The following is a 72,089-nucleotide window of genomic DNA, read 5'->3' as shown; positions in this document are numbered from 1 at the left end:
TGTATACAGTTATAAAGTAAAAACTTTTATTACATGTATAAGCTATGGCAACGCACATTAAAAAAATATAATACAGCACTTTAAAAGTTCTTCTAGAGTGCATTAAATTTTAAACTGTATCATTTTTTGGGGGAAACACTGAAGTGAGCTAAATTCGGGACAAAGCTCACTTTTTAAAAAACACAAATGATTTAATTTACTTAAGGAATGATTTTAATTTCTACCTATGTTACACAGGCACTTGTTTCTGAGAAAAAAATTTACCCTTTAGTATAATAATTATTATTATACTAAAGGGTAAATTTTTTTCTCAGAGTATAATAATTATTATTATACTATAGGGTAATTTTTTTCTCAAAGTATAATAATTATTGTTATACGTTCATGTTAAATACTGAAATCTGATTGGTTAAGACGCAGTTAATAATATTTTCTATTACCCTCAGCGTTAGCAACGCACTTAGCAACGGGTAACATTAAAAAATGTTACATGCGCGAAAATTATGTGCATACGGTTCGCTGTAGAATTCACGTTATTCCTATATAAAAGCAGTAAAATTTTCTTAAAAATTAAGACATTCAGTATAACAAAATAAATAGTGCCTGTTTGGGAGGATAACAGTTGAAATTGACACCCCTCGAAAACCATTGTCAACCTCCGCTTCGCGTCGATTGACAATGGTTTTCTCGGGGTGTCAATTTCAACTGTTACCCTCCCAAACAGGCACTATTTATATATTATTACACTATAGGGTAAATTTTTTTCTCAGAAACAAGTGCCTGTGCTATGTTATACGAAAGTTATATGTTAAGGCCCATTAATTAGTTAAAATATGTTAATTTGTACAAAATTTAAATATAACGTCAACGTGACGTAGGCTAGTTATGTTATACGATAGCCTATATATGAATTTGTTAAGCCAATCAAATAAGGCGTTACAATCAGAATTAAATTATAGTGTCTGTAGAGAAATTTAATTGACACTCCTTGGTGTTTAAAACAAAGATTCTAGACTCTGTTTTTATATATAGTTAGTAGACATCAGAATGAAACATTCATGCAAATTTATGACTTGTGTCTTACTTTATGTTTTGACTTGAAGGGTGTATATTATGACATACATGTATCTAGTAGATAACCATCCCTTTCCTTTACACGCATATCAAATGTATTTACATATTTAACTTCATTGCATTGTGTTAAACTACGTCTTGTTCAATACAATTGAGTTAACGTAAGATAGATTTTAAAAGGGATAAGCGTTGATGTAAATCTATCACAATATTATATCTTTGGGAAAATCTGACACAACAGGTAATTCTACCAAGGTATGATGCATAAATACTCTTGAGCCATTGGAGTCCAATTTAAAATAGAATACTATAGATGTAGAAGAATACTAGACAAGACTAGAGACGGGAAAACGCTGACAGAAGCTGTATTGAGGTTGAATTGAATTTTAGTGATATATGAAACATAACGATAAGTCTACAATAAAATGTTCAAATCGATTGCATGGTCTTGACGTATTTTTCAACTTTTCTGTCAAAAACATGGTCGAAATTATCGCAATTTGTATTTTTTTCTAATTTTACTTTTAAAAAACATGGCTACGTGACTATTTTTGCAGCCCAAACAGATAAGGCTGTGTTAAACAGAACTTCTAAATAATAAAAAGTGAACCTAAGTTATTTTTAATGTTACTTTTTAATGTTTTGTGTACATAATATTTTACTTTGCATTTCAGGAAAGCCGTGAAGGCCGCCATAGTTTTGCTGCCGCTGCTGGGCATCACGAACATCGTAAACCTGATCGATCCCCCCGCGGAGAGCGTGGTCCAGTTCGGACTCTGGTCCTACTCCACCTACTTCCTGGTTTCCTTCCAGGGATTCTTTATCTCACTGCTGTACTGCTATCTCAACGGAGAGGTCAGAATTATCTCTGTCACGTTATTCATAAAGCTGCATGTCATTGTATCTTCATCTCACTGCTGTACTGCTATCTCAACGGATAGTTCAGAATTCTCTCTGTCACGTATTTATTACATGTAATCAATCATTTTATCTTCATCTCACTGCTGTACTGCTATCTCAACGGAGAGGTCAGAATTATCTCTGTCACGTATTTATTACATGTAACCAATCATTTTATCTTCATCTCACTGCTTTACTGCTATCTCAACGGAGAGGTCAGAATTATCTCTGTCACGTTTATCTTATGCATGAAATCTATCACTTTGTCTTCATCTCACTGCTTTACTGCTATCTCGTCGGAGATATCAGAACCTAGCTATACTGTGGTATCACCAATTTTCGTTGACCAACAATTTTCGTTGATTTTAAAATTGTTGTTAAGTTATGTTACTTTCTGGCTTTGACAGGTACAGGCAGCATTGAAGAAACACTGGACCAACTACCAAGAGAGTAAATCCTGCTCCAGTCTCCAGAACATGAAGAACCGACGGTCGTGCTCCATGGTCACCAGTACGTTTGACCTTGCCTTGAACCAGGTAATTAGTGTATTAATTAATAAGAGGCTTCCTAATTGTCAACAATCGGAACATCATTCGGCCTTTAATTTTTGACAGGGGCAGAATTGACGAAAATTATTTTGGTTTTTAATTGTTTTAATTGCGTAGATTTAGGGATATGCACTGATATGCACGTAAATTTACTGAAAACCTCTAGAAAAATTTATGAAATAAGATAGTTGATTGTCCTTCACTGGACCATGTATCAATGGCGTGTTTTTTTTTCTCTTCAGATGAAGCAAAATATTAAATCACTGAGAAGTTAAATAATCACGAATAAAAGAATAAAAGCTGGATAATATTAGAGTAATCCACAAGAACTTATATCTTTTATCGATAATTTGTACATATACATGTATGTAGATATAGTGTTTATGTGCTGACAAGTGTGCTATGAAAGATTATTTTTTTAGTATTTTAATAATATTCTATTCATTGTTTTTTTCTTTGTCTTCAGAGGATTCATGGCCAGTTTAACAAGAAAAGTCCTTTGATAAAAATGAAATCCTGCAGTAGTTCATACACAGAGTCTATTCTCTGAAGAACCGGAAGTAGAACAAGGGTACTTCCGGGTACATGATCTGTATCCGGGTACTTTTATGGCCTGAAGAGGGGAAGAACAGATATGACAAAGATTTATTTTGATACATTTTAAAAATAGCAGCATGTAAATAAATTTAATTATGTACCTTTTGTGAGTTTCATTCATTGGCTTCTTTTACTTCCAGTATAAGTATATGTTTACTTATTCTTGTGAATATTGTTGCATTGTTGTTCAACTTTTTCCATTTATAAAAATTTTGAATAAAAATCTATATTTCTTGTTTGGTTTACTTTTTAAGGTCTTCCGTTTCCAACGGAAGACCTTATAGTTTTCGTACTGTTTCTTATTAAGGTCTTCCGTTTCCAACGGAAGACCTTATTGTTTTCGTACTGTTTCTTATTAAGGTCTTCCGTTTCCAACGGAAGACCTTATAGTTTTCGTACTGTTTCTTATTAAGGTCTTCCGTTTCCAACGGAAGACCTTATAGTTTTCGTACTGTTTCTTATTATTATTATTATTTTTTTCCACGAATTTTGTGCACGCGATTTCTCGAAAACTATTCGGCCGATTTCGACCATTTTTTCTCAGATGATTGCCAGTGGTCATAATTCTAGAAGTTTTTTTAAATTTTGAAATCGGCACTTCCGGTTCCGATTTACGGCCGATTTTGTAAGTTTTTACGACTAATTTTGTGCAGACATAAACTCAGAGACTATCAGAGATAGGAATATGAAATTTTCAGGATAGGTAGACTATAGGTTGAAGTTGTGCACAATGTAGTTTTTTTGCGCCAGTGGCGCCATTTCTATGAGCTCGCATAGGCTCGAAAATTGGGTACGAATTTCGAATCAAATTTTTCATACGTTTTGATCTGTATCTTTTTATGAGTTGATATTTTGTTAAAACATATATAACAAAAGTGGTAGATAATCAAAAGTTCTTTTCAACAAAATCAATAAATAGGGGCTGGCCCCTTAAATTAGGGGCCAAGACAGTCATAAACTCTATTACGAATAACTTAAAAACGATAAAGATTTTGTAATGCATTATAGAAGCAAAGTTGTTGATCGTACCAATGTCTATTTGAAAAAATCATTGCCACGCCCTTTTATTACGTAATTAGGGATTTTTAGGGGCCAAAGTACTTAAACTTTGACGAAAAATAACTAGAGAAGTATACATATTTTGTTAGACATCATAGAAGAGAAAATGTTTGAATAAATGATTTAAATTAATTCCACTTATCAAAACACGATTTTCTGTCCCCATTAAGGATCTAGAGGGCTGGCCCCTAAAATATTCAATCATTTGTATCTCAAAAATGATCAACAATTTCACATGGGTGTAAGAACAAAAAATATTTGTATTCTTAAGACCTTTTCACACAAATCAAGAAAAAGGGGCTGGCCCCTTTTTTTAGGGGCCAAAGCCTTCGTAAACTCTATTACAAGTAACTTAAAAACGATTAAGATTTTGTAATGCATTATAGAAGCAAAGTTGTTGATCGTACCAATATCTATTTGAAAAAATCATTGCCACGCCCATTTATTACGTAATTAGGGATTTTTAGGGGCCAAAGTACTTAAACTTTGACGAAAAATAACTAGAGAAGTATACATATTTTGTTAGACATCATAGAAGGGAAAATGTTTGAAAAAATGATTTAAATTGATTCTACTTAGCAAAACACGAATTTCTGTCCCCATTAAGGATCTAGAGGGCTGGCCCCTAAAATATTCAATCATTTGTATCTCAAAAGTGATCAACAATTTTAGATGGATGTAAGAACAAAAAATGTTAGTATTCATGAGACCTTTCGTATAAAATCAAGAAAAAGGGGCTGGCCCCTTAAATTAGGGGCCAATAGACTCCTAAACTCTATTACTCATACCTTAAAAATGATCAAGATTTTGTAATGCATTATAGAAGCAAAGTTGTTGATAGCAGCAATATCTGTTTTTAAAACTCATTTCCAAACCCATTGATGACGTAATTAGAGATTTTAGGGGACTAAAACATTAAATCTTTAATGTGCTGCATGTTAAAAAGCAAAACTCTTTGTTAAGCATTTTAAAGGATATTGACAATCGTATACATTATCTAAAAGGAGGTGGTTGAGGGAGAATTCTGAAATTTCATTGATATTTTAATCGAATCGTTTAAAAAATTAAACGGAAGACCTACTCGTTACTCGTAACGAGATCGTATCTAGTTATTATTATTATTTTTTTCCACGAATTTTGTGCACGCGATTTCTCGAAAACTATTCGGCCGATTTCGACCATTTTTTCTCAGATGATTGCCAGTGGTCATAATTCTAGAAGTTTTTTTAAATTTTGAAATCGGCACTTCCGGTTCCGATTTACGGCCGATTTTGTAAGTTTTTACGACTAATTTTGTGCAGACATAAACTCAGAGACTTTCAGAGATAGGAATATGAAATTTTCAGGATAGGTAGACTATAGGTTGAAGTTGTGCACAATGTAGTTTTTTTGCGCCAGTGGCGCCATTTCTATGAGCTCGCGTAGGCTCGAAATTTGGGTACGAATTTCGAATCAAATTTTTCTTACGTTTTGATCTGTATCTTTTTATGAGTTTATATTTTGTTAAAACATATATAACAAAAGTGGTAGATAATTAAAAGTTCTTCTCAACAAAATCAAGAAATAGGGGCTGGCCCCTTAAATTAGGGGCCAAGACAGTCATAAACTCTATTACAAATAACTTAAAAACGATAAAGATTTTGTAATGCATTATAGAAGCAAAGTTGTTGATCGTACTAATATCTATTTGAAAAAATTATTGCCACGCCCTTTTATTACGTAATTAGGGATTTTTAGGGGCCAAAGTACTTAAACTTTGACGAAAAATAACTAGAGAAGTATACATATTTTGTTACACATCATAGAAGAGAAAATATTTGAATAAATGATTTAAATTGATTCCACTTATCAAAACACGATTTTCTGTCCCCATTAAGGATCTAGAGGGCTGGCCCCTAAAATATTCAATCATTTGTATCTCAAAAATGATCAACAATTTCAGATGGGTGTAAGAACAAAAAATATTTGTATTCTTAAGACCTTTCGTATAAAATCAAGAAAAAGGGGCTGGCCCCTTAAATTAGGGGCCAATAGACTCCTAAACTCTATTACTCATACCTTTAAAATGATCAAGATTTTGTAATGCATTATAGAAGCAAAGTTGTTGATAGCAGCAATATCTGTTTGTAAAACTCATTTCCAAACCCATTGATGACGTAATTAGAGATTTTAGGGGACTAAAATATTAAATCTTTAATGTGCTGTATGTTAAAAAGCAAAACTCTTTGTTAAGCATTTTAAAGGATATTGACAATCGTATACATTATCTAAAAGGAGGTGGTTGAGGGAGAATTCTGAAATTTCATTGATATTTTAATCGAATCGTTTAAAAAATTAAACGGAAGACCTACTCGTTACTCGTAACGAGATCGTATCTAGTTATTATTATTATTATTTTCCAAATTTTGTGCACGCGATTTCTCGGAATCTATTCGACCGATTTCAACCATTTTTTCACAGATGTTAGGGCGTGATCTAAACTTAATACATTTTTCTTAATTTTTTCGTAGTCACTTCCGGTACCGAATTGTCGGCCATTTTGTCATTTTTGACGACCCATTTTGTGCAGCTATAAACTCGGAAATCATAAGAGATATGAATATCAAATTTTCAGGATAGGTAGACGATACTTTGGAGTTGTGCAGCATTTAGTTGTTTAATGCCTGTTGCGCCATTTCTTGGAGCTCGCCTGGGCACGAAAATTGGGTACGAATTTTGATTCAAAATTTTCACACGTTTTGATTTATATCTTTTTATCAGTTGATATTTTGTTAAGACATATATTACAAAAGTGGTAGAGAATCAAAATTTCTTTCCAACAAAATCAAGAAAAAGGGGCTGGCCCCTTAAATTAGGGGCCAAGGCACTCGTAAACTCTATTACAAATAACTTAAAAACGATAAAGATTTTGTAATGCATTATAGAAGCAAAGTTGTTGATCCAACCAATATCTATTAGAAAAAATTATTGCCACGCCCATTTATTACGTAATAAGGGATTTTTAGGGGCCAAAGTACTTAAACTTTGACGCAATATAACTAGAGAAGTAGAAATATTTTGTTAGACATCATAGAAGAGAAAATGTTTGAATTAATGATTTAAATTGATTCCAATATCAAAAGACGAATTTCTGTCCCCATTAAGGATCTAGACGGCTGGCCCCTAAAATATTCAAAGATTTGTATCTCAAAAATGATCAACAATTTTAAATAGATGTAAGAACAAAAAATGTTAGTATTCTTAAGACCTTTTCAACGAAATGAAGAAAAAGGGGATGGCCCCTTAAATTAGGGGCCACGGCACTCTTAAACTCTATTACAAATAACTTAAAAACGATAAAGATTTTGTAATGCATTATAGAAGCAAAGTTGTTGATCGTACCAATATCTATTAGAAAAAAAAATATTGCCACGCCCATTTATTACGTAATTAGGAATTTTTAGGGGCCAAAGAAGTTAAACTTTGACGCAATATAACTAGAGAAGTAGAAATATTTTGCAAGACATCATAAAGGGAAAATGTTTGAATTTATGATTTAAATTGATTCCACACATCAAAAGACGAATTTTTGTCCCCATTAAGGATCTAGAGGGCTGGCCCCTAAAATATTCAATCATTTGTATCTCAAAAAAGATCAACAATTTTAGATGGGTTTAAGAACAAAAAATGTTAGTATTCTTAAGACCTTTTCCAAGAAATCAAGAAAAAGGGGCTGGCCTCTTTTTGGGTGTGGGGGGGGGGCAAAAAACTCGTAAAGTCTATTACAAATTACATAAAAACGATTAAGATTTCGTAATGCATTATACAAGCAAAGTTGTTGATTGTAGCAATATCTATCTGGAAAACTCATTGCCGCACCCATTTATTAGGTGATTAGGGATTTGTATACATTATCTGAAAGTGTGTGTGTGTGTGTGGGGGGGGGGTTATTTCTGAAATTGTATCGATCATTTATGGTATGATTTAAAACAGAAATCGCAAGGAAGACCTACTCGTTACTCGTAACGAGATCGTATCTAGTTATTATTAGGGTCTTCCGTTTCCAACGGAAGACCCTCTTGTTATTCTATTGTTTCTTTCTATTATTAGGGTCTTCCGTTTCCAACGGAAGACCCTCTTGTTTTTCTTCGGTTTCTTTTTATTATTATTTTATTTTTTATTTTTTTTCTGACTCCTTCTCGGCTTTATATCTCAAAAAGTTTTCATCCGATTTCAATGAAATTTTCAGAGCTTTTGTAAACTTACCGTGCCTCAAAGATGTTAAAGTTTCAGCATTTACGTCACTTCCGTTCAAATTTGGCGGCCATTTTTTAATTTAAAAAAAGTGATTTTGTCCGGAAGAGATCTCCGTTAACTTTAAAGATATCGATTTGAATTTTTTACTGATGATAGATGTATCAATTCTATAATGTACTGGGGGGTTTAAAATTTTGTTCATCAATTTTGCTCAAAACCGGAAGCAGTTCCAATTTTTGGAAATTTTCATTTTTTTGAACAAAATAAGACAATACTACAGTCTTATAGAACTTGCCATGGTGAATTCAAATCTGAAATCCGTTTGAAAATCAAACAAAGCATTACAGAGATATCGGGGTTTAAAAATTGATTTTTCCGGAAATTTTGATTCCGCGTCCTTGGTTTAAAAAATAGCGTAATGTTCAAACTAAAATTAATTCGTACCAAAAATAATTGTTAAGTCGTGCTTGAGCACATTCGGATTTTTTTTGTCAAGTCGTTCTTGAAATCAGAAAGGTTTTTGTTAATTCATACTTAAAATCATTCGGATTTTGTTAAGTCGTACCAGGAATAATTCGATTTTTTCATCTTTTTGTTTTAGTTACTCTTGTTGTTGATTTAAGAGCTCTGCTTCTTACAGGAACTTCGTGCTTTACTTCCGACATTACCGGAAGACCCACTCGTTGCTTTGCAACGAGCTTTGCTCTAGTTATTATTATTAGGGTCTTCCGTTTTCAACGGAAGACCCTCTTGTTATTCTATTGTTTTTTTTTATTAGGGTCTTCCGTTGGAAACGGAAGACCCTCTTGTTATTCTATTGTTTCTTTTTATTAGGGTCTTCCGTTTTCAACGGAAGACCCTCTTGTTATTCTATTGTTTCTTTTTCATTATTATTAGGGTTTTCCGTTTTTCAACGGAAAACCCTTCTGTTATTCTACTGTTTCTTATTATTATTTTTTTTTTCCCGCAAATTTTGTGCACGAGATTTCTCGAATATTTTTTGTCTGATTGCTATGAAACTTTCAGGGTATGTAGATGATATTAATATCTCTAGACGTTTTTTTCAAATTTTTAAAATTCACTTCCGGTTATGAGTTATTGCCCTTTAATTGAAAATTGGGGGGTCTTTTGTCCAGAGTTGATCTCGGGAACTACAGATGATAGATGCATGAAATTTGGCGAAATTGTCGGTAACATTTTATAGTTTTGCTGGCATGAAAATTTTGGTAATTTCTTTGTTAGTTTTTGAGCTATTTGTCGCCAAAGTTTAAGATTTTTTCGGGGCTGAAATTTTGTTGCTTTTTGTATTATAACCTTTAAACTAAAAATATTTTGTAAATACATATAGAACAAAAGTTGTTTAGAATAACGAGAGCTTTCATTTAAAATTAAGAAAAAAGGGCTGGCCCCTATAATTAGGGGTCAGCAGCTCATACACGTATTTTTCTGATAGCAAAAATCGTTATCATTTTATGAAAAAAAATGAATTCAGTTATTGTAAATATATTAAATAATGTCACTTGGTATCAAATTAAACAAGTTCTGTGCTATATTTTTTTTCAAATTTCATAAAACAAATATGTGAGAATCGTACATGAACGAGTTAATATGTCTACATAGACACACAAGCAAACAAATGCCACATATTAAGGCCCAGGCATTTACTGCATTACGTTGTGTTGCGTCTTAGATAAATTGTTGTGATTCAATTTCATTTTTTTCATCTATATCATTTATGAACTCAATGAACACACATTATTTAAACGTTCTATGTGCAACTATTTGTCGGGGCGCCCCTGTTTGTAACCCCCGCGCGCGCGCCGAATGTAAACAGTAACGAACGGCATTGTAGAAAAGAGAGAGCCGTAATGCAGAAGAGAAGTTGTGTATTCTTTCGGTGTACACATGCATTTTCAATTTGCTGTGAAACATATGAACATGCACAGGGAACAATACTACATATTTGTTTAAGGAGGATATTTTTCTCGTGTGAATCGTTTACGAGGAAATTCTGACAGCCACACTTCTGTCGATGATCAGCCGTTGATAAGCTACGAGTAATAAAGGAGAAAAGATGGACATTAAAGTGTGTGATTTATGTGGATGTTACTGAAGAAGGTGAGGCTTTTACTCCTTTTAAAGTTTCTTGTTAACTGGTTAAAATTTAGTATATAGTATAGATGTACATGTAAGTACGTGCACACAGATGTTTTTGTTATGGTGTGGGTGTTTGTTTACTAACGTGTAATTTTTACATGTTTCATGGATGTTTAGACTCGCTCGAGGTTCATGAGGGACTGGAAAGGGTAACTGAATTTATCTATTTAAAAAAATAACAGATTGTAAATTTTCAACTCAAAATTCAAAGCAGGGTCTAATTAGAAACATATCATATATTCTTGTGCAGAAGACTCCAAATGTAGTCATGAATACCCTGTAGACATAACTTCAAGTGAATAAAATTGTATAATTCAGACTTCAGAGTTAAAACATGACTTTAATATCTTTAGGCCTAAAAAAAAAATAGGTTTGTTTCCGCTTTCCCGACCGACCCTAACTTAAACCCGCCGACCCAAATTTTTTTTTTTGAGCTTTTTCGTAAATTTCCGTTTTTATCCGTTTTTTGTTAAAATTTCGTTTTTATCCGATTTAAAAATGTATAAAACCTATTTAGATGTCATCAGTGTTGTGTAGCTGTTTGTTATTTACAAATGGCAGCACATGTCGTGCCAGTTGAGCTCGAGAAATGTTCCCATCAGCCGGCAGCCGGGGGAAAAGTTCATCAGATCATTTAAAAAATGACAACAAATACTTGGTTGTTTTTTATCTTACCCAGTTTAATAGATAAATGGTTTAATAACCACAACTGAACAGATGGAGAGGAAAAAAAAAAGATTAAAAAAAAAAAAAAAAGCCGACCTACCGACCCTAATTTTTTTCAGCCTGAAAGCGGAAACAAACCTATTTTTTTTTTAGGCCTTATGATGCCGATCATTGTATCATTAAAGAGGTTTAGCAGACCAACGGGTACCCGGTACATGTACTTGTACATGTAGGTTACAAGTTAGAACTATGCCTACCATTCTACCAGTTCACATAATTTTTCTTGTTTAGCAGTTATGATGTGTACTTAAATTGTCCTTGTTAATGTTTTAAATGTAATTTTTTATTCTCTTTTTTTAATCTGACTACTGGCAGTACTGGCGTGCGAGCAGTTCTCGCCGAGGACCATTTCTCGCTGGTGCACTGTTACATCATATTTTCGTATATAATTTTATGTGTTGATAAAATGACGTAACAATGCACTGGTGAGAAATGGTACTCGGCGAGAACTGATCGCACGCCAATATTGATTAATTACAGACAAAAATTGTAGGTTGCGAGTGTTATTTTTTATTGAACAACATTGTTTAAAATAATTCTTTATATATGTGACGATCAGACCGGTTTGAATACCAGTGCCAGATAGCTCAGTTGGTAGAGCACCTGACTAGAGATTCAGGGGGCCCAAGTTCAAATCCCGGTTTGGTCCTTCATTATTTCTCCCATCCTGTTACAATATTGGTGTTGTGACCAACCCCTGGAACTAACAGGTTAACTCGATCCTGCCAGGGATGATCTTCGAGGGTGAAGATCATTTAAGGGGGAGGAATGTGACGGTCAGACTGGTTTGAATACCGGTGCCAGATACATGTAGCTCAGTTGGTAGAGCACTTGACTAGAGATTCAGAGGGCAAGGTTCGAATCCCACTTTGTTCCGTCGTTATTTCTCCCATCTTTTACATATACATGTATATCAGATATATGACAGATGATTAAGGTCATCACATGTTTTGCAAGATGCAATAAGTGTTAAAAACCTTTACTTTACAACAGAATACATTTAAGTGAATATTTATGTTTCTTGTTATTATTTGGTGTGGTTTTCTTGACAGTGTCGCATAAACAATTTACCCGCTCCTAAAACACAAACTTTCTTTTTGTGGATTCAGCTTACCGCTGATTGGCCGCTGTTGCAGCAGACAAATAAGATATGCACGCACAAAACACAATGAACTTATCAGAGAATGAGTTGAGTTTATTTAAACTGTTGGAATTTGGGTATTTTTTTTTAAAATGTATACTTGTGACAAAACATATATATGTGGTACATACAGCTGTAAGCTTTATGAAGAAAATTTTGGTTAGACCATATATACCTATCATGCAAGTAAATGATATTTACAAAAAACTTGCAATTTATGGCGCACGAAATATACGCTAGTTTTATAAAGATTGACATACATGTAATGTACCACATTCTTTGAAAAATAATCTATTAAAAATTCTTCATTAAGTTTACTCATACATGTTTTATGCTTATTACACGTAGTATTGTTTTTAAAACATGTAATTTATAAGAAAATAAACAAAAACCCTCCCTAAATTTATTTGCAAAAAAAAATACACAGTAGAATTGATAAAAAATGGTATACCAGAAGCTAATACCAGTACATGTACTTTGACGCTGTTCGGTGGGTAATATTCATTTGTAATTTACGAATTGAAATATTGACTGTTGCACTACAAGTATGGTAATAAACTCTCTCTCTCTCTCAAACTCTCTCTCTTTCTCAATTTGATAAGTGTTTATACCTATGAAAATTTTTTAATATTATATTATGACTTGATATGCAGATTTTTGATCTTGTACTGCCTAAATGTTATGTCAGTATTGGGATATGTCATACTTATTACACTGCATGGTCAGTGTATTTTTTACAGAAATACTATGCATATGTTAATGTAAACACAGCTATTACTAGTACATGTATGTAAACACAGCTAATTATTTTTTTTATTTATTTCAGCTCAAAACAGACTCTTGATACAAAATGGCTTTTACCGGTACCTGTTGATTCTTGTGGGTCAGCTCCTGAGATTAACCTGTCACCTCTATCCACATGCATATTCCTTGTGTTCTACAGACCATTTACCGGTAATTCAAATTAAATCCGATAATGCATGAACAATAATGGAACTTGAAGAAAGCATCATGCCATGTTGTGGTTTGTGTTTGATAAGAAATTATGAAAACAAAATTAAGGCTGTTTAAAGAAATTCATAATTGCTGTGAAAATTTGTTTTTCAATAAAAGTATACAATTATGTTTCCTTTATTTTTTATTTCATAAAGATATTTAGATGTGTTTACATAATTGAACCCCCCCCCCCCCCCCCCTCTATTTAATTGTCTGCATTAAGATTACATGTAGGATATGTAAATGTACATTTGACTTTGAAATAACATCTGCTATGATAATTACTTTTGAAATGAACAAGAAACAACCTATTTCTACCTTTCTAGAAAAAGTAGAAAAACATGTCAAATTTGAACATTGTTCATTGAAATCAACTCTGTCTCCAGCTACCTGGGTGTGTTTGAATTTAATTCTAATTTAAGGCAGATGTCTAACTTGTAGGTTGTAACTTACTGTTTTAGCATGGTTAGAAGAAGACTAGAAATCAGAATAGATTAGATATTCACTAAATATGATTGTTAGCTTACTTTTTTCATGAAAACAAGAAATCACAAACAGGACAGCTGTCTATTTGTTAATTAAAATGGTACAAATCATACAATAAACAAATAAAGATCAAATTTTAGAATCATTGATGATTGTTTTCAAATATGTGTGAGAAATGACTCAAGGAAATTGCCACACGTTTCATAAAATTAGGTAAAACATTTCAAACCATGACTTTTTATGAAAATCAAAAGATTGGGGGTGGGGGGTATACATGTAAGGGTATTTCTAAGTGATGTGAAGCTTTTATCATGATTATATCATGTAGGCATATATTGTATTGAATAAGGTTTCTTTTTAAAGGTGGTTGAACAAAAGTTGACCTCTAAAAGGTCAGGTAAAGATGTTTTACTATGGAGAACCCTGTAAATCTGTGTTTACTAAAGGAAATTGGAAATGGTGGGTTCACTTAAATGGCCATATTTTTATTAAACCTCAATGGAATTGGCAATATGTGGTATTCTTTTTCTCAGAATTGCAATAGCTTTCTTATTCTAAGACAAACCGTCTTTTCATAAAAATGTTAGTGTACTAAGTTGAAGATACAAGGAACAGTTTCGGATAAAGTACCGTCAATATTTTTGTAAAATTGAGAGTGACTGTACTTGAAGGTTTATCATTGTTGCGTAGATTCATGAAATGAATTTTAATGATTATCAATAGTTAGAGGGATGTCTCTTGTTGGAATTGGTAAGCAATATTAAGGCCCCTAATTTTAAGTACATGAGAAGCAGAAATAAATTGTGAAACTTGCGGCTATGACAGATATGTTGACTTTACAGTGAAATTGAAGGTTACAATCGGGAGGTTATATAACATGAAATGTAGGTGGATGGGATATTATATGCCTATTTAGTATTTACTGGGTATGAGGACAATAGCAAGTTTATTGTCCCCCAAGACAGCAACTATTTAATGAGGCAAAGCCAAGGGAAATAGTTGCTGTGGAATGAGACAATAAACTTGCTATTGTCCGAATAGTCAGTTAATTGGTATTTCATTATACAGAAGAAAACTTTATTTGTCAGCGATGCAGAATTTCTTGATGATAAACAAATTAGAGTTAAATCAAACTTTGTATTTAATGCGGCGATCTTATTAGGTCAGAGGTGTTCCGAGTTTAAGGTGATATGGGACACTTCCATGTTGTGACGTATTGTTTATCGAAATAAACAATAAAATAAAGTGTAATTATATAAGTACATGTAGTTTCTTTTCAAAAATGGTCACCTAACTCCTTAGCACAGTGGGTTAGAGGGTTTACAAGGAACCTGTAAGTCATGAGTTCGAATCCCGCTGGGGTTTTTACAATTTTTACCTTTTCAAATATTTTTAAAAGCTATTTTTTGGTTAAATATTGTAAAATTTGAAAATTCTAAACCGGTGAAAAGTTTTCAATTATATAGTACTTTAATCCACATTAATATCGACAGATGTCCCATACCACCTTAAAAAGGAGGGAAATCAAATTCTGCTGATGAATGGTTTTGATGACTATTCACCATGGGCAGATAGCATGGATACTATTTTAAATTAGATAAAAAGGCATGTTTATGCTGGCGCCTTCTAGTGATCAATTTGTCCATCTGTCCATCCGAGATGGCTTGACAGGAGCATAGCTTCTCTCCCCTTGGCCCAATCTGGCTCATACCTCATCCACAGGGTTCCTTTGGTTGAAGGATGTGCAGTGACCTTGAACCATGTTTTTAGGTATAAGGTTAAGGTCATAGCAGAATTATATATATAAAATCCTTGTCTGGGGCATATCTTTTTTCCCTTTGGTCCAATCTGGCTAATACTCACAGAGTGTCTCTATGGTTAAACGATGTGCAATGACCTTGCATGAAATTTCTAGGTAACGGGTGAAGATCATATCGGATCATGCAAAAATCCTTTTTTGAGAGCATATATAATTTCTACTAACCCCTATTTGGCTCAGACTTCACATAAGCAGAGCTTTTGAGTAAAGGGTGAAAGGGTGTCTAGTGACCTTGAACCTATTTTCAGTGAAAAGAAACTGTGAAGGTCATACCAGAATTATATTTTTAAAAATCCTTGTCCGGGGTATATCTTCTCTCCCTTTGCTCCATTCAGCCTCATACTTCACCCACATGATGCCTTTGTTCAAAATATATGCAATGACCTCGAATGATATTTGTAGATGAAGAGTCAAGGTCATATAAGATCACACAAAAATCCATATTTTAAGAGCATAGATATACTCTCCTTTTAGCCCCTATTTGGCTAATATTTTACCTCTACAGAGTTTAGTGGTTAATGGCGTGCAGTGACCTTTAACCAAGTCTGTCAATGTGAAGGTCATAGCAGATCTTTTTAAAATCAGTTTTAAATAGTAGATTATTTTCCAAATATGCTTAATCTTGGTCAGATTGAACATAAATGCATGTATGTTAGGGGGAATGAAATTGAATTAAAAGTTCTATGCCAGCTGGAAAAGTTTCAAGTTATAGGTCAAGGTCAAAGCAGAATTCTCTGAAATAACATAAGCGGGGCCCTTTGAAATGTTCACCATTTCAATGTTGTCTGGTTCAGAGTAATTTTACATAGAAATATTCACAGAAGTACAGTAAAGTAAACTTTACATCGATAAGTTTCTGACAATTAATGACGCAAGGAGCACACAGTACGAAAGGTCAACCTTTTGAAAAGCAGTGAAGAAGAAGAGTTGCTCAGAATTATGTTTTAAACAAAATTGATTTTTTACATAAATTTTAATTTTGCATTCTGGGTTAAGAAAAAAGATGTTAGTTCAAGGTAAAGTAAACTTGTACCTAAAATGAAGTCAAATTTGTTAAGTCGTACTTAAACACATTGTGTTTTTTTGTTAAGTCGTTCTTGAAATGGTTAAGGGTTTTTGGTTAAGTCGTACTTAAAAACATTCGGATCATGTTAAGTTGTATCAAGAATCATTCGATTTTTTTTTATCTTTTTGTACTTAGGTTTCTTTGTTACTAGATTAAGAACTCTGCTTCTTAGACGTACTTCTAGCGTTGCTTTCGACATTAGCGGAAAACCCACTCGTTGCTTTGCAACGAGCTTTGCTCTAGTTATTTTTCTTTTTCTTTATTTTTCTGACTTTTTCAAAGCTTAATATCTCAAAAAGTTTTCAACAGATTTACATGAAACTTTCAGGGATTATGAAGCATTATTGTGCCTCAAAGTTTTTTAAATTTTCAACTACAACGTCACTTCCGTTTTTACGTAACGTCAATTTTTAAATTTTAAAAAAGTAATTTTGTCCAGGGCGTTTTTCAAAAACGGTTCAAGATAAAGACTTGGAATTTTCTGTGTTGAAGCAATGATCGTTTTTATTTGGACATAAGACTGGAAATTAGTTTCCGTCACTTCCGGTCTAAACCGTAAGTGTTTTAAAATTTTCGAATTTTCGAATTTTTCGTTTTAATTTAAAATGTTTACGAGGTTTGTAGATTTTGTTATGCTGAACACGAATCTGAAATCCGTTTGAAAATCGGACGATGCATTACAGAGATATCGGGGGTTAAAAATTGATTTTTCCGGAAATTTTGATTCCGCGTCCTTGGTTTAAAAAATAGCGTAATGTTCAAAGTAAAATTAACTCGTACCAAAAATAATCGCTAAGTCGTACTTGAACACATTCGGATTTTTTTGTTAAGTCGTTCTTGAAATCAGAAAGGTTTTTGTTAAGTCGTACGTAAAATCATTCGTATTTTGTTAAGTCGTACCAGGAATAATTCGATTGTTTTCATCTTTTTATTAGGGTCTTCCGTTTTCAACGGAAGACCCTCTTGTTATTCTTCGGTTTCTTTTTATTATTATTATTATTATTCTTTTTCTTTTCTTCTGACTCCTTTTTTGCTTCATAACTCAAAAGGTTTTTAACTGATTTTGATGAAATTTTCAGAGATCATTGCACGTTAGCGTCCCTCAAAAATGTTAAAGTTTAAAAGAGAACGTCACCTCCGTTTTGACGTGACGTTATTTTTAAAAAATTTAAAAAGTCATTTTGTCCCGGACTTTTCTCGAAAATGCTTTAAGATAGAGGCTTGAAATTTTCAATGGTTATGATTTGGTCGATTTACCTCTGTAATAAGGCTCGAAATGAAAATCTGTCACTTCCGGTCGAAACCGGAAGTGAAACAATTTTTTTGAAAAAATGAATTTTCGGATCGAATCAAAAATGAATACGTGTTTTGTAGACCTTATTAAGCTGAATCTAACACTGAAAGTCGTTTTAAAATCGGACAATGCATTACAGAGATATCGGGGTTTAAAAATTGATTTTTCCGGAAATTTTGATTCCGCGTCCTTGGTTTAAAAAATAGCGTAATGTTCAAAGTAAAATTAACTCGTACCAAAAATAATTGATAAGTCGTACTGGAACAGATTCGGATCTTTTTTGTTAAGTTGTTCTTGAAATCAGACAGGTTTTTGTTAAGTCGTACTTAAAATCATTCGTATTTTGTTAAGTCGTACCAGGAGTAATTCGATTTTTTTTCATCTTTTTAATTTTGTTACTCTTGTTATTGGTTAAAGAGATCTGCTTCTTACAGGAACTTCCAGCTTTACTTCCGACATTAACGGAAGACCCACTCGTTGCTTTGCAACGAGCTTTGCTCTAGTTATTATTCTTTTTCTTTTCTTCTGACTCCTTTTTTGCTTCATAACTCAAAAGGTTTTTAACCGATTTTGATGAAATTTTCAGAGAGTTTTGCAAGTTGGCGTCCCTCAAGAATGTTAACGTTTTAAGGACAACGTCACCTCCGTTTTGACGTGACGTCATTTTTAAAAATTTTAAAAAGTCATTTTGTCCCGGACTTTTTTCAAAAACGCTTTAAGATAGAGGCTTGAAATTTTCAATGGTTATGATTTGGTCGATTTACCTCTGTAATAAGGCTGGAAATGAAAATCTGTCACTTCCGGTCGAAACTGGAAGTGAAACAAATTTTTCGAAAAATGAATTTTCTGATCGAATCAAAAATGAATATGTGGTTTGTAGAGCTGATTAGGCTGAATCAAACACCGAAAACCGTTTTAAAATCGGACGATGCATTACAGAGATATAGGGGTTTAAAAATTGATTTTTCCGGAAATTTTGATTCCGCGTCCTTGGTTTAAAAAATAGCATAATGTTTATCGTAAAGTTAACTCGTACCAAAAATAATTGTTAAGTCGTACTTAAACACATTCGGATTTTTTTGGTTAAGTCGTTCTTAAAATCAAAAAGGTGTTTGTTAATTCGTACTTAAAATCATTCGTATTTTGTTAAGTCGTACCAGGAATAATTCGATTTTTTTTATCTTTTTATTTTAGTTACTCTTGTTGTTGCTTTAAGAGCTCTGCTTCTTACAGGAACTTCCAGCTTTACTTCCGACATTAACGGAAGACCCACTCGTTGCTTTGCAACGAGCTTTGCTCTAGTTATTATTATTATTCTTTTTCTTTTCTTCTGACTCCTTTTTTGCTTCATAACTCAAAAAGTCTTTAACCGATTTTGATGAAATTTTCAGAGATGTTTGCAAGTTGGCGTCTCTCAAAAATGTTAAAGTTTTAAAAAAAACGTCACCTCCGTTTTGACGTGACGTCATTTTTAAAAATTTCAAAAAGTCATTTTGTCCCGGACTTTTCTCAAAAACGCTTTAAGAAAGAGGCTTGAAAATTTTAATGGTGATTATTTGGTCGATTTACCTCTGTAATAGGGCTGGAAATGAAAATCTGTCACTTCCGGTCGAAACCGGAAGTGAAACAAATTTTTCGAAAAAATGAATTTTCTGATCAAATGAAAAATGAATATGTGTTTTGTAGAGCTGATTAGGCTGAATCAAACACCGAAAACCGTTTTAAAATCGGACGATGCATTACAGAGATATAGGGGTTTAAAAATTGATTTTTCCGGAAATTTTGATTCCGCGTCCTTGGTTTAAAAAATAGCATAATGTTTATCGTAAAGTTAACTCGTACCAAAAATAATTGTTAAGTCGTACTTAAACACATTCGGATTTTTTTGGTTAAGTCGTTCTTAAAATCAAAAAGGTGTTTGTTAATTCGTACTTAAAATCATTCGTATTTTGTTAAGTCGTACCAGGAATAATTCGATTTTTTTTATCTTTTTATTTTAGTTACTCTTGTTGTTGCTTTAAGAGCTCTGCTTCTTACAGGAACTTCCAGCTTTACTTCCGACATTAACGGAAGACCCACTCGTTGCTTTGCAACGAGCTTTGCTCTAGTTTTAGTTACTCTTGTTATTGGTTTAGAAGCTCTGCTTCATACAGGAACTTCCAGCTTTACATCCGACATTAACGGAAGACCCACTCGTTGCTTTGCAACGAGCTTTGCTCTAGTTATTATTATTATTCTTCTTTTTCTTTATTTTTCTGACTTTTTTAAAGCTTAATATCTCAAAAAGTTTTCAACAGATTTCCATGAAACTTTCAGGGATTATGTAACATCATCGTCCCTCAAAGATGTTAAATTTTTAACTACAACGTCACTTCCATTTTAACGTTACGTCAATTTTTAAATTTAAAAAAAGTGATTTTGTCCAGGGCGTTTTTCAAAAACGCTTGAAGATGGAGACTTGGAATTTTCTGTGTTGAAGCATTGATCGTTTTTATTTGGACATAAGGCTGGAATTTAGTTTCCGTCACTTCCGGTCCAAACCGGAAGTGTTTTAAAATTTTCGAATTTTCGAATTTTTCGTTTTAATTTCAAATGTTTATGAGGTTTGTAGAATTGGTCATGCTGAATACAAAACTGAAATCCGTTTGAAAATCGGACGATGCATTACAGAGATATCGGGGTTTAAAAATTGATTTTTCCGGAAATTTTGATTCCGCGTCTTTGGTTTGAAAAATAGTGTAATGTTCAAAGTAAAATTAACTTGTACCAAAAATAATTGTTAAGTCTTACTTAGACACATTCGGATTTTTTTTGTTAAGTTTTTCTTAAAATCAAGAAGGTTTTTGTTAAGTCGTACTTAAAATCATTCGTATTTTGTCAAGTCGTACCAGGAATATTCGATTTTTTTCATCTTTTTATTTTTGTTACTCTTGTTATTGGTTTTAGAGCTCTGCTTCTTACAGGAACTTCCAGCTTTACTTCCGACATTAACGGAAGACCCACTCGTTGCTTTGCAACGAGCTTTGCTCTAGTTATTATTATTCTTCTTGTTTTTCCTTCTGACTTCTTTTTTGCTTTATATCTCGAAAACTATTCAACCGATTTGCAAGAAATTTTCAGGGATTATGTTAAATTCTTGTCCTTTGAAGCTTTTAAGGTTTCAGTCATTAAATCACTTCCGTTTTTTAGTTACGTCATTTTAAAAATTTTCAAAAAGTGATTTTGTCCATGACTTTTCTCGTAAACTGTTGTTTATAAAGTCTTGAAATTTTCTGTGATTGTAAATCTGCGGATTTACTTATGGCATTTGACCAAAAAAATGTATTTTGTCACTTCCGGTCGAAACCGGAAGTGAAACAAATTTTTCGAAAAAATGAATTTTCTGATCGAATCAAAAATGAATATGTGTTTCGTAGAGCTTATTAAGCTGAATCTAGCACTGAAAGCCGTTTTCAAATCGGACGATGCATTACAGAGATATCGGGGTTTAAAAATTGATTTTTCCGGAAATTTTGATTCCGCGTCCTTGGTTTAAAAAATGGCGTTATGTTCGAAGTAAAATTAACTCGTACCAAAAATAATTGCTAAGTCGTACTTAAACACATTCGGATTTTTTTTGTTAAGTCGTTCTTGAAATCGGAAATGTTTTTGTTAAGTCGTACTTAAAATCATTCGGATTTTGTTAAGTCGTACCAGGAATATCCGATTTTTTCATCTTTTTTTAATTTTAGTTTCTCTTGTTATTGGTTTAAGAGATCTGCTTCTTACAGGAACTTCTAGCTTTACTTCCGACATTAAAGGAAGACCCACTCGTTGCTTTGCAACGAGCTTTGCTTTAGTTCTTTTTATTTTTTTTTTCTGACTCCTTTTCGGCTTTATAACTCAAAGAGTTTACAACCGATTTTGATGAAATTTTCAGAGGTTGTGTGCAACTATAATACCCCAAAGTTTGTGAAGTTTCTTTGAAAACGTCACTTTCGTTTTTACGTTACGTCATTTTTAAAATTTTCAAAAAGTCATTTTGTCCGCGGCGTTTCTCAAAAACGCTTTAAGATAGGGGCGTGAAATTTTCAATGGTTATGATTTAATCGATTTACCTCTGTAATAAGGCTTGAAATGAAAATCTGTCACTTCCGGTCGAAACCGGAAGGGAATCAAATTTTTCGAAAAAATGAATTTTCTGATCAAATCAAAAACGAATATGTGTTTTATAGAGATTATTAAGCTGAATCTAACACTGAAATCCGTTTTAAAATCGGACGATGCATTACAGAGATAAACGACTTCAAAAAATGATTTTTCCGGAAATTTTGATTCCGCGTTTTTGGTTAAGAAATTAGTATCAAGTTCTTGGTTAAATTAACTTGTACCTAAAAATTAATTGTTAAGTCGTACTGTAACACATTCGGATTTTTTTTGTTTAGTCGTTCTTGAAATCGGAAAGGTTTTTGTTAAGTCGTACGCAAAATCATTCGGATTTTGTTAAGTCGTACCAGGAATAATTCGATTTTTTCAACTTTTTATTTCAGGTACTCTTGTTATTGGTTTAAGACCTCTGCTTCTTACAGGAATTTCCAGCTTTACTTCCGACATTTACGGAAGACCCACTCGTTGCTTTGCAACGAGCTTTGCTCTAGTTATTTTCCTAATTTTGTGCACGCGATTTCTCGGAATCTATTCGACCGATCTCAACCATTTCTTCACAGATGTTAGGGCGTGATCTAAACTTCATACATTTTTCTTAATTTTTTCGTAGTCACTTCCGGTACCGAATTGTCGGCCATTTTGTAATTTTTGACGACCCATTTTGTGCAGCTATAAACTCGGAAACCATAAGAGATATGCGTATCAAATTTTCAGGATAGGTAGACGTTAGTTTGGAGTTGTGCAGCATGTAGTGGTTTAATGCCTGTTGCGCCATTTCTTGGAGCTCGCCTGGGCACGAAAATTGGGTACGAATTTTCATTCAAAATTTTCACACGTTTTGATTTATATCTTTTTATCAGTTGATATTTCGTTAACACATATATAACAAAAGTGGTAGAGAATCAAAAGTTCTTTCCAACAAAATCAATAAAAAAGGGGCTGGCCCCTTTATTTAGGGGCCAAAACACTTGTAAACTCTATTACAAATAACTTAAAAACAATAAAGATTTTGTAATGCATTATAGAAGCAAAGTTGTTGATCGTAACAATATCTATTATAAAAAATTATTGCCACGCCCATTTATTACGTAATTAGGGATTTTTAGGGGCCAAAGTACTTAAACTTTGACGCAATATAACTAGAGAAGTAGAACTATTTTGTTAGACATCATAGAAGAGGAAATGTTTGAATTAATGATTTAAATTGATTCCCCTTATCAAAACACGAATTTCTGTCCCCATTAAGGATCTAGAGGGCTGACCCCTAAAATATGCAAACATTTGTATCTCAAAAATGATCAACAATTTTAAATAGGTGTAAGAACAAAAAATGTTAGTATTCTTAAGACCTTCTCAAAGAAATCAAGAAAAAGGGGCTGGCCCCTTAAATTAGGGGCCAGAGCAGTTTTAAACTCTATTACAAATAACTTAAAAACGATAAAGATTTTGTAATGCATTATAGAAGCAAAGTTGTTGATCGTACCAATATCTATTACAAAAAATTATTGCCACGCCCATTTATTACGTAATTAGGGATTTTTAGGGGCCAAAGTACTTAAAATTTGACGCAATATAACTAGAGAAGTAGACATATTTTGATAGACATCATAGAAGAGGAAATGTTTGAATTTATGATTTTAATCGATTCCACTTATCAAAACACGAATTTCTGCCCCCATTAAGGAATCTAGAGGGCTTGCCCCTAAAATATTCATACATTTGTATCTCACAAATGATCAACAATATTAGATGGGTTTAAGAACAAAAATTGTTAGTATTCTTAAGACCTTTTCAAAGAAATCAATAAAAAGGGGCTGGCCCCTTTTTATTGGGGGGGGGGGGCGCAAGACTTGTAAAGTCTATTACAAATTACATAAAAACGATTAGGATTTCGTAATGCATTAGAAAAGCAAAGTTGTTAATAGTAGCAATATCTATCTGCAAAACTCATTGCAACACCGATTTATTATGTAATTATGGATTTGTATACATTATCTGAAAGTGTGTGTGTGTGTGGGGGGGGGGGGGGGGTAATTCTAAAATTATATCGATTATTCATGGTATGATTAAAAACAGAAATCGCAAGGAAGACCTACTCGTTACTCGTAACGAGATCGTATCTAGTTAAGGTCTTCCGTTTCCAACGGAAGACCTTATAGTTTTCGTACTGTTTCTTATTATTATTATTTTTTTCCCAAAATTTTGTGCACGCGATATCTCGAAAACTATTCGGCCGATTTCGACCATTTTTTCACAGATGATTGCCAGTGGTCATAATTCTAGAAGTTTTTTGAAATTTTGAAATCGGCACTTCCGGTTCCGATTTACGGCCGATTTTGTCAGTTTTTACGACCCATTTTGTGCAGACATAAACTCAGAGACTATCAGAGATAGGAATATGAAATTTTCAGGATAGGTAGACCATAAATTAAAGTTGTGCACAATGTAGTTTTTTAGCGCCAGTGGCGCCATTTCTATGAGCTCGCCTAGGCTCGAAAATTGGGTACGAATTTCGAATCAAAATTTCCATACGTTTTGATCTGTATCTTTTTATGAGTTGATATTTTGTTAAAACATATATAACTAAAGTGGTAGATAATCAAAAGTCCTTTCCAACAAAATCAAGAAATAGGGGCTGGCCCCTTAAATTAGGGGCCAAGACACTCATAAACTCTATTACAAATAACTTCAAAACGATAAAGATTTTGTAATGCATTACAGAAGCAAAGTTGTTGACCGTAACAATATCTATCAGGCAAGATCGTTGCTACGCCCATTTATTACGTAATTAGAGATTTTTAGGGGCCAAAGTACTAAAACTTTGATACAATTTATCTAGAAAAATAGACATATTTTGTTAAGCATTGTTGAAGAGAAAATGCTTGCATTGATGACTTTAATCGATTCCATTAATCAAAACACCAATGGCTGTCCCCATTAAGGATCTAGAGGGCTGGCCCCTAAAATATTCAATCATTTGTATCTAAAAAATGAACAACAATTCTAGATAAGTGTAAGAACAAAAAATGTTAGTATTCGTGAAACCGTTGAAATGAACTCAAGAAAATAAGACTGGCCCCTTAAATTAGGGGCCAAGAAACTCGTAAAGTCTATTACAAATAACTTAAAAACGATAAAGATTTTGTAATGCATTATAGAAACAAAGTTGTTGGTCGTAACAATATCACTTTGTAAAACGAATTTCTAAACCAATTTATAACGTAATTAGGGATTTTAGGGGACTAAAATCTTAAACCTTAAATGTGCTGTATGTGAAAAAGCAAAACTCTGTTAAGCATTTCAAGGGATATTGACAGTCGTATGCATTATCTGAAAGGGAGTGGTTGAGGGGAAATTTGAAATTTCATTTATATTTAAATCGTATCGTTTAAAATTGAACGGAAGACCTACTCGTTACTCGTAACGAGATCGTATCTAGTTATTATTATTTTTTTCCCCAAATTTTGTGCACGCGATATCTCGAAAACTATTCGGCCGATTTCGACCATTTTTTCACAGATGATTGCCAGAGGTCATAATTCTAGAAGTTTTTTGAAATTTTGAAATCGTCACTTCCGGTTCCGATTTACGGCCGATTTTGTAAATTTTTACGACCAATTTTGTGCAGACATAAACTCAGAGACTATCAGAGATATGAATATAAAATTTTCAGGATAAGTAGACCATAAATTGAAGTTGTGCACAATGCAGTTTTTTTATGCCAGAGGCGCAAAGTTTAGGAGCTCGCCTGGGCTCGAAAATTGGATACGAATTTTGAATCAAAATTTTCATACGCTTTTATCAGTTAATATTTTGTTAACATATATATAACAAAAGTGGTAGATAATAAAAAGTGCTTTCCAACAAATTCAACAAAAAGGGGCTGGCCCCTTTTTTTAGGGGCCAAGACACTTGTAAACTATAATACAAATAACTTAAATACGATAAAGATTTTGTAATGCATTATAGAAGCAAAGTTGTTAATCGTACCAATATCTATTAGAAAAAATCATTGCCACGCCCATTTATTGCGTAATTAGGGATTTTTAGGGGCCAAAGTACTTAAACTTTGACACGATCTATCTAGAGAAGTAGAAATATTTTGTTAGACATCAAAGAGGAGAAAATGTTTGAATTTATAATTGAAACCGATTCCACTTATCAAAACACGAATTTTTGTCCCCATTAAGGATCTAAAGGGCTGGCTTCTAAAAAATTCAATCATTTGTATCTCAAAAATGATCAACAATTTTAGATGGGTGTAAGAACAAAAAATGTTAGTATTCTTAAGACCTTTTCAAAGAAATCAAATAAAAGGGGCTGGCCCCTTTTTTGGGGGGGGGGGGCAAATGACTCGTAAAGTCAATTACAAACTACATAAAAACGATTAAGATTTCGTAATGCAATTTAGAAGCAAAGTTGTTGATTGTAGCAATATCTATCTGGAAAACTCATTGCCACACCCATTTATTACGTAATTAGGTATTTGTATACTTTATCTGAAAGTGTGTGTGTGTGGGGTGGGGGGGGGAGGGTAATTCTGAAATTGTATCGATTATTCATGGTATGATTTAAAACAAAAATCGCAAGGAAGACCTACTCGTTACTCGTAACGAGATCGTATCTAGTTACATATATTTTTTAAACATAGGTGAAAGTGAAAGATTATTTGAAATTAAAAGCACAACGTTGCATATAAAAGGAATCAAATTACAGTTTACCTACAAGGTACCATATGACACAAAATCCTCTATACGTGTAAGTATGCATATGATTCTTTTCTTTAAGTTTGACATTGCCACAAGGTCTGTAAATAGAAAAAATAGATTCTCGGTGATTTTTCTACCGAATGGGAGCTGGATGGTCATGGCCATTTGTAGACTATTTTAATCTCCTTAAAGGGGCATGGTCACGATTTTTGGTCAAATTCTATTTTGATGTTTTTATTATTTACAATGATTTAGAAATGCATTTCTAATGATCAAATGAAATTTGGGAGTCATTCGTATAGAGTAATAAGCAAGATACAGGGCTCACAAGTCTTTGTCAAGTAAACAAAGCTCGTGCCCTGTTTTTGTTTACATAGGTTCAATATACCATTAAAAAATCTTTTTCAAGCTTATTTGTCTATCTTTTTATTTATTTTAAGCATAGATAAACAGTTCCTTACATTTAAAACATTAGGTTTAAAACTGAAAATTTTACTTCAACGTTCAAATTGTAAACAAACGCTTTGTTTACACAGCGAAGAATTTCAAGCCCTGTAACTCGCTTATAACTCAACAAATGACACTCAAATTTCGGTCGCCCATTAAAAATGCCTTTCTGCAGCATTGTAAATATTAAAATCTGAAAAATAATTTTTGACCAAAATCGTGACCATGCCCCTTCGGTAAAAAAGATAAACATGTAATCGTTTATGACTAAAATCTTAAGGTAGATCTGATGCATGGGTATTTTAAGCATCTAGACTTCTTAAAGTCTTATTTAATGCTCCTCAAAGTGTCATAAATTGTAGGTTCTTAATGCTCCTCAAAACGTCATAAATTGTAGGTCCTTAATACTCCTCAAAGCGTCATTCATTGTAGGTCCTTAGTCGCTCTGAGATGTCCGTCTCACGACCAAGTGGGAGGCCCATGGCGTTGATAGGTTGGTTTGTCGAAAGATTTTTTCCATTTCATGGACAATTATATATGGAAAAAAGGTCATAGAAAAATGATTTTTTTTTTCGACTAACAAAGAGAGACAACTTTTGAATGCATACATGTGAAAACGTCTATCAAGTTATACTAGGGTAGTGCACATTGTCGTGGTCATTTTTATTCTGTTTTGATCTCCTTTAGAAGAAGATGTAAAAAGATGTAGGGAAATATTAAACATTAAAACCTGAAAATGGATTTTCTTTAATCAGAAGATAATATTGTAATGTATAGCTTAAAATATCATATCTAAAAGTTTCAATGTAGATCTGATGGTTATAAGGCGGAATAACACATCGTCACAAAATGGCTGAACTTTCATCGGAACAATATTTCGTTTCATTAAAAGAATTTTTTTGAAGGCAATATGTAACTTACTCCAAAGCCGAGTGGATAAGGACTCGGTATAGTGATCCGTACATCCCGAGTTCGAATCCCGCAAGGGCTTTTTGTTGTTACTTACTGAATCAATTTTTTAGATAATCATTCTTTATCCCAAATTGCAATTTGATCGTTTATTTGACATATGTTTAGTTTATTTATCATTATATCTTTCATAATAAAAAAAATTACTTTAAATATGAGTGATTTTTCCAGGTGTGTTATTCCACCTTAAGTTGGCCATCCAGCCTCCTTAAGAAAGTATAATAAAACATACTACATGAACATTATGTATTTATAAACAACAGTATTTTAAAAAGAAGTCTATGACTTTGATAACGTAAGCTTATGCAGTATTAAACGCAATCATGGTTACGGCACCAGTTAATCTGGGTGACTGCATGCGACCGATTCATCTTCGCTAGCGAAGATGCGTCCGATTAAAATGGACACTAATGCAAAAGTTTCATAAACGATTCACAAAAAAGTACTAGCAATAAGCAACTTATTCAAATCTATTTTTAACAATGAAAATGTGCATCGTGATTATATCGTCTTAATGCGTATTGTCATTTTTCTTTAGGACATGTATGATGTTTCAAAAAACTTCTGATTATGTAAACTTAAGGCAATTTTCCCTATTTATAATATAAATTCTATAATTATCTAAATTAAATGCTTTAAAATCGCTTATTTAAAGAATTTCGTAGAATGTACCATGAATTATTTCTTACAGAAAAAACCAAATGAATATTATATCGACTGAGGTGAAGTACTCCCCTTCAGCATCCGAATTTTTACTTCACTGAGTAAGTACAAGTCATGTGGATAATAAAACATTTACACAAACTTAAGCAGTAACGCTAAAACACATGTTTATAATAGCATGCATTTTCTAGATATTTTTTCTCTATTTTTCAGAATTAAAACTTCAAAGAGATTAAAAAAAAATTTTTTACCAAACACTTCAATTTTTTTAATTATTACTTTAATCTCGTAATTATTCTTATTTTTTTTTCTAAGTGACATTTTTCTATTATTTTAGGCATAGACGCACGACGTTAATAGATAGTGAAGAGATAAATGTTTGTGTAATTTTAAGCACGGGAAACGTTCAAAAAGTCTTTCTTTATTTGAAGAATACTGATTTGCATCGATTGGATCCCCCTTTTCTATATTGCTGGATCCGTCTCTGATTTTTATTTTCAAAACATATTAGAAGGATGTTTCGTATTTTCCAAAAAATTCATACCAAACAGAACAAAAACGCTCCAAAAACAAGAATGGGGGAGTGGGGGGGGGGGGGGGGGCACAAAAGCTCGCCCTATTACGTCGGGTTCGAGAAACAACACTTTGCATCCCGGAAGTCGATATTGTTGCGATGTTTACAAAATTTCGAAATGTCAGATGAGATTTTAATATTTAATGATCATCGGCCTAGTTGCATTTATCTTTAAAGAATTAATGATTTGTTAGTGAATAAATTAGACAATCGGAATACATTTCAGTCACTGGAAATTTAATCAGCGGATGAGACAAAACGAAGCCAGGTAAAACACTCTAAAAATAATTAATATTTATAAATGACCTTAGATATTACTGAATTTAGATTAATTGCCTTTAGTGATACTGTTATTCATCGTCGACGCATTAGAGCTAGAGAAGCCATTGAAAACATGTAAAAATACTTTCATTTTTTTTTTATTAGCGTCTCAGTCATTAATATTGGTGTATTAATCTGTCAACCTAATTGTCAGTTAAAATTGGCACATGTACAAAACTGTATCTACATATTATGTATTAAAAAAAATATTGTGTGCAGTTCTACATGCATCATAGCTTCTAATCATGGGACCATTTATCATGATAATCAACATCAAATAATAATCGGAAAATTATCTTAAATATGACATACTAGATTATTGTGTGTTTACTTCGATTGAAGTTAAAAAGGTTATCTTTTAATCATACTTGACATAACTGACAATTTCATAGCTGCTGGTCTGTAGCTCTGTATTAATTTCTTTGAACATTTTACTATAGATATTAATTGTTACTTTTCTAGCTTATGATTATCTTTAAATAATATTAAATACCACCACTATACAACTGCTAATAGTTTGTCCCAAGATATTTATGCAGCACATTTGGATGATTTTTAATAAAAATACATATACCTGTGAAAGAAGTGCAATTGAAATAGTTGAAAAGGATGTTTCCAAGATAATTTCATTGACACATTATCATCTTTCACTCTGAAAAATTCACAGGAACAAAAAAAGATTCCTTACGGAGATTTATAATGGGAAATGTTTACATCTTTTCTCCATTTGGAATACACTCGGAATTCATTGCGCAATTTTACAACGTTATCATCTGGGCTTGCTGCAATACAAAATACCCGTAGACATCACATTTTTTAGCATTGTATTCATTTGAAACCTGATAAGCTAACAGGGGCGTTTTGACTGAGAAATCTTGGAAATTTTTCTTACTTTTGAATGAACATCATTTGAAACCTGAGGTATTTATTAATATCATGAAATTAAGCAAATTGTGAATCCAAGATATCTTGGGACAGAGTATAGCCCCTTATAGTGAATGGTACAGTTTGATTACATGTGAAAATTAACATAGGTACTGTACTTCATTTCGAAGGTACGTTAGCGTTTTTAAGAAGCCTGCGACTGTAAGTTAATTAGCGATATCAGTTGTTAATTGCCTAAGAAATTTAATGGTAAAAATTATGTCCACAGAATTTTTGTGGAAATAATCATAAGATTAATCAATTCATAACTAGCACATTTTTTGTGTGCAGTCAATTGCATCTTTTAACACATACCAAACTGTTGCTCCCCGGTCGTTCATCCAAGTTTTTTCAAATGTATAATTATCATCAACTTGTCACGTATAGTAGATTTAAATAGGTGATATTTTGATGGCCCTGCATGAATTTGGAACCATAAACAAGACAATTTTTAGATAATTAGCAAGTAAACAGTTACACTGTATAATGCTATTGGTACAGCATGGGTATATATAATATATGGTTAAAATGAAAATCATAAGGCAGTAAAAATATGATTTAAGTGATTAGTGGAAAGCTATTTATTATAACTATTAAAATATGTCAATATGAATATAAGTTCAATTTGGGATGGTTATTGTAATGTATTACATATATTTATCATATTAAAACATTAAGCCACTCCATGGGACCACTATATAGCCACATACAGAGATTGACAGTTACTTTCAGGAAATTACTTATTCTAACACTTAAGATATTGTCAGAAATAACATACATGCATGTATCTCATTTCTGTACCATGTCAGTTTTATGCAGTGACGGTGAGGGAAATATCACTAACAGCTATTTAATGTCAGATACATGATGTGAGTTTTCTTTTATATAAGAGGAAATTTTTAAGGACGGCTATCATACATGTAAGATTGAATGCATTTGTCAGTAAAGGCTTTAAATGCTTAAGAATGCATGGGGTTAATGCTCATGTGTTGTTTGACAAAAAAAGGTGCATGCAAAACAAAAATAATTATGTACATGTACATTGATTGCATGGGTGATTTTCAACATCCAGCATTCATATAGTTATCATGGTTATCTCTGATGTGTAAAGCGTATACCTTTTTTCTTTGTTTGGGTTGAAAATTAAAGATCGATATAAAGTAAGTCTCATGACTTAAATTGGTAAACATCAGGGCTTGCATTATTCAGAATATTTCCAAATAGCTAGGCCATTGTTGACACATGTCTGTGTAAATAGTTATTGGAACACAATGTATTACCGATAATGATTTATATGTATTGCGCAATCGTTTAGATTTATGGTACAAACTACTTTGTAAATTAACTCAATTTTTTTTTTATCTCAAACTAGATGGGACTGTTTAAAAACTTTAAGATACTGTTTACTTGAGTTTTCGATTGATGTACAAATGCTGTAAATTCCTTATAATTTTACATGAGTACGGTACTTAATTCCGCGATTCAGCTGTTTTGCATCATATCGCGAAAATATAAAATCGCAAGCATCAATTTTTGTTATGGTTTCATGTTGCTCAAAACTGTCCAAAAAATAAGAGCGAGATTTTAAAATCAGCAAAGACTGCTTCTCGCAATTTTACATGGAAATTAATTCCTCGCGTTTAATTAGGAATTTTATAACAGTACTTAAAAAACTTAAAAAATTATTGGTTGGGACTTAATATCACTTTGACATGTATCCATTGTATTCGAGATATCAATGTTCGAGATATATGGAAGTTCAAGTGTAAATTGCTTTCTAAATCACAGCATGTACAGTAAGGCTCATTGTTTTGTTGCCCATTTAATTTAAACAAGACTGTATTGTTAATTTAACATTGTTTAAGCTTAAATTTATGAAGACTGTAAAATGTACGACTGTTCTCATTTCCGACAGTTTAAATTTGAGTACATGTATATACATATAAATTTATGAAAAAAATAATGGTCCTTAAGCATGTTAAGCTATTGCATAATAATGCTTCTCTTGATGAATTTGATTTTGAAATATTAAAATCATGCATGTACATACAGCAGGTATACATTTATCAGTTATCAATGTTGTGACTAATTTAATTTAGATCATGTAGATAGGAGCAACATTATTAAGGCAGATAGTAAATTCATATCATGTTTTGAATTCGGAAAAGTATTAACCACCCCCCCCCCCCCCCAAAAAAAAATCAATAAATTTAAAATAGAAAAGAAAAAAAACCAAAAGATAGCAAAATAGTTTAATATTTTTTACAGTGGCGCAGTGTCAATTGTCATTTAATAGGTTAATCTGTTTGTTATCATAAAAGTAAATTGGAGTTTTTGAGATGTTATAGAACTATAGATACCTACGGACTAATAGTTTATGGTACTTTTCAAGTTAACACATTATTTTGGTTGAATCTGCTATATGATGTAGATGTACCTGAAATATGTGTCCATACCATAATATGTAGATTCAAGAAGCAAAATTGAATTTTGACACAAATGGCAAAAATATTAACATTAAGATACATGTACCATAATTTTACTTAATCCAAATAACTGGGAAAATCTCGAGCTCTGGATAGTTGTATATATAAATATTTACAGTTAACTGGTGCAGAACATACAGTATATGGTACGGATTTTAAAAGGTATATATGCACCTAGCTAAGTCATAATATGATAATTAAGTAAAGTGATACATGTATATCTTTGTTGGGGTTATACAGTCACATAAGTCATCTTTTAAAAGAATGTGCCACTTTTCTGTTGTACATGCACATTATATTAAAATGAAACTACAAATGCTGTAAGGTATGTTCAGATTGTAACTAAAAGAATTTTAAGTGGTACTACTTTTTAAGTGAGCAAGTGTTCGTAATTTTTTTTTTTTGGGGGGGGGGTGCTTTGGTAGAAGAAGGGTTCTATTAAAAGGAAGCTTTTGAAAACCTTAACATTGTTATCTTATGCTGATGGCTTTAAAATGGCTTTAAAATGTGTCAGTTAATATATAAACATATGTCTTAGTTTTAAAATGTATAAAAAAGATTGTGTTTTGACTTTTGAATAGATAAAAATTCACCTGGCATTTGTAATAGTTCAAAATGAACAAGGGGTAGCACTGAATAACATACCTAGTATTTTTTTTTTTTTTTTTTTTTATAAACTTAATTATATTCATGCTTTTGTTGACAGTAACATATATGTTTTCTTATAAAGTACCAGTTCTGAAGACAGTAACATTTTTTATAAAGCATAGAACACGTTGAAGACATTACATATTTTTTCATGATGACACTCAAAGTTGTTATTGATCAACATCTATTGACCATATTGACCATCATCTATGAAATTTGAAACTTAAAGTTTAATTTACAAGACCCATTAAATGTCTAAGATATTCTCTATAAATTTACACTATAAGCTTATTTATTATTAAGATCTACATAATTATTTTGATATCCACTTGCGTAAACTAATAGATCGATTGCTCTGCTCTTCTAACCTTTAGCTCACCTAATCCATACATCCAATGAATACAAAATCTATTGACTCTGTTGATTGTGTAAATACTGAAGTATCGACTTGCCTTTCAGGCGATCAGAAGAAGAAAGCAATAAACATGGCCGAGCAATAATGCAGAATAAGCTGTCGGGAATATCGCTAGCATTCAGGTGGAGTCCAATCAAACCGTTGCCAGGGAAGCCGTTGCCAAGGTCACGAAGTCGCCACTCTTCATGTCGTCACGGTGATTGTATTTATGTGATTGGAGGAAAAGACGGGCGTGTTTCTCTGAAGGATGTCTGGAAGTTTTATATAGGTCAGAATTTTACGATTTGTACTAATTAATTTCTTGTTGAAATAACTTTTTTATTGAGGCTTAATCTCTATCGGACCAATGTGACATATGAAATTCAATGCTGTAGTGATTGTTATTTTATTTTGTTACATAATTGAATACTAGGCTAAGATATTTTGAAAAATTTAAACTCATTCGATATAATGAAAATTATATAAGGTATAAGTGTATATGCTATTCTGCAAAAAATATAAGTCAATAGTCATTTCCAAACTCTTTAATATATATATTTTGCAATTGTCAAAATGTAATGGAACTTGAAAAATATCAAATTGTTTTGAAAAAAGATTCATTCATGACTGTTAAGATTGATGACATTAGTTCACATTTTGTGCGCTGTACATCTTACCCCAGACAGTGTCTAATAGTGAGATATACATGTATATATCAATTTCAAGAGCTGATAAATTCTATTTGTTTAGGATCTGGAGAATGGGAGAAATTATCGCTGAAGGGGGACTGTCCCTCTTACCTGGAGGGACATACCCTGGTGTCGCATAAGGTAGGTCAAGGTGTAGTGACCCAGATACAGGACAAGAAATGTGTACCTCATAATAATAATATTGTGACTCAAATACATGCAGGACTAGTACCGTATATACTCGCCTATAAGTATTGTTCGCCTATAAGTCGGTTGTCATTTTTCAAGTTTATTTTCAAGATTTTGCCATTGACCCTCTTATAAGTCGGGTAATTTTTTTCTGGATAATCAGTCTACAGATTGCCAATCAAATAAGCACATTTTATCAAGCTTGACTATATTCTAGATAAAAAAATATTGGTGTTTGACCCCTCTGTTATCATTTCTAGATGCAATGCATTTTAAAAGTGTTGTGTTCAGTTAAGACATCTATCCTGGATGAATAACTTTCGATTTTGGACGCCATTTTTTTTTATTGATACACTGATAAAAACTTGGTGTAAGCTATAAAAATATTTAAAATACTATTGAAAATAAAATGAAATGATTTTGATCCCCTGTTGACTGATTAAGATGGTATGGCCCCTTTTAAAAGTGGCGTATTAGCTTGTGTTGTTTTAGGTGACATGCCACCTACAGCCACCAATAGAGCTATTATCACCTCATGTGTAATTAATTATGAATAATTATAAAACAATCTTTATTTTTTTTAAACAGACCAGCAATTATTCTTGTGTTTAATTTTTAAGTATTAAACAGAAATTGCTGTTCTGTAATTCCACTAGATCGCTTTTAGACGCCATGTTTTTTAATAGTTTTCTGTAAACAGAGTTATCTTTCTTGCAGTTTGTAACTTACGATTTTGGACGCCATTATATTTTTTAAACACTCATGACAACTTGATTATAGCTCAAAAACTATTTTAAATGCTACTGGAAATAAAATGACTGTGATTTTATCCCCTACTGACTGATAAGGGTTGGTAATTAGCCTCCTAAACTCAGTGTTGGCTTGTGTTGTTTTAAGTACAGTTATACCTACACCTATTATCACCTCAGGCGTAAATAATTGCCTGTTTAAATAAAAAATACTATCAAATAAACCTTGTACATATTTTAAGAAATACAGTTGAAACTTTCAATGTATTTATTAAGTGTTTATCTTTTTAGTAATTAAAAAATAAAAATGGGATCGCAAGTCAAAAAGTTGGAAGCAAAATGTCACCCAAAAACGAAGTTTTACTCAGTGGAAAAATTATCTGATTGTATGTCACGCCTATAAGTCGGACCCCTACTTTTTATTTAAATTTCTACTCCCAAAATACCGACTTATAAGCGAGTATATACGGTATACAGTTATTATTTATGTTGACATTCAATAATAATTTGATGATGAACAAAGTTTATCTGTCCCAAATAAATAATTTATCATGTACACAATTGTGTAGTTAAATTATTATATTAAAACAACATATATGCATATGATACAAATCCTTCTTCATTATATACAGTCGGGGGAAAACATCTGTTGATCAAATGGTACGTGCAATCGTTAGACTTGGCGGATAGTTTGTCTTTCGTTTAGAATCGATTCAATTTTTATTGTTGGGTTGGCTCATATTGACAAACTATAAGATTAATTAAGTTTGACTTTTGTTCCATTTAAACAACAGGTGTACAGATGTTACTCAGGTAGTGAATTTTCAGACCTTAATTAATTTTTTTTTTGATAGCATATACTGTAGCATATACTGTAGAAGCAGAAATATTCGTTGAGGATTTAATTTCGTTATTTTCGTTGCCAGTATTAATCAACAAAATCAAATCCATGACGCATTTTTAACGCAAGTATTTATGAATACAAAGAAATTACAATATGACAAAATTAAATGCCAACGAAATTTTGACCCAACAAAAATATGTACTTTTACAGTGTGCTACATGTACCTTTGCTAGGTCTAGGTTATGTATTTTCTAATCAAAATGATAAAGGTCATTTCCGATAGTTTTATGTATAATGCAAGTCTTTGTTGCATTAAAATATATAGCATGCTAAATACACTGAAGATATCTAGAGCTGACTCTGGTTTTTCCTTTTGATTCAGAAAAACCTGGTGTTGTTTGGAGGTTCCTTTGGAGATGATGTCACAGACTCTGCCCTATGGATTATTAATCCAGGTAAGAATTAGGCTAGAATCCAATGTAAGACCATTTTAACAAGGCCTTGGACTTTCAGTAGGATGTAACTATCTATTTTTTGCGTCAAAACAAGTTAAAAATGACGCTGCTTTCAAGCGATATATACACTGATTGCGTAGTCTTAACTCAGAAGCCAGACAAATCGTGTTGATTTCAAAGAGCCATGGCTGAGTGGCCAACAATGAAATAGACAGGCCTACGTCACATTGCTGTTTGACACAACTACCCAAAGTCCACGCTCTTGTTAAAATGGTTCTAAAATCCAAGGAATCATTCATTTGTAAACATGAAATCACATCAATCCTGTGTTCCCATTATTTAGTATGGTGTTAAAGACAATTTTTCTCTATTGGTAGCCAACTTTGCCTGAAAAAGACAGCATTACAATCTATGTATTTTACTGCATGATCATTTTAAAAAAAAAACAATTTTTTTTTTAATATTAATTAATTAATGATGACCTTGAATGCAAATATAGCAGTGTTTGGATTACATGAAGAATCCAAATTAAAAATCTAAATGCAAGATGTCCATGTTCAATAAGTTTTCTGAAATCAATTAAAATTCAAATACACTTATATAATGTCACATGTGTCCATGTAATCATTGGAGTCTTCATGTAATCCAAACAGTGCTGCTTTAATTGCTTGAAATTATTGTCATTGATTAATTTGAATTTTAATTACTGGTATGCATCTACTGGTATGCCATATGTATATATAGGAATACAATACTGTTATCGAAGGAATGCAACTTTAGTGATTTTCCTTTTCCTTATTAACAAATTTTTTACTTAATTCCCTCTTCTGCAACTAATTACTTCTCTTTTGTGTATTAAAGTCATGCGCACGCATTTCAATCGCCCATTTCCATATATCTACTGCAAGGAGTAGGTTGGGGCATTATGTGTCAAGAAATTTTCATGCAAAACATTTCAGATGTCCAGCATGTACGGCAAGTTTCCTGTGAGCCCGGATTTCCTCAGCCCAGCACACGGCGACACCATTCCGCTGTCTTACACGATGACGTCATGTATGTGTACGGCGGACATATCGACCTGAAAGGAAGCAGCTCGGAGATGTGGGCCTTTCATGTTGGTAGGAAATTTTAAATAGACTCTGAGTATGTTTTATGGAAAGTAAATTACAGAAATTATCAATTTGTACATCTCAAATGTGCTATGACAGGAGGTGTATGTTGTAGACATGGCAGCTATTTATTTTAAATTCAATATGCCAAAAACTTACAGAAATGAGATAAAAAGTATAATCTCAGTAATATATCTTTGAAGTTGTCCCACAAAATTCAACTCAATTTACAGTTTTTCATAATAGATCTCACAATAGATAGCTGTTAAACAATGTATGAGTCTCCATTTTGTAGTTCACAATAGATCTCTCTATTCTATTGAACTACATCTCTATGTTATGTTATAAAAATGATGTTATGACTTGTAGCTGAGGAGGAATGGGAGCTGATTAAGCCGCGACAGGGTCGAGCTGACATGCCTGAGGGGCGACACGGTCACTCAGCGGTGCTCTACGGCCGGGACATGTGGGTGTACGGGGGCATGTCTGACCTGACCCCCAAGTCTGACCTCTGGTACTACAACTTCCGTGAGTATAACCGACCACTGCTATAACTGCATGTACTTCTACGGTACTGTAGTTAGGTTCAGAAACTTTAAGATGACAGATTAGCCTCTCTGAAAATTATTGACATAAGATGAAAGATAAATACAAGATGTTGACAGAAAACAACTCTTAACCTGACATCATAAAGAAAATAACATGGTAGTAGAAGTTTTTCCAAATGAAAGTTATCTCCCCTTATAAAGGGTTATATTAAACCTTAATTAATAGGGTCTGGTATCAGTATAGTGATACATTGATTGTTTTGTTTTTATGTAGATGTTGGGAAGTGGACACGTATGAAGTGCAGATTTGGTCCTCCGGCCTTAGTCGGGCATGCAGCAGCTGTGGTAAGTGCCAGGGATTATCTCCCCTGATGACGAGTAAAATGCGATTATAGTAAAATATTCTAATCTCAATGTTGCTTCTCTATTTCTTTTGGTAATGTTAGAGTTAAAAAGTGAGCTTGTCGTAAGTTTTATGGCACAGAATCAGGGACAAGCAATTTTTATTCATTGTAGAATTTGTTTGTTATATCTCATAAGTTTACAATTCATTCTAAATAGATGGGGATTGAAACTAACTTCCCTGTGCGTGTGAGGGCATGAATATTAGCTTGTTTAATGTAACAGTGTTTTATGTTCTGCTTAGTTAGGTATATACAGTAAATGTGTATGGTGGAGCATGCAAAATTCTTGGCAGGATTATAAGTTGACTTGATTTTGTAAAATGTGTTACATGTATTATTTTAGATCAAGGACAACATGGTACTGCAGGGTGGGGAACAAAATGGCGATCTTAGAAACGATTTCTGGATTTTTTCATTTGGTAAGAAGAAAGAAATTTCAGACACTTGCTAATTAAGCAGTCATTATACAAAAAATATATAACTTTATACATCATAACCAGTTGAAAAGATATTTTGCAATCACTTTAAATTTTTTACACTTCTGATCAGGTTCTTTGAAATGGACTCATGTTGAAATCCCAAACCAAGTTCCGTCACCAAGAATGTGGCATTCATTGGAAGCTGTTACTACAGTATCCAAAAAGTCTGAAGGTTCCACAAGGACCAGCTCCATGCCTTACCTACAAAACAAGCAGGGTCGGAAACATGCGCTCCGTCCTCGTTCTAGCCCCGCCTACTCCTCTGCCCGCGTGGCTCCAAAACAATCCAAAGATGGAACCAGCACTAAAGATGAAAATGTGTCTGTGTCGTCTCAACGCATGCATGCTCAGAGGGTTAGTCCTGATAAAGAAAACGTTTCAATGACCTCTCTCAGACCACAGACTCTAGAGGTGAAATCAGTGAAGGCTCTGTCAGATTCTATACCGGTGGTCATGAGAACTCCCACCCCGAAAAAGAAAGAGGAGAAATCGCCGTTGTTGCTGGAGAGACATATCTCGCAGTGTAGTGTTGGTAGTGAGGGTAGTTTAAAAGGGACCGATAATCTGGGACTGGATATCTCGTCCAGCAGTGACGCTTTGCCTTCGTTGGAAGTCATGTCGCGTCAGGCGTCCGACAACTGTGATTGCTTGCCATCCATGGAGTTTACGTCGTGTCAGGCTTTTACGGAGTCCTACGGGTATCAGCAGAAGCCTCCTGAACCAGTCAAGGCAATAAAAATGCAGACGTTTAGTTCTAATTTTATCAATGTTTTGCCTTATCCCCTGGTCGCGCAAGACTTGGTGGTGGAGGATTTAGAATTGTACGAGAATTACTTCTCAGACTTGAGGGAATCGGCGTTGGTGCAACCGAAAAGTCAGAGATCTCATTTCACTGGCCAAAACAAGAAGTACAAAGTGATCAAAAGTGAAAGGAAAAATTTACGTAAAAACTCGCGTGATAGTGAAACATGGTTGGATCGCACGAAATCTTCATCAGTTGGGGAGTTAGTGACGTTAAACCAAGAATTGACATATACACAAACTAAAAAGATGAGCAATAGTCTCCATAATTTGAAAAAAGACATGCCACAGTTATGCTGGCAAAGTTTTGAATCTGACTCTATGGAAGACGTAAGCTTTGAGGAACCAGTCAAGAATTCAGAAGAGCAAATTAACAACTCGGGGGAGCCATCGGCAGAGGAGGTTAAAATGAGAACAACAAGTTTTTGTCAGCCAGAGAACAACAAGACGTCCAGCAGTTCTGGAGAAGGGAAAACCGCGTGTTACATCCGAAACCAACAGCGGAAAAAACAGAAATCAAACCAGGAGGATAATAAGGTCAGTTACTTCATGGATTATTCTCAATTATTTGAGATTATTCATTGACAATCTAAAGTCAGTCCTTTTGCTAATAGACTTGTTAGGTTTATTAAGTGACTGAAGTTTTATCTATTACAATATTGTACAATATTTCAATAAATGTTTCTAAAGCAACTTTATAAATCAATCTGAATAGAATTAGACTTATAAATCTGCCTTTTTTTGACACAGTACCTGAAAAATTCTACATTCTCATCATGTGTTCACAATGCGTTCACCTTTCTCTCCCTGTTCGTTCAGCATTCACTTATCGTTCAGTCAGATAATATTATATTTAGGCGGATAATAATACATAGAAGTATTTTATTCACTTTTTTTTTCTTGATTATCTACTCAACACAATGTAAGAATAACTCCCGAGGACAGGCACTCCGAATAAATCGTTCATCCTGCATTCAACTAGCATTTACATATCATTCACAGTTCACTTTGCGCCCGTGCTTGCACACTGCATTTGGTCACTGTTATCCGTTCATAAGCCCACACCAAATTACGTTCATAGTGTGCACTCACTGTTACAAGTTGGAAAGTAGAATGTTTCAGGGACTGTTCAAAATTAATCCAAGCTCTAACAACAATATGTATAGGGTTTCCTCAGCATGAGTCTAATTTTAGTTCATAAATATACCTGCTGTACTTTAATGAATTCAAGTTTGTCTTTTCTTTGGTAACAATTAACAGGAGCTTGGTCAGCCCTACCTATTGTTGTTTGGGGGTAAGGACATGAACGGGGGGAGTGTCCGACTGGAATCGCTGACCGCCTGGAGATGTGAGGTTTTTGTCCGACACAGCGATATTTCTCACGGAGAATTCCACAAGTAAGTCAGCCATGATGATATATTACTTTTTGAGTTGTCGATTTAAGATTTGAGAAAGTTCTGTTCTAATTTTTTTAGTACATTTGAGAAAATTGGATAAAGATTTATTTAGTGTATTTTGAGTTCATATGTTTTGGGAATACTAGTTTTAATTGTAACAGAATAAGAGGAAAGAAAACAAATAGGCTCAAACTCAAGACTCTTTAGTTTAAAAAAAAACTCTTTCATCTGCGCTTAAAGGTTAAACTATAAGCTAGTGATAGAAGGAAGAAGGCAGTACCAACACGACCAAGGCAATCAAATTTTTTAGAGATATATATTTTTTACAAGCCTTAAATTACTTCATACACTCTATTTTGCCTCTTTGTTGATAGTGTATCTCACTGTCTTTGCAGATCAAGTCTGATCATCTAAAAAAACCAAAATCACCCAAGGAATGAAATCATAATCCAACCTTTTGGTAGTGATATCCATCAATCAACGTATCCAGGGAATGCACCATTATTTTATTCCGTAGAATTCTGGGAATGAAGCGAAACCTACACAATCAGGGCTTTATCATAATCCTGTAGATTTATGTATCTGCATGAAAAAAAAATCATTATTTTTGTATCTTATATGTTTAATACATGGAAATTCTGTCATCATTTACACCAAAATCCAAAGGGACCAAATGCATCATGGAGTAGAAAGTCTTTGTTGCAAGTTTTCTACTCGGAGAGTTCTCCCTCCTTACAAACCGAGCAGCTCATACTTTGTATGCATATCGCTACTTTATATTTTGTTATTTTTTTCTTGATGTTTTTTTCAACCTAGATACAAATGCGTGTACCAGAAGTTAACATACGTAAACTTGTACAATATATGGTAATCGTCTAGTTTATATTTCTTTACTTTTATTAATACATTTTAAGAAAAACAGATATGTATTAATACACTAGTACATGTTTTTTAACAGACCCACCCAGACCATGTAGTATGTGTGTATACATGTATTTAAATACTTGTATTTTCATAATACTCTCACTTCAAATGTTTATTCATGCGGTAAGAGATGCTTTTACTTAGTACAATGGTTAAAATTCAAGAAAATGCTTCTAATTTAAAACATTAAATAAGGTGGTATAATTTTTACTAGTTATATTTAGAATTACATGTACGTACTACTGTGGTTTCATTAATATTCGTTGAATACCAATTTTCGTGGATTTCGTTGACGTTATGTTTATCCATGAAAATAAATGTTCATTGAAGTGTAATTTCTACTAACATTTTGTATTGATAGGATTCATTTGCCACAAATTTACGTATCCTTGAAACTGTGTTTTTCACTTTAACCACGAAAATTGATACCCTTGATTATTAATGAAACCACAGTATATCTTGGTACGTGTATAAAAGAATTTCGAAGATTTTTTAAAACTTTTCTGTTATATATGTATTACATGACTGTATTTATTTCAACATTAAACAGCCAGTTGGGGACAGGTTGCACGTGTATTTCCAGTTTACTCATTGTACTTAGCTAGCATTACCCATACTAGTCAACAGCCTGTAATATCTTTCAATGATACATGTACTTTATTTGATGTGTACATTGTAGTACATGTACTATTTATCCATGTTATTACACTATCATATAAGCAGCTATTTTGGCTGTTTCAGAGGAGTTACAATATAAATTATGTACATGTACTACATATCAAAAGTTGCATGAATTAAGATTTTTTTTTGAGAAAAAAAGAAGATGTCATCAATTTTATATGTATGTACAGAATTTTATCAAGCCTTGCAAATTAGAAATATTTGCCAAACTTGAATCATTCTTTTATTTGAATTTTTTGAAAAAAGGACCAAGTTGTTTTATTTCTGTGAAAGTTGATTTATCTCTCCTCAATTTACAAGGGTTGATGTACCTATATAATATAATTAATATAATATAATATAATGTTAATAATGTTAATGTAATGTTTAAATCTCTTGGATGCTCCTTTACAGTTTATCAGATTATTCAGGGCAAAAATTAACCATGATAGCTTTTAATATGCTTTTTTATAGAATGAGGTACATTTAAAAATGCACGAATATATATATTTTATTTTTAAATAATTAGTGAGCTTAGATCAAATTCTTTCTTTTCAAACTTCTGTGATATTAGATAAAAATATACATTATTTTATGAAACAAAATCTTGTTTGATCATTAATGAGAATTAATGAATTATTATGTGTAAACGAGACTGTTCACTCCTTATTGATTGTAGTATAAACAGTAAAAGTATTTCACTGTGTCACTGAAGTATATCTTGTACTTTGTTTCATACCAGAACATTCCAAGCATTTTACTAGCTCACAATAACACTGAATTATAGTTGTTCATTATATGTATTTAAAATGCATATATAGCCTTTCATTGTTGCATACAATTACACCAACATTTGTATTTCTTGTTAATTTCGACTTTTTTCAGAAGGGGGGGGGGGGGGTTACTCTATGTTCTTGATTATTATTTTTTTAAAGTTTGTTGTATATATCATCAAAAGGACATAAAAGAAAAGATTTTTTTAACACAAATTAATTTATTTTCTGTAAAAAGTACTTTAAGTTGAATTTTTGAAAAAAAAAAAGAATGATTTTCAACATTGAAACTGTACTCTACTCTGCAGCTGCTTTGTTTGATTAAAAACCTTTCTGTCATGTAGCACCAATACAATTTTTTATCATCATTTTGTTTTGGTAGAAGTTTTAAAGAGAGCACTGCATGCATGCACTTATCTATTAATTGACTTTCAGTAAGCTCCCTTGTCATTTTATGCTAGCATTTATATTAATTTTATAAACATGTATTGTATGATTTATTTATCAGTGAATCTTGATGATAGATAATATTTACTTCAAGTGCTTTAATCATTTCTGTGTATGTGAATGTAATCCTTTAATACTTTGCTTAGAAGATAAGTTGCCAAAATTTGTGTCAATTTATGTCCCCGAAAAGAAATATACATGCACAACTGACCAGTTGTATTTTAGAAGGGAAATCATTACAGGGAATGCAGCTCTCTGGATTTTTGAAATTTTGGTGCAACAATTTCATTTCTGAGTTAATAAACTTACACTTGAAATATCTATTAATCATAATATCTTGAAATCCACAGGTTATATTCTTGTATAATTTTACATCTTGATTTTTTATTCAAATTGTTTTCCCTGTATATTTTACTCAAAGTCCATATACTTTTCTGGCAAAGTTGTTAATAATTCAATGGTATGATAATTCTGTGTGTTTATACTGTCACCAATTAGCACACTTTTCAGTGTAATGTAGATTGCGGTCATTTATATAGAATATTAATTAGGTCATTGTTGCTACTTTATTGATATCATTAATAATTGATAAAACTGTATGTAGGAACATTTTGTTCAGTTTGTTACTTGTGAGGTGCTAGATATCAACCCAAGTATGTTGTCATTTTCATGTCATGATATTATTTTGCAGACCATTTTTATTTCAAATATTTAATTGCTACATTATCTAGAATTGCTATGTGGATATACAATGTAGCACTGTATTTCAGCTTATTTATTATTGAATACCCTGGAAATGTTCAATATCTAGAGAAATCAGTTAGGCTTTTAATAATTACAGCTGAATTGTCTTGCAACAAAAAATCCTTCTACTTGATTCTCAACTCAGTTTTCCATGTAATATGGGAAAGATGAAGGTAAAACATCTTTTTCCCAAAAATAATTTAGCAAAATTTAAAGTGGATTGGGTGGGATTTTTTAAATCTAAAAAGGTACTCTACTTATAACATTTATTTTGGATTTTGTTTCTTTCTAAGACTTTTTGATTTGAAAACTTTAGCTATGATTTTGTGATGTATTACATGTACCTGACAAAATCTACGCAATTTTAATTATATTATTCATATTTCTTCATGAAGGCTTTCATACTAAATCTTTTGGCATCCATTTATTAGATGATAAGATATCACCAACATTTCCATAACTCTTTGTGAATTGATTCTTTACCTGCTTTTGCATGTCTTTCCATACATTTTTAAATCTCCTCCTATATTTAATAAGTTTAGATCCACCATGTCAGTTTTCTACACCAATTGCGAAATGCACACTTTCAGTTGTATCACCATGCAGTACCTATTTAACTGTTACTGTGTGATAACTTGGTGTGATACCAGTATATTTTTCTTCAGGACAATTTTTGGCAACAGAAGGCTATACATTTTACAGAAGATAAAAATAGATTTCATGACAGATCCGTCCTTGACCTCATGACCTTTTTCATAGGATGAAGTAGTTTGTTTATAGTTGAAACTATACATTTCTATTGTATGTGAGACAACGAATTAGATCTCAAGGTTCATCATTCCTCTTTTTACTAAATTAATAACTACAATTTAGTACTCTTGCATGCGCGGATCCAGAAAATTTTTCCAGGGGGGGTCCGAAGGATAATTGTGTTTGCCAGGGGGGGTCCGAGGCATATTTTCGCGATAATTTTACTATGTAAATTTAATAAATTTTCATTTTCCAGGGGGGGTCGGGACCCTCCCGACCCCCCCTCTAGATCCGCGCATGTCTTGTACTTTTGATTATTTTTAATTATTTTTATTTCTCAGAAGAAATTTAAATGTTAAGATAGTTGACATTCACACTATTTCAGCAATTTTATATCTAGCCTCACCAATTTTGACAGAAATGTCCTTTTTTTTTCTCTCATCACTGTGTTGGTGAGAATTTTTCTTATGAAATTTTAAAGTTTCACCAAAGAGGAGGGAACAAATAGGATGGGGTTGGGAAGGGAGTTCATCAGTTAATGTGAAGATTGAAGGCATTTAAAACTCAGGTTGATCGTCATAGGGTATAGATTTTTGCCAAACTGTAATGAGTTATAGTTTAAAGCATTGAATTTATTTTTGAAAGGGGTGGGGTGGGTGGGGGTGGGGGTGGGGACAAACTTAATATATATGTATGTTATGATATGCGTTACAAAGAGTGCACCCTAGATGTTGTTGTTTTTACTGTTTGCTCATTGTTTGTATATTCTGTGATATATATCACCCCCATGTTTGATTATATATATAATAAATACTTCATTGTTATCAGAGAATGATATATCAATATATTTACCATGTACTGGTATATTATAATAAAAAGAATCAAGAAAAAGCTTTTGTTATATTTTGAGTTAAATATTAAGTGTTGTAACTTTAAAAACATGCAGTAATTCAATATTAAAATAAATAATTATTCTCATTTAAATATCATAAATCAACAGAACTCAGGAGGGGTTTAACAAAATTATAATTGCCAGCTATTTCTCCCTGTAGTCAGTTAATCCATCTGTCCATTCACTCCTTTAATGCATAATATCCAGTCAATTTCTTTTTAAAAAAATGCCACGGGTACATAATTGACAGCGACCCTTAATTAGCAAGACCCGGAAATCTGAGGTCATATGCTAAGGTCAAGGTCACACATCAGTAATTATCAATGTTGTTATCATAATTATGGGCGTCTTTTAACATTTTGGACAGCAGTTAGTTCTAGCTTGGAAGATAGAGAAAACACAAAATTTATTTAGGCCTATTCAGTATCGTGATAAAAAAAAAACCCCACACCTCATTAAAGGATTTAGCCTAATACAATCAGCTACTAGATACATGACTATATGTAATGATAAAATGTTTACATTTAAAATGGTTTTATGGTTTTAATTACATTATCAATTAATCGGACCACATTTTATTTAAAACAATGCAAAAAAGCAATGCTAGTTTATTTAAATGTACTATGTTCAAACACAAGAGTTGGCGATTTTACCAATTTGTTGTAAATAAATAGCGTAGCTCACTGGTATGGTTTTGGCCTGTTTCTCATTTATTTAAATCGCCGACTTCTGTGGTTCAAACTGTTTTTACACCGCTCCACACTCTTCAGTAAAAGGAGGTAAAAACGCTTCCGTTAGCAACAAAGCAAATGGCGTAGGTAAACCAGCAAGTGCTTTGACAAAATCAGTAAGCGCACTTCTTCCTCTTTAATATTTCATCATGAACAACTGTAAAGAATTATTTTAAGTTGGTAGAAGGAATCATTCAAACTTAATTTGAACTAATCCATGATTTTTGAAGATATATATACAAGTGTACACTGTAGGCCTAATGCAATATGTTCATAGTTTATATAAAATCCAAAATGAAACCCACAAACAAGGTCAGAGGGTAATTGTTTTTACATAAAGTTCCCATTTTATGCATTTTCCTGTTTCTTGATGGTAGGTAACTTAGTTTGCCATTAATTTTAAAACTTTTGCAATGACTGTTTGAGTTTGATGAATGATCGCAGCTAGGCCTCTGAATCACATATTCGACAGTTAAAATAATTTTTTTTCATACTTTATGTTTAGAAAAAAGACACAATTAAGTTTTTGTGCTTTAAAAATATATAGATAGAGTATGTCTATTTTTTGTCAACTTAGCCAAACATTTACCTGATTATTAATAAAAAAAATTCAAAGACCTGCAGAATCATTACATGATTACATTCTATATATAGGAAGACATATAATTTTTTTAAAAAGAAAATTACAGATTTGTAAGATTTTATTCAGCTTATATATCATAAATATTTTGCCATGTAGAATATATTATTTTGACTCTAACTGTACAGTATTTATAAAAGCATATAGCTATACCCTGCAGTAAATACTATACTTTCAAATACGTAATTATTACAGAATTATTAGAAGCTAGTATATAAGTAAAGCAAAATTGACATTTTACAGGTAAAGGTGTATAGCTTGATTACCCCCCAGTTTCAAAGATGAAGCCCCCAGCAGCAATTGCGAGGGGTGAAGAACCTCCCATGTTCCTACAGCGACCCTCCACAGGAAAGTCCCAGGATGTTAGACACATACTGGCCAAAACGTTCCGACAGCTCTACACTAGAGACACCATCAGCCCAGACACGGTGAAGAATCTAAGTGTGTCCAAAGGAGGGGATGATGAGTATCATGAGAGATACGTCGAAATGCTTCAGAAGGTACACTCAGTTGAACTTCACAGGATATCTCAAACACAGATATTTTGAATACCATTGATATGTCAAAGTTATTTGGAAGTTCAAACCACTTTTTATTTGAATAATGTATTGGCAGTCAGTATTTATTGATTATCTTTAACATATTTATTTATCTTAATTTTAATTAAATTAGGTATTTGATGAGAGACAGAAAAGACTGAATGAGGCTGCTCAGCTGGAGCGACACATCATGCAGGCCCAGGCCCGGGCCATGTCTGCTGATGAGAGGGAGCTCAATCGAGTCTCAAAAAGCTGCGACAATTACAGCGACCTCGGCCTTCCTCCTGGTACTGTAGATTGGTTTTAATTTCTTTACGACATAACATTGTTCATGATTTACATTTTTTTCCTCAAAATTAAACCTAATGTGCTGATTGAGGTATATATTAATATAGATTTTTTAAAACATGTACCTGATTTTATAAAACATTCTAATATTTAATAAGACACATGATAATAATGGAAAAATAAATTACATTACAGTGAGGTCACACTTCAGCTCCTGTATTGATGGACAGTTACTGAAGAAGCACAAGCTACTGACGCCTGAGGATTACTCCACAGAGGACCCTGCCAGTATACCCCCTCCCACAGGTAGGACACAGTAAACATGGATGTCACCATATGAAACACATACATCTATATCCCCCCAACCCCCTCCCATTTCAACTGTTCAGTAGACAAGAATTAATGTTTGAAGAATATTATATATTATATAATCCCACCCATCCTCACTCCATTCAATTTCATGACTTGAAAATGAAAAAAAAAACAAATGAAATTTTCTAAAATAATTACTTGAACAAGTGTATTATTCTTTTACATTTGAAACCTGTTAAAGTCTTTATACCTTATAAATTTGTTAATTTTTTTGAAGAAATTAAAGAAAATTGAATGTGTATTGAGTGAACAGTTGATAAAATCCATTTTACACATTGTAGAGCCCTTGATTCCAAGTTACGCCAGGGACACAGTTTCTTCCCAGCAGAGGAAGGACCAGGGGACGGAGGATCGTCGCGGGGACACACCCTTGTTCCTCCCCGGACACATCAGACAGAGCACGGACCTGGAGCTGTTTGAGGGGGAGGAGGGCAGACCTCACCCCGAGGAAACACCCTCCCCAGTCTGGGAATCAGTGAGTTTTCAATCCACCATTGTTCATCCAGCTGCTAAAGTATTATACATAATAAAATTATCATATTCTCTTAAAATATTTTGCCTATGGAAATGTTTGGTTTTTTGTTTGCAAGGACTGTGTTTTGTATGAGCTTATTTCTCCTCATTCTATTGATTTTTTTGGGGGGTTACATTTGATACATATAAATTTCTAAAAGCCGAAACCATAAAAAAATTATTTTCTGTAATTATTCTGAGTCTGAAAATGACTCAATAGCTTACTAAATGTTATTACTGTAACCTTTGTGCAAATAGAGACTCAATTTTTTCATGTATGAAAAATATGAACAAAAATTTTCTTTTTTTACTACAGCAGGACAAGACCATGGCTGCTTGGAAACTTCACCTGAATGAAGAGCAGCGAGAAATCGACCGGACAGACCTTGCCAACTTACAGGCCAAGGTCAACTTCCGTCGTAACCCTCGACATGTCCCACCCTCTGCTCCACCTGGTGGCAGAACTCTCATCAAGGACGGTAAATCCAAGCCCAAAGAAATCGGAATTCAGAGGAAAGAGACCATCAGTGTGTAAGTACAATGTACTTGTGTTCTGTCACAGGAAATCTTTTCAAAGTTTTTTTTTTTTTAAATGTTTTTCCATGTTGGTTTTTATTTGCTGTCACTGCTAAAAACATCATAAAATATGAACATAAATGCATAAACCATATCAATGGATATTTCTGCATTCTCTTGTTTCATCTCCACTGTGAAATATAAGATATCATTGTAAAAAAAAAAATGCTCTGAATTGGTTTTATGGTCATCAATCAAAACTGAGGGAATAAAATGAAATTGTTAAAACAACAGAACTAATGTACTAATTAAATAAAAAATAAAAAATGCAAGAATTTGAATTCAATGAATTGCAGGTTACCAGAGCCATCTGTTGTGTTTTTGGTGTCTCCCCCCATTGTCCGATTCACAGACTACAAAGTGGGTCAGGTCTATGAGGTAAGTGTTATTCCTCTGGGTTTTTTTAAAGAACTACCGTGATGTATTTTTATATAATTCAAATTTCAAGTCTTTTTATTCAGGATTTGAGTTATTTAATTGTAACTCTGTAGTGTGGGGGAGATTGGAGTTTTGTTTCATTAATAAATTTTGTGCATCTCTGAAACATATTGAATTTTAAATCAAAGTTTAATTAGATCATCAGAAAAAAACTGATATCTGACATATTATATCATTGTTATCCATAGAGATTAATAGCTATGTTCATATATTGAAAAAAAAAGTGTTATTATTTTTTTATCAGTGCCTACTTTAGCATGTTAAGTAATTAACTTTAAACACAAACAAACATGTATATACATATTTAGCAATGCATATATCATATAACTCAGGTTTCTCATGTATCTATTCAATGCATGATGAAAGAGTTATCCCCCTTTATACAGATCATTCTGGAGTTGAAGAACATATTTATTTATTAGCATGCATCATAATTTTTCAGTACTAATATGAGAGTTATTCCCCTTTATACAGATCACCTTGGAGTTAAAGAACGTGTCAGCGTGTCTACGTCAATGCCGCGCCCTGCCACCTTCCTCGCCATACTTCAATATAGGACTCGGTAAGTTACACAAACACTAGAGAAGGACCATATGCAAATAAAATCTGCTGAAATTCAGATCTAATGTGAAAATTGTGAGATTTTTCAACCATCTTTTATCGTTGTGAAAAGATGTGCATATCTGATATTTTGAACTTTCTGTAAATCATTATCTTAAATAAATTTTACTTTTAAATCCTTTATGTCAGTCTTTTTTCTCTGTTATATTGATGAACTTGCAACCTTGTTTTGCATTAATTTTTGACTTCATTATATGAAACTGCATTTATTTCGCACTCTTTGAAAAATAAAAGTTGTTTGATCTTTTCAGATAAAAAAACTTTAATATTTTAAAAATTTTACCATAAGAGGAGGGATGCATTATTGTAGCTAAAGGTTATCAAATTTTTTTTTTGGTCTGTATTTACAGGACAGTTTCCAGGAGAGCATGGCTTGGTGGCGCCAGGTATGAGCTGTCACTACGGTATCCGGTTCGCTCCGGACTCCCTGATGGACTATGACGATGAGATTCGGATCCAGACTCAGTCGTCTCAACCAATCATCATCCCCCTACAGGGCCGACGCCAACCACCCCTCATCTCATGTAAAAACTGCAAATTGTTTCACATCAATCTTACAATGATATTAAACTAGTTTGAATTCTCTAATTAGTACTGCATTGAAGATAGCAGCAATGGTTAACATATTCTATTCAGATGTCTATAAGGTTTTAGATTTTAGTTTTACATTATAAATCCATTCTGAAGTTTGTGAATTATTTGTAGAAACTGGTACTCTAAGCAATATTAGAGATAATCTTAATATGAGCTAAAACAGTTGCTGTGATATACAAGATTAATCTTGGTACAGATCTGGCTCGACTTGATATTTGGACTGATGCCTTCACCAAAACTGATGAATTCAATGATATGAATTCGAGCCAAATCTCTACTAGGATTAATAAAAAAAAAAATGTGGGTCTTGTTGGCACATCAGTTGAAAATTTCTCACAGACTGTTTAAACATACAGATGTAGAATTCACACCTATCACCCAAAATATCTTGTAGTAGACAAGTATGCTTGAACACATTTTCTCTTTTTGTTGACAGTGCCAAAGGTCCTGGATGTGGGTCATTGTTTGGTGGGAGGGGTTCACATCGGCCAATTCATCGTAAAGAACGAGGGAGGAAGTGGGAGATTCTGTGTCATGCCCCGATCTGCCTGGCCGGCCACTAACTTTAAGGTAGGGCACTCCTACAACAAGGGATAAAACTCAAAGTTGATTATGATAATTACTAATATGGAACATTGTAAGTCTATTGTAATGATTATCAATGATTTTACATTTTTTCATTAAAAAATAAAAAAGCATTATGAAGCTAATAAAAGTAAACTTTGATATATATGTATGTTAGATGAAAAAATGATGTGTTTTTCACATATTATTCTTGAAACAGAGTGTAGTCACCAATGGTAGTGTGAAGATCGCCCCTTTTGACGTCCGTCCGTCCATTCTGGAGCTGATGAAGGGCGACACGGGGGTGCTGGAGGTGGTGTTCGCCCCTCAGTCGGTCCGGAGCTACACCCAGGAGATCACCATCGTGTGTGACAACTGTCACGTCAAGCACTTTACTCTCAAAGGTCAGTGTACCTTGTGTATAATCCACAGTATCAAAACAGTGGTTTAATGTAATGGAGTAGCTAGAGCTTCAACCAACTTGTGGTTTATTTTTTTAAAGTTTATACAAGTATATGTAGGATTATATTTTTATTTAACAGTTTCAAAAACATTGTAGCATTTAAAGATTCTGAAGAAGTTGTCTTTATCACAGTTGCTCCAGAAGTTTAAAATAATATTAGATGATATTCCTTAAATTGAGGAGTCTCAGAGATTTATCTGAGTTGTATTTATTGGGCACTTTGTTCTTGGTCAAGAACTAATGAGATTTTAGCCTCATGGTATAAAGATTGAATGGAGGTTATGATTTTGATCTTTAAATATCTAAAAGTATCAAACTTCAAAACGTTTGAATATTGTAAGATTTTGTGGAGAAGAGGTTAATCCCAGTTGAATTTCTCTGTCATTTTGTTTTACGGGGAAGTCAATAACTCAAAAGAGAGAAATATATAGAATTTCAATATTATGCAAATTTAATTTAGCAGTGCTTGTGTTATGTAATTAGTTCATCTTCTGTTGACAAGTTCAAATGGACGGTTAATAGATTTGTTGATCTGTATTAAAAATTTCTAGTTGTATCTTTTAGTATAAATGTTTTAATTGTCTCTGATTAGGTGTAGCTCAGATGGCAGAAGTGGAGTTATTATCTGTGGAGCGTGGATTATCTGCAGCATTGCCCGGGGAATTATCTGATGTGACTGCTGATAACCTGATCCGTTTTGATGAACTGAATCCTTTCACATACACCGACAAGAGCATCGTTGTCAAAAACAAAACGTAAGTCATTTATAAATATTGCAAGATAACTGCTATGAAGAACTGCGTATGCTTTAACATATATTAAGCAGTAAATATACTACCTCTAAAATCTCTACAGCATGGAACTGCTTTCAAACTGCCAAATAATTTGAAAAGTGCTAAAGAACTGACAATTAACTGCTTAATTAGGCAGGTCGGTTTGACTTGGGGATCACCTTTGATAGAACAAAGAAAGACACTGTAATTGCTGAAATGAAATTTCTTCTTCTTCTCTCCAACAGTGATGTTGAGCTGCCATTCCAATGGATGATTTATAAGCCAGATATGACGGATGTGGATGAGCTGGATAAGAAGCCGGATCGTGTTCCGGATGTAGACTCCGTGTTCAGTGTCCATCCACCGAGCGGCATGCTGCCCCCAGCCAAAGAGATGGAGTTCAAAATTACCTTTGCTCCTCCAGTGGTAAGTAACCTGTAATGACAATGGTTTATTCCTTAGATCATTTTGTCTTTTGTAAAGATTGAAAATACTGTTAAAGATACCTATACCTGCTTGTTTTTCGTCTGTCGGTTTAAGTGAGTTAAAAGAATAAGAGAGAGTGCAACTTTTTAACATGCAGGGAACTTAAGCTCCCAGGTTGTCCGTCCAAATTTTTCAGATTTGGAGCTGCAGACCTGTAGCTATAATATTTGATAATCCTAAATTTTACAAGCTGTATGATAGAGGCTGACTACTGCATACAGTGTTATTTTCAGCCCTTGTAGTTTTCGCCCTTTTACATTTACAAAGAGTTTCACCCCATCTTGAATTTGCCCAGACACAGTTGTGTTTAAAGAAAGATAATTTTAGACACTGGAATTTGCCCAGTACTAAATTTGCCCACTGACAACGAGGGTGAAATGAGCAAAAATAAAACAAGAACGGATATTTATAATGCTGAATTTTAAAAAATATATGCAATAGCTGTAATACATGCTGAATTTTACAAATTTGCAATTACATGTACTGCAAATCATGCTGTATTTCACAAATATACAATATAGCTGTAATGCATGCTGAATTTTACAAATATACACAATAGCTGTAATACATGCATTATTTTACAGGTGGACATGTTCCACAGTGTGTTACATCTTCTGTTACAACAAGTTCCACCTCACAATGAGAACGGTTCAGCCAAGTCTGCCAAGAGCCAGAAACGAGGGGAGGAAGACAACAGCTCCAGTGGGGAGGAAACCGAAGAGGAGGAGGAAACTATGTCGGAGATGTTCCTGAACTCAGACAGTAAGTTGTTCAAATGAAAAATGTTCTTGAACTTGGTCAATATGTTGTTCATTTAAAAGATGTTCATGAACTCATGTATAGTAAGTTGTTCAAAAAAAGATGTTCATAAAACTAGTAAGTTGTTCAAGTCAGAATTTGACTTAAGATTCATTTATCCAAGATGTAAAAAATGATGAGATCCTTTTTTTTGGAATTTTTTTTTACTTTAAACCAATAGTTTATGGTATGTGTGCTAAGGAAGATTTAAATTTGAATTCCCAGTAGCATGTGAATTTAAGAGCTTAATTTTAATATACAAACATATGTTTATCTGAACAGTACCAGTACCAGTAATTCTTTCAAATAATCATGCATTATTTAACAGTGAAGCAGTTCAAGGACATGACAGCGCTAGAGGTCGAGGTCAAGGGTAAGAGCGTCCCCCTCAGTGTGGTTCTTCATCCATACGCCGTGTATTCCCCGGGCCAGAGTCTGGTGGGAACAACGATCAAGAAACTGGTCACAGTGAGTATAATACTGTAGTATTATCATTATTCACTTAGCAAAAATTATCTTTTCGTGGTCGAGTCTAAAATGCGTCTTCCATCTGTGAAATCTGATTTTTATTGATTCAGAAGTAAGAAGTACGATATCAGTTTTAAATTGAAAGACCATTAATGCAGCCATGCTTAGGAATAAGCATTCACAACATTTTTCCTAATAATATTTTGTAAATTTTAATTCTTAAACATATAAAATTCTAATATTTTATTGTAGATGGCAAACCACAGCCGGTCCACCATTACCTTCCAGTGGCAGCCCATTCTGGAGAAGACTATCATAGAAATGGAACCACCATTTGGAGAACTTGGTATATATGGACATGATTTAATTGATATTTCTGCATAATGTGTTGCTACATAAATACAGTCCCAAGTCAAACTTAAACTGCCCATTTTAGTAGTTACTAGTATTTAACAGTTCTATTGTTTTCAATATGTTGGGCAATTGTAAAGCTGTTCCAAGCAGTTAGGAATAATCAAACTGTTCATTACAGTGAATTATGAAATACATGGGCAGTTACTATAAGCCAACTTTTTTTCACGACTACTTTATTTTTGCGATTTATCGCAGTCAGACTGGTTATTGACAAACTAATGTTCGCAATCAAGATGTAGATTATCTTAAAACTAATACACCAGAGGTTTTGAGGACTTGTTTGTGGTGAGAAATATTTGAGACAATGCGGCTCTTGCAGACCTTATTGAAATTTTTCACGTGCGAATAAAAGTAGGTTATGCTGTATTTTAAGCAGCTAAACAGTTATCTTTAGTAAGCAATTTTTGCAATGTACCACCAAAAGAGTGTAATTCAAAAATAATGATTATTGCCCTTGCATTATTCCACCGATAGAAAGTAATTCAGAAATATTACTTAGCAAAACACTTAATAAATGATGAATTGCCATATTATTCTGATAATACTGTGGAATCATTAAATTTCGTGGGGGCCAATTTTCGTGGATGACTTAAATTTTACAGGTTCGTGGGGACGTAATTTCGTGTATTCATATATATCTACAAAAGAGAATATGACTTTATTACCCTAATTCATCAATTCGTGATGGATGTTATTTCGTGGATGAGAGGTACCCACGAATTCCACGAAAAATGAGCCACCACGAAATCTAATGATTTCACAGTAATAAAGTCACTCAGCAATTAATGATCATCATATATTTCATCAAACATCTTTGTGCTACAGATCCGGGCATGGCTATGGACCTCGAGCTGAGCGTGACAGGCTCGGAACCTGGCAAAGTGAGCGAGACCATTTACTGTTACGTCATGAATCTGGATGACCCATTACATCTCCATGTTGAGGCTGAGTTTAAGGTAATTAAGTAAATAGTTTTTTTTGAAGTTTTTTATTGCAAAACACTATTTTGCAATTTAATTACCGGTACCTGTGTTTGAACAATCTTTTTGTGTAATATGTAAATTTGCATTTCATATTGTATTTTACAGTAAAATAGCATTTATTAATTCCATTTTGATCTGACAATTATTTTAGCTTGTTACATTTTTGGTAAGAATTAGGAGGAGTACCAGTATATGAAAGCTGTTTGATTCAAAGTTGACAATTTCATACAATTTTGATTTTACTGAATTCGGGTAAAAAAATATATATTTTTTTTAATTACCCGGTACTAGTATGTTTATTCAAAGCTTTTTTTTTTTTTTGTTAAATGTTGTTAAATTTATGTTTATTTATCACAGTTGTTTAAATAGAATGATTTTTGTATTATTTTCCATATTTAAACCTTTAGATGACAATGGTTTAGATCTTTAAAAGAAAGTTAGAAAAGAGAATTTTTTAAAAATCATAATTATGTCTAATATATAGGGCCCAGAGATCAAGATCGAGGAGCCAGACGTAGACTTTGGTTTGGTCAGGCTGGGAGAATCCGCGACAAGGGAGATCACTCTGACCAACCTCGCTCAGGTGATAACGACTTGGAGCATCCAGGACGTGTCGGAGAACAACTCAGAGGACGCCATGGTAGGTCAGACTGGCCGGGGTTTGCAAGGATCACTGTATACAGGGAAATATTCGCCCCCTTTTTATTTTCAACCCCTTTTGTCCCAATTGTCGTGGGCGGATTTAGGATTGAGCGAATTCAAAAGTCTTATATTATCTCTCTTTAAACATAACTGTGTCTGGGCAAAATAAAAATGGACCAAAAGTGTTTGCAAGTAAGAAGGGCGAAAATTACATGGGATAAAAACAACCCTGTATACTGTAATTTTCTTCTCCAAATACAATAGTTATTGTAAATTGAAAATTATATAGCCCAGGGTAAATGGATAAATTCTGGTAGGTTTTTTTTTTTGGGGGGGGGGGGGTTGATTCAAAGTACAATCAAGTTTGGTTATTGTAAATTGTAAAAATAGTGTTAGTTTTTTGTTTTATTTTTGCGAAATTAATTTCGTCATGAATTTCTTTAAATTGATCAATCATTTTACAAATATGTATGAAGTATTCATGAAATTGTCTTCATGCAATTTTACTAGGTCCATGAAATTTGGTAAAGATTTTGAAAATATTCATTATTCCTCTCTTTGGATAATAATGTCATTAAACATGATGTTAATTAAAGCTTAAAAAATAAGAAAAACAAGAAGAAAGGAATATCTAACCTATGATATTTAAATAATAAAAGCTTTAGTAGAAGGAAGTTTATTTATTGAAGTCTGTACGTATGAATAAATGCAGATCAATTATATACTTTTCAATGATTTGAGCTTATTTCGTTGATTTTGGCTCTGCAGGCTGTAAGTGAGTTTACATTCACGCCCCCTGGTGGTGAACTGAAGCCCCTGGAACAGAAAAAGGTCAGCATCGAGTTCAAACCGACGTCAGTCCAGACACTGAAGTCTATACTGGAGGTCCAAGTGGAGGATGGAAATAAAATGTAGGTCAACCATTCCATCAACAATATCTGTATTCAAAAGAGTGCAAAATGAACAATTTTTTAAATGATAGCCAAACAGCAGAGTGACGTTTATTTAAATTTTTTTTGTGGCAATAAGCTGAAAAGTTTATCTCAGATTTGAGGCCGGCCAGGCCTCTTTTCTTATGACGTTGCTTTATTTCGTAAAATAGGTTGTTTTGTTTTTTTACTTTTTCTGTATTATTATGTTCCCTTTTACCTCTCAAAAATGTGTTTTCTTTTTGTGTCAATATTACCAGTATGTGTTATTTTTTTCTATTTTCTATGTAATTTTATTTTCAAGTAATTAAAAATATTTACTTATTCCTTTGCAATTAATGAGTTTTTTAAGCTTTTTATCTCACTATTTCTTGGATTTTTCACTGGATAGGTTGCTGTTGATTTTTGATTTTATCTAGCAGTCAGAATTGTTGTTTCTTTTTGCGGTATATAACGTTGCGGTCTTAATTTTGTTACTGTTACTTTGCTTTTTATTTCATACATGTAATTTAATCATTATATAATTTTCTTTCTTTCTTTCAGTAACGTGGCAGCCTTTGGAGAGGTCCAGACCGTGGCTGTCTGCTTTGCTTCCTGTCAGATCGTCATGGAGGAGGTATACAAAGATGTCCCCGTCCAATACCAGGCCATTCTGGTCAACCAAACACTGCTGTCAACAGAGTTCTCCCTCGGAAAGGTAACTACCCGTAAATTGGCTGTAAATACTGTAAAATTGGTTATTTACACTGGTGGTTAAAACTAACCGATGTACTGTTTATGTCTTGTTAAAAGTAAGAATTGTTGTTGCTAGGTGGAGGGTAGCCACACAGAGGACTGTTGTATAGAATTAGACACCACCAAAGGTTTCCTGGGCCCCCGCAGGGAGAGGGTCATCACCATCAACTTTGTGGCCACAAGAGAGGTAAGAGTTACTGTAAACTTACTATATTTAGCGTGTGCGATATTTGGCGGAATATTAATTTTCAACAAGTTAGCGAGGATTTGATTTAGCGCATTTCTGAATGTACATGTACCTATTTATTTACTAACCGTTATATATTTCTTATTTGGCGATGTACTTGATTTAGCGGAGGCCGTTTTCCGCCAAAAACGCTAATTAGAATACACAGTCAAATGTGATACGTTTACAGTACTTTGCCACCATTAGAAAACCCACTTGAAAATTACTGGATTTTTTTTTAAATTAAAAAACCTCAGTATCAGTGAGTCTTGTAAGGACTTGCTGTGCATAAATGATGATATTAGGTGTAATGTAGTCAGCATGTTCTGTTTTTTTAATTAGACGTAACTTTAAAGAACTGTGTGATAGGATTTAGGATGATGTCGATTTTGACCTAAAATATCGATGTTGGCTGTAATTGCTCTAGAAAAGTGAGACTCCCAATTAATTTTTAACATTTTAATCCAAACAGAGTAATGCCACCCTCCACAAATTAGATATTCAGTTGATGAATCCTGTAGTTAACTGTTGAGTACCATCGCAGCACAAACATCATTGTATCCACAAAGTTAAACATTAATTAGCAATTGATGAATCCCTGCATTTTTAGATTTGAACTGTTGAGATAATGATAATTACAGGGTGAGTTCTCGGACCTGCGGATCCCCTGTATGGTGGAGGGGTTAGACAAGCCCCTGTATCTAGGACTCTTCTGTGAGGTCAAAGGTCTGGCGGCCAACTTCAGGGTCTCCAAGGATGGATATGGGTCAAGGTATTTTAGCAGATTTTCTCATATTTTATTTCTATCAAATTTAATTCATCTAAATAATCCGTATTGTGAATCAGGTAGTTAATAAATTATCTGCCATGTTTAATTTGTCATCATAAATCCTTTGTTCTTTTGTATAAATAAATTGTAAAAAGAAATACTTGTCAGAATAAAACATTGTCGAATTGTTTTCAACTTGTCATTGAAGAATAAATTCAATTTGATATGTATATATATTCATACAAAGTACAATGCTCAACCTTATAATCTGCTTCATTAATACTGCAAATTTTTTTTTGTTCCGATATCTCTGGAGTTTTAGTGTCATATATAGAAATACATAATATTTACACTGTACATATACATGTATAAATGCACAGCAGTATGCCTTTCAGTCAATGTTGATCAAGATACTGTTATACAGTATATTCCTAATTAAACGCGAGGATTTAATATCCGCGTAAAATCGCTAGAAGCAGATCTCACGGATTTTAAAATCTTGCTTTTATTTTTCGAACAGATGTAAACTAAATTAAATTATGATAAAACATTGGTGTTCGCAATTTTTTATTCTTGCATTTCAATGCAAAACAGTTGAATCGTTGAATTTTAAGTATTCTTGTAAAATAAGGAATCTACAGTGAGGTCATTATGTTTATGATCAAGATATTTCCTCCATTGGCCAAATAATACAGAACAATTAAATAAGATTAAGAGTTTCTTGTTCTAAGACTATGATCAGGAGATCTTTATAGATTTTTGTAACATTTTTTCCAGTGATTTCTCCAATGACCTTCACCTTGATTTCGGAGAAGTGGCCCTTGGCTCCACAGGTCAGCTGTACCTACACATCAGAAACGAGTCGGCCATTGCCGCCCCTTACACCATGGGAGTGGAGCACTTCATCGCCCGACCACCCACCCCACCCCAGGAGCCACTGGACAGGAACATGAGTACCGGACAGAGGCGAGCTCTGCTACAGAAGACTCCAAACCTAGCCGACCCCATGGCTAGGACCCTCAACAAGGCTGCCAATGGTAAAAAGCTCTCTCTTTCTGTAAAGTTGCTTCATTTAATAATAGATGTCATAACTGCTAACTATTGCATTTGCTTGTTTGGTGATGAAAAAAAGGTGATTATGGTCATATTTGCATTCAACTTCTCAAACATTTTTGGAAAACAGCTAGTTTTCTTTATCCGTTTCAATGCTGGAATGGAAAGGAAATTTGTGGATTCCAACATTGCTCCTCATAAAGCAAGTTTTGATCATTTGCTTTTATAAGTTGTTACATGAAAATACATGTACCTCTTCATTGACAAGTATATTGATTTATTATGTAAATTAGATACAGGTGTTCAACTGTTTTAATAGTGATCAAATAGTATGTTGCATTAATTCAGACTGAGATCAAATCGAAAAATAAGCATCAATCATTAGATATTTTGCATTATATATTAAGGGAATGTATATGAAAGTAAAACAATCCTTAGACACCTCACATGCACTACAAATGTAGCTTACATCCCTCCATTGTTCACTATAATCTCACTGTGATGTATTTGTTCATTGTCAGAAACCTACCAGATGATGCTGAGCCAGAACCTGGGGGCTGCCTTTGTACCCGGCCCCTCCCAGGGGACCCTGATGCCATTCGGAGAAGAGATTGTTGACGTCACTGCATTCTGTGATATGTGGGGCCATTACACAGACTCCTTGACTGTCAAGGTGTGGTACACATTTTGTTTAATACAGCCCTCTCTCTCTGTCCTCTAAACTGTTGTTAGCTAGTCGCTTTATCCTTGTATTCTCTGTAAGTAAAATTTTTTATAAAATGTATATACACTACAAATGTACTACTATTGTAAATATACATGTATATGTAATTACGTACCTAATGGAGAGAACTAATGTAATAGGCTATTTGTTGACTGCTGTTCAATCCATATTCATTTATATACTTCTGTGTATGTTTCTGAATAAAATACTTCTTAAACTAAGACAGCCCTCTCTATGGGCGGCGGAAAGGGTTAAAAGACGTTAATGCAAAACGAACAACTAATTTTTAAAAACATACTGAAATACGAAACACCAGCTGAAAACAAAATCAACAGCCTCTTTTGCAAAACCAACAGACACTGCAGCAAATTAAACCAACAGTCATGCATTGAACTAACGCTAGATGTAGTGCAAAGAGGCATCAGGAGAAATCAGAAATGCAAAAAGTGGTTAAAATAAATTATTGCAATTCTGCAAGTCTTAGTGGTTGATCATCCAGCAATCCTGATCTCTGTGTCTGTTGTAGGTGGGGGATATGTCCCCAGTGTCAGTGCCTGTCAGTATGACTGCTGTTGGCTGTCCCCTCAAGTTCCAGCTGACTGCCTCCCAACCAGACCAGAAACCCATCATCAGGTAACATCTATATATAGTCACATTGTTGTAACTTTCTGGCAATTCTTAGAGAGAAAATACCTGTACATCCAATCATGTCATTAAATTTAGTGAAAATTAATAAACTACTGTAACATGTAGTTTCATATACACGTAGATCATAATTCCCAGAGAATGTTAATGTTAAATGAAAAATGAATAAAATAAATGAAAATGTTAAAGTACCGGCGATACTAATTATTTCATAAAATAATGATTAAAAAAATGCAGCAAAATTGATGTATGTTTCCTACGGCCAAAATATGATAATCATCTTTGTTTGTAATGATTAAGGTAATGAGATCTGTTTCAGTTGTTAATCATTTTTGAATAGCGTTTGCCATGTACATGTATTGCATTTTAAGACACCCTACCATCCCTTCTGTAGATTTGGAACTCATGTGTCTGGAGTGGCCCCAACCAACAGAACAATGAGGGTCAATAATACCAGTCCATTTGGTAAGATCTTATATAATTTATTTTAAAAATACTGTATACAGTGTTATTTTCGCCAAAGTAATTTTCGCCCTTCTACACTTGCAAACATTTTTGCCCCGTCTTGAATTTGCCCAGACACAGTTTTGTTTAAAGATTAATATATATATATGCTCACTTATAAATGTGTAGTCTTATACGTTCAGTGTATACCGGTAGATATTGTATGTTTTTACAGTATGTCATTGATGACTATTTTTAACATTTCACACAGATCTACGAGTGGACTGGAGAATATTTAATGTGGAGAAGGACGACAAGAAAACTCTGGACTTAATCGTCAATTATGGAGAAGCTTTCCCAAAACTGGACAACTCCGGAAAAGAGATAGTCCCTCCTTGGGAAGGTAGGGTTTAACTGATAAACTAGTATATATTAAGTACTGTACATTTGTACAAATTAAAAAGATTTAATCTTGATTCAAATACATTAAAAGAACTACAAATAACAGTTTGAAGAAAAGTCTTTTTTATAAGTACAATATAGCACTGTAACAGCTATACTGATGATTTAAATAATTGTCTAAGACTGGATAAAGGGACTGTGCATTTAACACACGGTATTGGCAATATAATATCAGCTCATTCTAAGGTTTATTCCTTACGGAAACAAATCTACCACTAATAATTTAGAATACCTATAACCAAGTGGTGAAAGGGATATTAAACTTTATTAATTGGTGAACATTATTTGCTTAGAATTCAATTATTTTTAAAATGCAGGAAAAAAACATATATAAATCAAAGTACTGTTGTCATTGATAGTGACTGTCATAAATAGTCAATTTGAAAGTACTCTTGTGATCAAAAGTCATAAATAATCAAAGTACCATTGTGATCAAAAGTCCTAAATAATCGAAGTACTGTTGTGATCAATAGTTGTAAATAATCAAAGTACTGTTGTGATCGATGGTTGTAAGCTTCTATGTAACACTGTGCATGGCTGCTGGGTATGCTAATGTTCTGTGTATTATAACTTGTTACTCAGGTGAACCAGAAACAGCGGGTAAGTGTGTTATGACGAGCCTGAGTTTCGGAGGCCGGACTCTTTTACTCTCACTCTTCCACTAACATTATATAACCAGTTTGGTATCTTTCATCATTACATTGCATGTATACATAATTATATGTTACTGTAAGACTTTCTAATTTCTATTTTATCAGTAGAAATGTGAATCTATTATTACATATCTTAATATCTGTGAATACTTTGAAATTAAGCTATAGATTATAAGGTTGAACTTATTACCTGCAAGTACTGTAACCAAAAAAAATGATTTTTGCATGTTTACAGGTAGCAATCAAATAACATCACAGCTTTGGACCAATTATTATTGGAGTAGGATGATATATGTCATTATGATGAATATGAATTAATTGATGTTACATTAGCTTGGTTTCTAAATGTTGTTATTCATTTTATCATTTTTCTTTATAATTGCATGACCTTTGGTGTAGTTTATATACATATTTAAGGCAAAAATAAGATGTGTTTATTCTCAACCCCCCCCCCCCCCCATCCTTCACCCACCCACTGATTCAGAATAACAACTTTGAAAAACAACAGAAATATTTAGATAAATATGATAACAATTACGGTTTGACTTGTCAAGTAATTCTATACTATAGTCCCAGAATTTTACAAGACTGACATCTTGTTTCTTGTAATGTGATGTTAATACAGTCATGTAATAATATGATTTAAGACTTTCTATATATTTACTAACATCACAGAAAAGATGCCTGCATGTTATTTCTTCATTATTGTGAAAATGTGTTGTGTTGGTTTATCCATGAAATCAGGTTGCACAATAGCTCAATGACATGCATTTTTGAACTGACTGCATGCATTAAATATTATTTAAGTTCTGCATCTTAGTTGGGCAAGTCGGGTAAGATTAAGATAATTTTTTGAGATATTTATTTATTAAGTGTCATCATAGACAAATTTTAAAAACTCTCTGACTTTATACTTCAATGTTGAGTTGAACTTTGACCTTGTTTGTCCATTTTTATTTGAACTTTGACCTTGTAGTTCCTGCCCCGGTCAGGAGACAGCCCACAGACTTCCTGCCCAACTCTCCGTCCACATCTGCCGGCTCCACCCGCACACAGTTCAGTACTAAAGCCTCCCAGCCGACGTCCGTCCCAAGCGAAGCAGAGCTGATGGCCACAAGGCACCCGATTGTCTCCCTTTTCTACCAGGCTCATGAAGGGGTTCCTGCTAATGCCCCGTACAGTGTCAAAACAAAGCAGCTGGTTAGTACATGTATATCATCAAAATACCAATTTGTACATACTACGATAGATAGGGTGTATCAGATACTTTTGTGACTGTGAAACAAATGCTCGCTTATTGGAAACTCATATATGAAAATCCTGGTTTTAAACAATGATAAACCTTCATACTCTGAATGTTTGTTTCAGGTGGTGCCAGCTCGAGGTATGGCCAGTGTTAATTTCTCCTTCACCCCGTTCCCGACCGAGGAAGTGGTCAAGGACATGGACTGTGAGGGTTATGCCCTGGGTTACATGAGCCTGGATAAGGTAAACCTCAATACAGTGAAACCTCACTAATCTGAATTTTAAAAAGTGTAAATTTAGCAAAGTAAGATGGCTCAAGCAAAAATAGGTTAGAGCCAAATTTTATATTAGATTTTTCAGGTGTTAAATGACAACTTTCCATAAATTGATTAAAATAAGATCAGGTATAACTGTAAAGATTTGTTTCATCCAAAAATGATTGTAGATCTTTCATACTCCCAATTTAGAGGGTCATAAATTTTCTTCAATTTATAACATTTATGTGAATTTGATTGAAAAAAATATGAAATTTGTTTAATTAGGCATTCTTTGAAGTTACTTTCTGCATCAGGCATTTCATTTTCTTTAATCTCTATTTTATTTCTGGAGCAGGGTCAGTCTGAGGAGGGGAAGGTTGAGAGAGAACAAGGGTACAGTGTGCAGCCATTGAAAGTAGAAATGACCGCTCACATCAAACCTGCCTTGTAAGTCTTTTCTAGCTAAAACCTGTATAACTGCATCTTTAAAGTCAAGAGTTAAATGTTAACTTGACCACAACCAATAATATGTTCCTCTGGACAGTTTAATTACCATCGAAAGAAAAACATTTCAAGCACATGTACCTCTCAAAGTTTACAAATAAGCACAGTGCTATGATATTAACTGAAATGTACGTCTTGGAGAAAAAAACAATTGTTTCATTTTGTATGCTTAAAAATTTTTAAGAGGAATTAAGAACCGTTAGGGCAATATTTATCTTGTAACATGCCCGTACGAATTTTTGAGGTGGAATCCGCCTGGAATATAGGTGGATTCTGGCAGGAATCTGCAAATTCCGGGCGTATTTGGGGCGGAGACGGAATTTTGAAAAGTTACGCCTAAGTAGAAGAGGTGGTTTCCAGGCGTCATTAGACAAATTCAAATTTTCCTGGCGTAAAATAACAAGAAAATTGAAACAAAATTCCGCCTGGAAATTTAAGCAGCAGTAAAATTCTCTGATTGGTCAATAATAATTGATGTTTTAGGGTCATTTTAGCAAGGTTAAGTTTGAATCAGTTAGAAAGGAGGGAAGTTAGTGTGAACGTAATGGTTAACACAGACAGGCTTTTTACTTCTGGATTATACAATATATGTAAGTTGATCATATTGATACCTTATTCTAGTAAATTTGAATGTACAGTACATGATATTGCATTGTTACTGAAATTTCACTGGCTTGAAAGATTTACAGTTTTCTTGAACAATTTAGTTCTTTGGTATAAGGCGCTGTGATTTAATTTAGAGTACATTGTAAAGAATTTAGTTGTGTATGATTCAGAATGTGATTTCAGTGTAAACTTTTAGAGCATTTCAAAACTTTCTCATGTTTTTTGGAAATTAGTGTACACTCATGACAGTATTTGAAAATCTTAGATGAAAAAGAAATGGCTATTCAGGTCTGTAGGTCACTTGATGTTGCATAATAAATAGGACTTTCCAGGTGTAAACCTTTTCCAGGCGGAATTTTATATTTCCAGGCGTAGCTCATTTACATTTTTCGCCTCATATTCCGGCCCGATTCCGCTCCGATTCCGGTTGGTTTACACCTGAAACCTCTACATAACCATATATGTAGAGAGATAAACTGACGCCCGGAATCCTGCTCTATATTACGCCTCTATTCCCTCTATATTCCAGGCGGAACATTTCGTACAGGAAGTGTTGGTTTATCAATGATTAAAATTGAATTTTCTATATTCAAGGTTGACGATTGAATGTCATGATGATGAAGGCATGCGATACAGATCTGCCATGAGTGACCTATTGCAAGCAGGCGGACAGGTAATATCACCCTCAACAGCCTTCGTTTCACAGAAGTTAATCAGTGACGTGACGAATATGATAGTGGACAAGTGTGTAATGTAACGATGGTTGGCATATGAATATGATTGACATGTAACCATGGTAACATAGTGGTGACATTGATTATACACTTCACAGTAAAACATGGTTATAGCGAATACGCTTCTAATGAATTGACACTTACAGCGAAGTGAATTTCATTCCCCGTGACTTAATTATTTGTTGTAAACTTGACAGATATAACGAATTACACTTATAATGAAGTAATATTGCCCTTCCTTGGCCCTTCGTTATAAGCATCACTGTTTCACTCTATCTGTTTCTTTTCTAGTGTCCTAAAATTTACAAAAATGAGTTATATTTGTACCTTTAATTGTTTGCGTCGGTCAGTTTTTGTGATTTTAAAAGTTTGTGTAAAGAAACAATACCAGATGCAATTTCTGCACATTGTGTTATTTTGGATGTGTAAGAGATATCATAAGAAAACCCCCCAAAATTATATAAGTTCCTATCGCCAATAATTATAAATACAGTATAAAGGTACATGTATCAAATTTTACATTTTTAAATAATGCTATTTTCTAACTAACAATTAAAAGTCAATGTTTTTTGTTTGTTCAGGTATCCAACGAGAGTTTGCGGATAGCCACTTCCATGTTATCCAATAACACGGAGACTCCGCTGGTGTTTAGGATGATGACAAAGGCACCCTTCGTACTAGTGGATATGGATCCTTCCACCAATGTGGAGCTCTCCACCAGAACCATATCCACACAGATGCAAACTCTGAGGCCAAAGCATAATTTAATTGTAAGTTATACATATATACACAGTCATTCAAAGAACCAATTCTTAACACTTAGTGCATAATTATGCCTTTGTTGTTAGTCTTTCAAAATCTATCTGCCATTCAAATTAATGAAGCATCTAGATATTGAGTAATATAGCATATTTTGCAATCATTTATTGATAAGAATTTGGTTTGTATTCAAATTAATATCATATCTAAACAATTTAAGTTGGATTTGATGAGTACTGTGTTGGCAACGGTCTAGCTCCTTGAGAATTCAAAGTGTACATGTACCAGAATATACGCTGTTTTATGATTATGAGGTAAAAGCTGCCTTTATGATTAAATGATTCTAGGTACAAGCTGCCTTCATGATTTTATGATTCTAGGTACAAGTTGCCTTCAGGACCAGTCTCGACCTTCTTCCGCCTTATGAAGAGACTCCAATATCCACAGCTGACACGACGGAGAGCTCCGAGGGACAAAAGCTGGAGTTCCATGACGACCTAATAATAGAGTTCAACAACTCTACAACACAGGTAATTACAGTAAATTTATTAGTACCGGTACATATTTATTCCACAGCGAGAAATTTTCAGGAGGTTTGTGAGAGCCTAATGTCTTCATGAATATTTCTTCCTGCAAAGAAGGGCTTTGTCATATGATTGTTATAACAACATGGATCTTGATAAGGCTTGGTCTCGAAAATCAGTCATTGCGAACCAGTTTAATCCCAGTAAATCGCGAAATAAAGTTGCCGAGCATAAAGGTTGGTTTATGGTATATGACTGTGTAACAAAGTGACCAAGCCCTCCTCTTTTTGTATAACAAATGATCCCATTGGATTGACCTATCATTGTTTATATTACAGAGGATTCCCCTGTATGCCACCCTGTCCCTGCCTCAGATGGAGCTCTCCCGGGAATCCCTGGACTTTGGTACCTGTTTGGTTGGACAGAGACGCGAGATGCAAATCCTCATCTCAAACAAGACTGCATCTCACTCCAAATGGGTGGCTAGCATTGGTAGGCCATGTTTTCCAAATTATACTGTAAATTCTTCTTTTTTTTGTAAATTATTTTACACGAGTACTTAATTCCGTAACTCCGCTGTTTTGCATCAAATCGCGAGAATATAAAATCCTAAGCACCAATTTTTTGTTATATAATTTCCTATTATTCAAAACTGTGTGATAAACAAAGGTGAGATTTTAAAATTGCGAGGACTGCTTCTCATGATTTTACGCCGATATTAATTCCTCGCGTTTAATGAGGAATCTACAGCAATCAATGACAATCAGACACGTGCTTTTCGTGATATATTGATAAATTTGGCTTATGCCTCTTCTACTTCTATGAACTATGTTAGTTTTCTAGGATTGAGGTATGCTATTATGATTTTTTTTCTGTAGATACATGCTCGGACACTTGTGCTGAGAATACATTTTGTATCGAGCCCAATACAGGGACCTTGGATGCTCACATTACTCATGTGAGCAACAGCAAGACCCTGCTGAGAGTTTACTTCACAGCCAAGTAAGTCTGAGATATCTCAAGTGAGACAGGTCTTGTGAGTTGGTGAGAAAAAAATTAGTACCTTGCTGATCAAGGGTCTACTTCACGGCTAAGTAAGTCTAAGATACCTTAAGTGAGACAAGTCTTGTGAGATTTAACCTGCTGAGAGTGTATGTAACACCCAAGGAAGTCAGGGATATCTCAAGTGAGACAAGTCTTGTGAGATTGTGAGTGAAAACTACATGTAGTACCCTGCTGATTGAGGGTCTGAGTTAGTCTGAGGTTACTTATCTGAGAAAACCTTTATGAGACAAGCCTTGCGAGATAAATTAAGAGACAACAGGAATGGTCTCAAGAGAATCTCATTCATACTCATGCATGCAAAGTCTGAGAAAGCTCATCAGATAATCTTTTAATCTTATATAACCTTTGTAATATGATTAATGTAAGCAGCAACAAGACAACAACAAATCAGCCAAAATAATGTACCTTTTATATTAAACTAGAAATTTTAAAACATTGAGATTTTGTTCATGTTTTCTAGACACTCCGAGATGTACGAGGGGGTGTTCATGTTCCGTGGAAATCTAAGAGAGCGACCCCGACGGCTGTATTTGTTTGGTCAAGGTTCATACGATGGAAAGCACCAGGCTATACTCAATGTGTAGAAGCGACCATGCAAAAGCACACAGCTTAGAAAACCAGGATAGGTCAAAGAAGAAAAGAATGGGTTATGAAATTAGTGATGTGACTTTTAAACTTGTGGACTGTGATTTTGTTATTCTTTATATAAAATTGTTTAATTGTAGAATTTGTCGGCATATTTGATCTACTGGGTAGATTTCGGATAAAATGAGTGAATATGCAGTAATTAACAGAGAGTTATAAATCTATCAGTAATATGAAGTTTGAAGAATATGACTGTTTTTCCTGTAATAGTAAAAATAAATACAGTATCTGAACATGTGATATCTTATGCAAATCCTAATATATGATTGCTTATAATTTAGAAAATATTAATATTTATTTTGTTTGTTTTATGAATTTCCATTAAAGGATTTGTTATAATATTACCTCTCATTTTATATGTCCATTAATGCACACTGTTTGATAAAAATGGTTTGCATAAAATATGACTTTTAGATATGCAAAAGTGAGAAAAGAGAAAAAGTCTCAAAAATAGGGAGCAAATCACCCTTTTTTCCGCTTCTCTGCCCCTGTCCTTGTTGAAAAATAAATGCTACATACCGTATTTGCTTTCATCATTTCACTCAGTTTAAGTATATATCAGTCCTTTTTTTTTGCATTGATGATGTCAAATGCCTAAATATACATCTACACCATACATACTTGACCCCATGATCAAAGTTTTTAATTATAAATCTTTGAAACTTCCTTCTGTTAATGATCAGGAAATCATTAAAGTTACTTAGTTTATTTGGTACCTGGTACTGTAGGAAAATACATCAACCCCAAAATCCTTGTTTTATTCATCTAAGTGAAAATAAAAATATTTGATACCTATTATACACAACTGTGACTCTCTGTGTGTAAGCACTGTGTACAAATACAATTTCAGGCACGAAGCATTAGGGGGGAGGGCCACTTTTTCTTGCAGCAACTATTTTTTTTTAATTTAAATGTAAAAAATTGAATTATTATGGAGTCCCCTCCCCCCCCCCCCCCCCCCCCACTATGTATG

At 33.4% G+C, this 72,089-nt stretch overlaps 2 protein-coding genes across 4 annotated transcripts; both read left to right on the top strand.

Moving 5' to 3' along the window:
• The first annotated feature begins 29,692 nt into the window (after window positions 1-29,692).
• Window positions 29,693-46,467, top strand: LOC128163521 (uncharacterized). The gene is made up of 11 exons (XM_052827137.1): window positions 29,693-29,875; window positions 34,446-34,669; window positions 35,131-35,210; window positions 37,234-37,306; window positions 38,266-38,424; window positions 38,785-38,943; window positions 39,238-39,308; window positions 39,711-39,786; window positions 39,917-41,184; window positions 41,908-42,044; window positions 42,440-46,467. The coding sequence occupies exons 1-11, from the start codon at window positions 29,856-29,858 to the stop codon at window positions 42,456-42,458; spliced, it is 2,286 nt and encodes a 761-aa protein (XP_052683097.1). The 5' UTR covers window positions 29,693-29,855; the 3' UTR covers window positions 42,459-46,467.
• A 1,485-nt stretch (window positions 46,468-47,952) lies between these two features.
• LOC128163504 (deleted in lung and esophageal cancer protein 1-like) lies at window positions 47,953-71,457 on the top strand. Of its 3 annotated transcripts, none has more exons than XM_052827118.1 (37): window positions 47,953-48,081; window positions 48,849-49,105; window positions 49,278-49,431; window positions 49,628-49,738; window positions 50,086-50,279; window positions 50,637-50,848; window positions 51,190-51,271; window positions 51,806-51,893; window positions 52,303-52,476; window positions 52,983-53,116; window positions 53,331-53,514; window positions 54,166-54,328; window positions 54,592-54,772; window positions 55,417-55,594; window positions 55,959-56,098; window positions 56,351-56,444; window positions 57,338-57,468; window positions 57,980-58,135; window positions 58,906-59,048; window positions 59,610-59,763; window positions 59,878-59,988; window positions 60,669-60,799; window positions 61,574-61,833; window positions 62,371-62,522; window positions 63,100-63,206; window positions 63,613-63,683; window positions 63,934-64,065; window positions 64,707-64,724; window positions 65,754-65,977; window positions 66,146-66,265; window positions 66,635-66,726; window positions 67,984-68,062; window positions 68,705-68,893; window positions 69,263-69,412; window positions 69,745-69,898; window positions 70,285-70,408; window positions 70,932-71,457. In XM_052827118.1, the coding sequence occupies exons 2-37, from the start codon at window positions 48,887-48,889 to the stop codon at window positions 71,053-71,055; spliced, it is 5,130 nt and encodes a 1,709-aa protein (XP_052683078.1). In that variant the 5' UTR covers window positions 47,953-48,081; window positions 48,849-48,886; the 3' UTR covers window positions 71,056-71,457. The 3 variants fall into 3 exon arrangements, with proteins under 3 accessions (XP_052683078.1, XP_052683077.1, XP_052683079.1); XM_052827117.1 differs by having other exon boundaries at window positions 50,634-50,848; XM_052827119.1 differs by lacking the exon at window positions 64,707-64,724 and having other exon boundaries at window positions 50,634-50,848.
• Window positions 71,458-72,089: the final 632 nt, after the last annotated feature.

The sequence above is a fragment of the Crassostrea angulata genome, chromosome 9, assembly GCF_025612915.1.
Source record: "Crassostrea angulata isolate pt1a10 chromosome 9, ASM2561291v2, whole genome shotgun sequence".
Lineage (NCBI taxonomy): Eukaryota > Metazoa > Mollusca > Bivalvia > Ostreida > Ostreidae > Magallana > Magallana angulata.
The sequence above is the reverse complement of the archived record's forward strand: the minus strand, read 5'-3'. Positions and strand labels throughout refer to the sequence as shown.

Excerpts from the sequence above, each read along its gene's own strand:
- LOC128163521 (XM_052827137.1), top strand. The coding sequence starts at position 29,856 with ATGAGACAAAACGAAGCCAG. Across the intron at positions 29,876-34,445 it reads ATGAGACAAAACGAAGCCAG|GCGATCAGAAGAAGAAAGCA; the intron begins GTAAAACACTCT and ends CTTGCCTTTCAG. Across the intron at positions 34,670-35,130 it reads TGTCTGGAAGTTTTATATAG|GATCTGGAGAATGGGAGAAA; the intron begins GTCAGAATTTTA and ends CTATTTGTTTAG.
- LOC128163504 (XM_052827117.1), top strand. The coding sequence starts at position 48,887 with ATGAAGCCCCCAGCAGCAATTGCGAGGGGTGAAGAACCTCCCATGTTC. Across the intron at positions 52,477-52,982 it reads CCAACCACCCCTCATCTCAT|TGCCAAAGGTCCTGGATGTG; the intron begins GTAAAAACTGCA and ends TTTTGTTGACAG. Across the intron at positions 69,899-70,284 it reads CAAATGGGTGGCTAGCATTG|ATACATGCTCGGACACTTGT; the intron begins GTAGGCCATGTT and ends TTTTTTCTGTAG.